This window comes from Mytilus trossulus, chromosome 4 (genome assembly GCF_036588685.1).
Source record: "Mytilus trossulus isolate FHL-02 chromosome 4, PNRI_Mtr1.1.1.hap1, whole genome shotgun sequence".
NCBI classification, from domain to species: Eukaryota; Metazoa; Mollusca; class Bivalvia; order Mytilida; family Mytilidae; genus Mytilus; species Mytilus trossulus.
The window spans coordinates 75,255,547-75,327,635 of NC_086376.1; the positions used below are offsets into that span (position 1 = coordinate 75,255,547).

Below are 72,089 nucleotides of genomic sequence, written 5' to 3' on the forward strand. Positions count from 1 at the left end.
TTTTTTGTCATTTTTTGTACATAAATAAGGCCGTTATTTTTTTGTTTGAATTGTTTTACATTATCATTTCAGGGCCCTTTATAGCTTACTCTGTGTTATTGGCTTTGATCATTGTTTAAGGCCGTACGGTGAATTATAGTTGTTAATTTCTGTGTCATTTTGGTTCCTGCAAGTCTTTTTCAGACCACAAGATGATTTTTTTGGGAAATGCATAAGTGTTTGCCTACTTCAAATAATGTTAACAGTTTAACAATTAAAAATTATATCGAACTTCAAAGTAAGTTAAAAAGGGGACGTTTTAATTCGACAATATTAGTCAAAACAATTTATTTTCTAAGGGCATGGCAGTGATGAGTTGTGACGTTTTAGGAGCTATCAGACGGCACGCTACCTTCCCGTATGTCGATACTTTGAATTATATTGAATCAAGTTTAAACTTTTCATTACATATTTTTAGGGTATTTTATTGAAAAGAAAATTTTGAAGACGACCAGCAGCCTATAATAACAACGGATGTGCGCCTTTTGGATATATTGATCTCATACTTTCTGTATTACTTTGAATTATAAGTGTGAGAAGGCAAGACAACACTTACTACTGTCATACGTAAGAATTGAATTCCAAAAATAATAGCAAAAATAGAAACAAGAATACACAGGTGGCAACTAACGTTTCTGTGTTATCCGTTGGCTTTAAAACCTAAATTCAATGATACATCGAACATATGACACAAAAACCTTCATACAATACAACGGGCGTGTGGAAAGTATGTGCAATATTTATTTATGTCAAATCCTATTCCAACCATTACAAATAAAGGCATGTTCAATTCACTTCACATGTAAAGTACTGTGGACATTCACAATTTAGCACACGTTGTTTGTACAGGTCAGCGAAAATGTACAAAAGTCCGTAACACGTGTCTCATGGAAAAGAGGAGTTTGAAGACTTAGAGATATATAGGCATGTTAGTGGGAAACCAATTTACAGTAAGTCAAACATGTTTGCGTGATGATCGACAATTTCGAAGATATCATGGACAAAGATGAATGCCTTTCTTCAGTTCTTCAAACACATTTAACCTTTGATATATACCTCAGCAAATTTCAATAATATGCGGACAATAAATAACGGTAATTAGTACCTGTCTGATTTATATATACTAAATAACACAAGTGTTAATTGCTCAGTGTCTCCTGTAATTATAAGCTAATGTTGCGCTTAATTGTATAATAAAATGTCGGCTTAGTCACATCAAACACCTCATAGTTAGTAACGTGCCAATAGTTTTTCCGTTTCTTCTTACATCTACAGAAATCCTACGTCTTCGAGACTAAGATACAATTCAATTCAATATTGTATTGACGTCTCAACTTACATAAGCATATACTTACAACGAATAGACTAAAACATGTATAAGACAGTCACAAATTTCTAACACTTATTTAAGTTAACATATTCCAGACAAAGTGTTATAAGTATTTGATCTTAAGATATAAAGTTTTTTTTTTTTTTTTTAAATTTATTTGAATTTCTTTACCATAAAGGTGGCTACTTAATTAAGAAAGTAATACAAATCATTCACATTTTGAAACGAATACGCGAAGATATATCTTTGGTTTATAAAATAGGTGTTAATGGAATGCATTGGTTTGAATCTGTCGTAAAAAAAGGTTAAATTAACAACATCTCACGAAAAGCGCTGATAGGAACTATTTTATTGAAATTGAATCATCTGAATTGCAGGGTTTGACTGTCATTCATATTAACACGATATCTTGTAGTCCTTGTACACATGTGTAGTAAATGCATTCAATTTATCTATGGTTATTATTGCATATGTTCCATATTTGATGGATGTTTGAACCATATGGGCGTTTTTCAATAATAACGTATTTTCTTGTCCCAGCCACTTTAAAAACAAAGTGTTTGATCTTTGCAAGTAATTTTTTGTGCAGTCAGTACATTGAATTAGATTCAACATTTTTCAGCAAAGAAACAGTTTATTTTTAGAGGGATTGATAAGATATTGACTCCTGAATGGTCCAAAACAACCAAAATGGTATGTCCCTAGACCGCCTGTTCAACATTCATACTCTAAAATATCGTAAAAAAAAATGAAGAAATAAATGTTATTTTTACTTTAAATAAGTTCTTAAATAATTCAAAAGTATGTTCAGAGCCAACATATTCTAATAAACAGCTTTCAATATAGGATTTTTAATTTCAGAAGATATGTCCCTCACAAAATGTCCACTACGAAACGAAGTCACTAAAATTTGCCAATAAACAGTTTTATAAAATCAATGTAATTTTTGTTTGCAAGAGATATAAACATTAGGGTCTCACAAAAGAAGTGTGGCTTTTATAACGGCAATTAAATTGTTGGTAAGTAAAATTGAGCACATCAAATGGACCAGAGTGATACCGTATTTTTTTAATGTCCACTACGAAACGGGTCAAATCTCCTTCAGTATCTGGTTTTAAAATTATGAAAAAAATATCAGTGTACAGCTTAATAAATGCTTTGATGAATACAATCAGTCTTGTTAATATTGAAATATTGGGATTGTGGGAAAAAAAATAAAACATGCGTATACGTCCCCTACGAAACGGTCCCTTACGAAACAAGTATGGGAGCTAAACGTTTCGTAGTGGACACTGCTACTACCCTGAAGTCTTTTTTTTAATCTTTTTTTAATTATATTCGTGCAAAACAAATAACAAGGGTTAGTTTCATGTAATTTTTATTATGTTTTTATTAACATATAATAGGGTTGATGTCAACTACGAAACTTTTTGTCCACTACGAAACGGTTTTGTCCACTACGAAACGCATCAAAATGTCCACATATATACGTAACATGAGTTGTGCCTTCATATGTGAAGTACTGTCTAATCTTTATCGATAAAAATGGTTTTCCAATTCAGAAAAAAATGAGATTTTTCTAGTATTTAAAGTAAACAAACTGGAATGTCTATAGGAAACATTTAAAATTGCAATTTTTGTTTACAAACAGGTCTATAATAGAGGTATTCAAAAATAACTCTTGAAATTAAATTTTAGACAAGTTGATTTTTTCCATTTTTTTAGGTCTGAAAGTTACGCTTTTATTGAAAAACGCCCATATATAAACGACTGTTGAATGAAAGATAAGTGACAGTTATCAATGGTACTAGGATTATAATGTAATAGGTACCAAGCTTATAATTTTATACGCCAAACGCGCGTCTCGTCTTCATAATACTCATCAGTGGCGCTCATATCAAAATAGTTATAAAGCCAAACAAGTACAAAGTTGAAGAGCACTGAGGACCCGAAATTCCAAAAAGATGTGCCAAATACGGATAAGGTAATCTAGTCCTAGGATAAGAAAATCCTTAGTTCTTTTTCAAAAAATTAAAAAGTTTGTAACAGTAAATTTATAAAAAGACCATATAATTGATATTCATGTCAACACAGAAGTGTTGACTACTGGGCTGGTAATACACTCGGAGACGAAACGGCCACCAGCAGTGGCATCGAACCAGTGGTGTAAACAGTTATCAAAGGTACCAGGATTATAGTTTAATACGCCAAACGCGCGTTTCGTCTACAAAAGACTCAACAGTGACGCTCAGGTCAAAATAGTTATAAAGCCAAACAAGTACAAGGTTGAAGAGTATTGAGGATGCAACTAACATATATACCGGTATGGAGCCACGAAAACAAATTGGTTTCACATACGCACAGATTTCATACAGTATCACAAAATTCAACAACCATATGTAAAATTATATAAAAACATAATATAAAAGCTCTAACATGACACACCTTTACTCGACTGATTTACACACCAAGAACACTCGTGTTCACCCCAAACACATTTATTAGTCCAACAGACAATAGTTTCCAGTACCTTCGTGTATATATGCATATGAAAATAAGGAAACGTGGTATGATTGTCACTCGATTGCCATGTCATATTGTTCTGGCTGTACACGCCGCTGTACATTTTCCCTAGGTCTAAAACATATTCATTATACTGAAAAATCATAATTTGTAATGAAAATTATCAACAATTTCGCAAATTTATGAATTAGGATATTATGCTATCCCCTTCGATATTTTTTAAAATTCAATTAAAATTGCGTTAAAAAATAATTTTAATTAAAATATATAAATCATACATAAACAGATACACATATTGCAAGTAGACGTAGAGTCTTAATTAAAAACGACATGAAATTTGTAATACTTTGCCAATAAAGTATATAGTTTTTATCAGGTTATTTAAAAAAAATGCATCACGGATCTTTCTTTAAGGTACAAGTTGTGAAAAAGTTGTCAGATTTTGTAAGGATTAAACATGGTAGAAGCACTTTTTTTGGTGAATATGGAGAAAACTAGACTATAAAAATTATAATTTGAAAAGATAGCTCGTATGGTGTGTATTCAGAAAATAACAGGAATGACTTGGGTTACCGTATACTCGTTTTTTTTTTCAATATGACAAAATAGGTACATTTATTATAATTAAAAAAATACAAAACTAATTGATAAAGCACAGTTTAAAAATTTTGAATCGATAAAATAATTTTCTGTTTTCTGTATTTCTTTTTCATCTAAATGAATTACATTTCTGCAATAATAGCTTATGAAAAAAACACGAGTAAGACCAATCATTTGGAACTAATTGCAATCTAACTTAATTTGGACCCCTGACATTCTACTACCTCAAATGTATAATAAAAATTACTCGTATCAGGTATAGCCTTCTCATCTGAGAGGGGGGGGTAGGACTTTTATCGGGACTCCGGGATCAAGTGTTTTTAAGCTCGGGATTTCGGGATTGATCCTTTCTGGATCCGGGAATCCTTTATTTCGGATTTCGGGACCTCGGGATTTCGGGATCAGGACCCCTCCTATCCCCCCCCCCCTCATCTGATGCCAAAAAGCCCTGCAAAATTGCAAAATCATAATGTCCAATTATTTGACATATATAGACCCTGGGATCCTGTCCAATCATAAGAGGCATAGAGGAAGTTGGGTCATGAACACCGACTATGTTCTTTATAGACAATTCTTTAAAATTCGGCACAACAGATGGCAGCCGTCAGTCAAAGGATCTTTGGTATCTTTGATCGACACTGACGAGAGTTTTTTTTAGTGTTCGTTTCCAGATGAGAATTAATGTTCCACTCGACATAGCCGTTTTGAAATTACACATAATGTCTGGTTATAATACAAATGTTAAATCTAATTTTGATAGCTTAAGAGTATCTATTATAGATGCTGCATGGATGGGATGTCTGCGATCACTACATTATCAACTGATTCTACAATTTCTGTGAGAATACATTGCGGAATGAAGCTTTGTTTAATTTTGTGTACGAACTCGACTTTCGTTGGAATATTATTACGTGTTTGCGGAATTGTAATTTTTTGATCTTACCATGCATTTTTAGAATTCTGATATTTTATCTATTTTTCTAAAAAAATCATGTTTCCTTCCTCTTACCTTCCTCTTACTGATGAACTTTCAAAATGACGTACTAGTATATTTAAGTGACACACACTTTTCAAAAACCCAACAACATCGCATTTATAAAATGTGACCTTTCTGGTGATTAGACATTCATTCTATGTACAATGTCATGTTAAAAAATCTCTGATATTAAGGTGTATTCAAAAACTGCAGCCGAAGTTGTTAGAAAAACCTTTTTCAAAAAGAGGCAAAGCAGTCAACACTTTGAAAATCTAAAATAAATGAAGTAAATGGTGATTTTGACAACCTATTCTACAATGATAAAGCGTAATAAAAATACTGGAATGTCTACGTATATCAACATAAGAATATTTGAACAATTTCAATGTCAAAGCAAAGTACATGCCATTTCTGAATATGCAGACAGAAGATTTGTTATCACTTAATGAAGACTGAAATCTATTGGAATAAAACAGGTGGGAAAAGGTACAAGTTTACCATAGTAATGTGGTACCTGCGTCAAGTGAACACGAATAACGCGGGTTTCTTAATCTTGATATTCTGTCATCATCATATAGACGTATGTTTTTATTAACTATATGTAACCAATGTTATTTTTGCAATTTTTGCAATTTTTATAAATAACCTTTGACTATCTACGTGTCACTTTCAAATGTTATACATGTATTTGAACATTTCAAAAAGAAATATAACATCAAATAAACCTTTGATCGTAATAAGTCGTAATATCTGATTCAATGCATGTGATTGTGTGAAAAAAATCCTAATAAAACACAGTTGAATGTTCATGCTTTGAAAATTAAAGGTACAATTAAAACTCTTACAGTCACGATACAATTCTAAATGTCAAGTAAAAGTTAGCATAGTAGAAACAATGAAATATGTTTTAAAGTATCCACTTTGGTGATAACCATGTATCCTACTTACCAGAAATAGATCTAAATAAGAAACATATTGCACAAATATTAAAAATAGGTGTTGATATTTCTTTGATTTCACTTTTAACTTTTAACTTTTTTTTACACTATAATATATCATTTCAGAATGGACAATCAGCAAATTATATTTTTGTTTTCGACATTGGTACAAATATTTTTATGATTTCAGATATACCTTCGTTGGCGACAAAATAAGAATTATTTTGACAAATATATATGATATTTATTCATGACAACATTTTTTTTTTTATAATAGTTAGTTAAATTCTTGCGTAAAAGCCTTCAGTCTTTCAGATGGACGGCAGTGGGATCGTTCCTCATTTGCACACGTTTGTTTACTTGTCCATCTCGAGGAAAAAGCTTAGATAAAATTTCAGATTATAGGAATTCTTCTATAAAATGGAAAGAACATTTAACGGTGGTCAGTGTAAATACAACGAAATCAATCTTTCTCTAATTTTTGTGCTATTTTCACATTTCCTGACTGGTGTGAGAAAAATATTTCTCCTCACTAGTCAAAAATCTGTTGTCGGCAAATGATTAGTCAAAATTTGATTATGACGTCAAAATGTTTTGTTTTCTTCTCAATTTTCCTATTGTGACGTCATGAAAAAAGGCGACCTTGCCTGATGACGTCGCATATAAAGAGCACAATTTTTCTGAAAATCTTTGAAAAAGAACGATAAAAAACATTAGAGAAACAGATTCCGACACTATAACTCGTGTTTTACGATTTTTCTCCACTCTCGACAGTTAAATTTTATTATTTAAAGGGCTCGGCAAGCCTCGCGCTTTAAGTGATAAAATTTAACTGTCTCGAGTAGAGAAATATCGTAATACACTTGTTGCAGTGTAAGAATCTATATTTCCACAATGGAAAAATAAAAAAAAAGATCTTAAAGTTTTAATTACTATGATGTTTATGTCGTTGAGGTCCAATGCACACGTTTGATATAGACGCATATTTATCTTTTGAGTTTGATCAATAAAGTTAACACAGATATACTTTAAAGACTTGACCAATAATAAAGAATAAAAGCCGTTTGAGACTTTCAAAATATAAAAACTATTATCTGTGTTATCATAAGAACAACCAGTTGGTGTTTCCAATTGAAACGCAATTCTGTTTTTAAGAGCAAGCCGTAACAGTTGATAATTTCAGCTCCAATTAAAAAATCTGTTTAAGATAATTATCAATGTCAAATGTCTGTACATCCACTGTTCTTTGAAACAGGTGTTGCACTGATGAATTCACATTCAAAACCATGGCTTGAACAAACTGCTGATAGATATGTTTTTTTAATCAAGTCGGCGAAACGACCTCTTTTTTGTATAACGATGTACGCAAGGTGATGCGCTGTAATATATACTTTAATTAAGTCTAACCTATAATTTCATATTACACGGTTAGAGAATTAAAAGATTATAAAAAGAAATACACCTAAAGGATGACATACCGTTGCCGAGAGTAGATAAATTCCGCGTTGACGTGTGTTGTTTTATTATTATCAAATTGCCATAGATCATTTAAACAGAAAGTTGACTTTCCTTAAAAAGATCCATATACATTAGCCAGTTAAATGGGAAGATTTGTGGCAGTTCATTGAGGCGTATATCTATTTATTTTCATTTATCCTGGTGTGTTTATTTGTCAATGACTTCTTATCAATTTTTTCTATGCTAATTTAGGATTATGTAACGCCATGTCAACTTATTTTGGAAGTGGATTCAGCATGCAATATATGCTAGCTACTCTTTTGATTATTTTGCCAAACCATCTGTTCAGAAGTTACATTTGTAGGTAAATATTTCTTTTTTGTGTTAATTCGATAAGTAATGGAGATCCGTGTTTTATATAGTCATCTTGAAAAATATTTAGTTATATTAATGATTGTTTTGGACAACTTTTGTGTGAGTTACGGAAACCAGTGTTCATTTCAAAATGGCAAATGTACTTATGAAATTAACCTGTCAAATTCAAATACTGAGTGCGAATCTAAAAGAACGAAGATTCCAATGGCGAACGAAAACGATATCTACGGACAAAATGATGAAAAAATGTCTCGAATGCAGCAAGATTTTCATACCGTAACAGAACAACATAAAAACAGGATCGCGGAGTTGGAAGCTTCCGTTCAAAAACTTTTAAGATCTGCCGTGGCTGGACCTGTTAGCCAACAAGTTAAAACAAGACGTTTGGAAGATGACCAGGTCATTATTGGAACTCTCCCTCAAGGTACTATACACCATTCTGAAAGTGGATTACTTAAAAAACTTTACGATGAATTTTCAATTTTACGGACTCGTTTGCATAAAAGAACAACCCAGCTTTTAGATACAGAAGCAAAGTTGAATGAAACCACACATTTATTTACTAAAACCCAAGACGAACTTCTCGATCAGGGAGACAAACTGATGATTTCAGAACACAAGGTAGCGACTCTTGAGCAAGAAAGGTATATATTAAAAAATCAAGTTAAGCACACAACTGAAAAATTTAAAGAATTACAGATTAGATTCAATGTGACTGATTCTAAGGTATTCGATCTGGAAAACCAACTATATACATTGGTCAGATCGGAGTCAAATTTAAAAGAAGAAATTGGAACTTATAAATGGAAATTGTCGCAGGTGGAAAAAGCATATGGAATACTGCAAGGAAATTATTCAGGATTACAACAGAAGTTACACAAGACAGAACAAACCCTACAAAAAGCTGAATTTGATCTAATGGAATGTTTCACAGGTAAGTCGTTAATGCTTTGTATGCCCCATTTATGGGCATTATGTTTTCTGGTCCGTTAGTTCGTAGGTCCGTTCGTTCGTCAGTCTGTTCGCTCGTCCGTCTGTCCGCTTCAGGTTAAATTAATTTTTTGGTCGGGGTAGTTTTTGATGAAGTTTAAGTCCAATCAACTTGACACTTAGTACACATGTTCCCTTTAATATGATCTTTCTAATTCTAATGCCAAATTAAAGTTTCATTGAACATAGAATATGATAGTCCGTGTACTACGGACACATTCTTGTTGTTATCTGTAATAAAGGAAAATTAACTCTAAAATATAATTCAGCACAATTATACTGCATCATTGAATCAAAGTTTCACTTTTGTCGTGTTGAACTAAAGTCAAAATAATGATACATAAAACACGTACCCATAAGGCCAATTATTCATCTTTTGATTAATGTATAAAGAAGTTGTTTTACCATCTCAATGTATGATGTTTGACCCGTTTTTAGGTTTCTTCTTTGTGTCTAAATTGCATGTACAACTACTTTTAGAGGGCAAATGATAAGATTAGCTAACAAAAAAAACCAACTACAAACATATGGATTTTCTGAACTGAAAAATTCAAACGAGTCAATACCGATGAAAATCTCATGTCTTTAGGATGAGTGTTTTCTAAGGTAAACTAAACAGACATTTGTTAAATCAGTTATGTTTCGCAAAAAGTAAAGGTTAATACAGTTTGCCTTTGACATGTTTTTTAGTTGTTTCAGAATCAAAAACTTTTCATCTTCCTACCTATAGACCCCACACTTGGATAATAACTTGATTGCTGAAACCTACTTTATCTTTTCCTTTTAACTAAAAGTTTCAAGAGCAACAATACCCAACTTCAAGGACAATCCAAACAGAAAGCCCTTTGTGACAAAATCAAAAGCTGAAATGCATCAAACGAATGGAAAACAACTGTCATAGTCATGAGTTTCTGTTAGTTACAGAGATTTCCTCATGTACTATGTATAAAAAGGCAACAGTAGTATAAAGCTGTTCGAAATTCATAAATTGAGTGAGAAAAAAATATATCCGGGTTACAAACTTAAACTGCGGGAAATGCATTAAATATAGGAGGAGAACTACGACACAACAGAAACACAACATTAAAATGTAGCACACACAGAAACGAACTATAATATAACAATGGTCATTTCCCTGACTTGTTACAGGACATTTTAAGAAAAAAATGGTGGATTGAACCTTGTTTTGTGACAGGGCAAACCTCCAGCTTTGATGGCAATGTTAAATATAACATTTAAATGACAACATTACATGACAGGACTACAATACAAATAACATATATGACAGAGAAACACACGAATAATAGCTAACAAAAGGTATCAGATTTAAAATATAATACACCTGACATGCGTTTCGTCCACACAAGACTAACCAGTGACGCTCAGATGAAAAAAGTTATAAAAAGTACAAAGTTGAAGAGCACAAAGGACTAAAAGTTCCAAAATGTTGCGACCAATACGGCTAGGGTTTTCTGCCTGGGTTGAGAACATCCTTATTACTTAGAATAAACCTACTATTATTAATTAATAAATAAGCATTTGTCCTTGTAACTTAATTTCCAGGTGTAACCGTAAGGTGGGAAAACTGGAAATAGTCTACATAAGTCATGTCAGATAATTACAAGATGTGTTATTTATTAAAATGTGATACAAACTTGAAAAAAACACTTTAAAAACTAAAATAAAACCGATTTGAAAAAAGTTAAAATAATTCGATTAACAATGTATTATAATCATGATTTCTAGTGATCTCAGGTTTAATTTATTTCGTTTGTTGGGTGTCTAAGTTTAAATTGAAAAGGTTGTGAATGGTAATTCTATCTGTCTTCAAAGATAATCTGAGTGGAAACTATTGAATACCTTGAAATCATATTTATAATAGTGACACAATGAGATAAAATATTTTTCTCCGTGAAGGATACAATTCCAAAGTATGTATAAGTAACTGAACACAAAGCAATTAAAAAAACCCAAAAAAACTCGAATCCAATTAAGTGAAAAAAATGATGAAAATTTTAACAGAATAAAATTGTTAAGATGTTTTAAGCTCAGTTCCGAAATAGGACTGAAATACATTACGATAGTAGTAATATAAAAAGGAAGAAAAGGACAGTCTCAGTTTTTGAATACAACGCTTTTATGCATGCATTTAATTCAAAGCTTGAAAAGTGTACATTTATTGTCCAACAGAAGTATTATATATACTTCATTATTAAAATTACCCAAATGTAGCTTTAATATAAGTACTGACAATATTAAGTGTAGACTGAGAATATCCACTTATAATTAGGCATTTGTTGCAAATTAATTCCATAATGACGCAGTCAGACTTGTTTGTTAATAATTGATGACACACATTGTATTATTTTATATGTCAGAGTTATCAACTGGGGTTTCCAGGATTTGCACTTTTAAAACCATATGCAAATTTCCTGACCTGAAATAATTCCAATAAATTTGAGTTTACAATCTATTATCTTAGATGCTCATTAAAAAAATAACAAATTAAGAGTTGGCAGGAAATGGCCACAGCATTTATTAACAAATATGTTATATATATGTACTATTATATGAACTGAAATTCAGTGATATAAATGCATATGTTTCTTTGCAAATGTTGTATGACGATCGCCGAATATGTTCGAGGTTGCAGACCATATATGAAAAGGGACAAGTTCAAGATAAGCTATTAACCCTGAAATCAGAGGCTAATGCTATCATACAATTTAAATAAGTCTGTAAACTGCAAATATGTTCTTTAAGCGCAGCGAAATCTGCCATAAATCAAACGACTAACTCTGGAAATCAGAAGTTATCGCTATCATTGATAATTTCAATCTGCAACTATTTCTACATGTTTGAATATAATAAAAATCCATAATTAAACACTTCTAAGTTATCCTTTCAATTTCTGTGTATGTCCACTCTTTTGCAGCCAGTATTCATCTATGATCATCTATGTTTAGTTGAATGGCAGTCTCGATATTTGAACTTTTGGATAGCTTTCAACATGGTATAACTATATAATCTATGTGGAACATACAAATCTGAAATAAACAAACAAAAACCAAACAGCAATATCTTCCCCAGCAATTGCATTCTAACAAATTAAGGGGAGGGTGGGCGGGTTTGCAGTTATTTTCTGGTCTAAAAAGCGTCTGCTTTTGCCAAATGTCGACGTCAAAAGGAGGATTATGGGTAAATCAATCACTTGTGAAGATCGATAATCCAACTAAAAACCAAATATTATTAATAACTGACGAAGTAGTATAACGGACATGGTGCCTGAGCAAAACTGATTTAAAATTTAGATTTTAAATCTTAATAACAAAAGAATTAAAAAAAACCCGGGAAGTCCATTGAAACTGACAAAATTAAATGCTACCAATGACAGGTACTAAATGATAATAAAAAATACCACTCATTTTGTGCATGTCTCATTTATAGATGTTCTTTATTGTTTGTCTTGGTATGTACTGTAAGTTTAGTTTCTGATAAGTCTTTTGTTTTTTGGTCTGTATTCCTGTACTCAATTTGTCAACTTTTGATGTATTAATAAATATAACCGTTTGCATACTATCTATGCGTGGTAAATTGCATATTCTCATAACGTCCAGTAGCAATCAGCATCAGGTAATCCATGACCCCAGTTCATTATCATCGAAATTGTATAAGTGTATGAATACTCTTTATAAATTTAACTTCGGGTTATTACCGGCTTATATTCGAGATATTGTCAGTTTTATAAAGCCATCAATCGATTGACAACATGCTGGATAACTATAATAACTGCGACTCTTATGAAAAAAAAATCCATAATGTGTGTCGTGTGTAAAAAAGGGACGAAAGATACCAAAGGGACAGTCAATAGTTATCAAAGGTATCAGTAGATTGAAAATAAACTGACAACCCCATGGTTAAAAATAAATAGACAAACAGACAAATATTATTTCAGGAGACACAACATAGAAATTAGAGAGACCAAGGACAACAACCTGTTAGGTTTAATAGTGTTGAATACACCAGCCTCTGTAACTATCTTTATAGTTCAATAAAGAAGACAATTGCCTGAGGTCACCAATTTGCTGTTGGTGGAGATTTAATTCCATGAGGGTATCACCAGCACAGTAGTCGGCACTGCTGTGCTGTTACAATTTATCCTTGATATGGTCATAATTATAAGTTAACTGTTTACAAACTGTGAATTTTTAAAATACTATGGTTTTTCTACCCCATGAATAGTTAACCTTAGCTGTATTTGGCAAAACGTTTTGGAATTTTTGGTCCTAAAGCTCTTCAACTTCGTATTGTATTTGGCCGTTTTGACACTTTTCGATTCGAGTGTCACTGATGAGTCTATTGTAGACGAAATACGCGTCTGGCGCAATTATAAAATTTCGATCCTGGCATCTATGATGAGTCAATTGTCCAGGATAAGTAAAAAAATCAATGACCTGAGGTTTTTGGGTTGAATTTTTCAAAATGACCCAATATCATATCCCTCAGTAAAGATATTTCATTAAACAATTGAAAAAATAAATAAATGGGGTTGACATCGAGTTATTCTGTTCTTGATTAATATAACTATCAAGTTTATCTTTGTACATACATACCATAGAGAAAGGAAGGTCAACTAGGGATTTGTGTAATAATCATCTTCGACAAGGGGGTGATGACCACGTGTCTGATGTATCAGTATTCAAAGAGATATCTGATTTATAAGACTGTAGGTCATTCGTTAGATGTGTCTGACCTTTTGATTTAGCTATTTTATAAAGACCTTTCCGATTTGAATTTCTCTAGGAGTAAGATATGTTTTGTTAGTTTACTTTTTTAATTGATAAACATCATACTACACAAAAAAGAAAATAGTTTAGATATATGTAAATGGTTAACAATTGATTTGTTTTTAATTCTCTTTAAATTAAATTAAAAATAAAACACAATTTTTCACCCCTAAAATAACCCGATTAAAAAAAAATGAAGTTATGCTTATATGTGCCACCTATTTTCATATTCTTTATTTAAAGCTAACAATTATACTGATTTGTTTTCCAATCTTTGATTGACAATTTGAATAACTGGGGCCTAAAAGAGAAATTGTCACAAGGCCTATGTTTGATAAACACTTGACTATGACGTTGACATTTTATTCGATAATGATTGCCATTACTTTGATTCTAAAATCAAGATAGAAACTTTCTTCTGCAAAATTTATCTTAACAATGCTTAGGCACCACTATTGAGTTTATACAGCGTATATGAAGGTATGCTTTGTTTCACACACCTTAGAAATTAAACAACAAGAAGAATATTGCTGAAATTCAACGTATTCTTAAATTTGAAATAAACAAAATGATTTAATAAAATATAAATTTGCTTCTACTCATTACGATCTGTTTTTGCACGGTTCAACTGCAAGTCGAGTTTGATTTATGTGTAATATTTGTGAAGAAAATACTCTTTAACCTCACAGTAGGTAGTTAAGTTAAGATTTATTTTGACGTAAATAAAAAAAAATGTTCTTTGAGATCGCTTTTATTCTGGTAAGCGATATTTAATGATTTTTGCATGTTTGCGGTAAGTGTTAACAAGCATATCGATAGAAAAGATATCTATGTATTGCGGTTTGTTTATCTGATGTTGGGAATTTTCGGTAAACTATTAACCATACCTCTGCAAAGTTATTTTTAGATTATCCAATTATTAAATATTGTAAACTAATTGAATATAATCTTAAACATTTCGTTTGTTATTCGTGCAGATCTTATGTAAATTAAAGATAGATTTGAAAAAAAGTTTTCCTTTAATACACTCATTGTGAAATTCTGTTATTAAAGTATATCATTTAACCCCTTGATCAAATAAATGGATCACACAATTTTATGTTTTAAAGCATAAATAATTCATATATTTCAACAAAACTGATTGAGAAAATAAACCCCGACATCTTCGTTAAAGGGAACGACGAGTCTACTTTCAAAGGAAGTTTTTTTTGTAGCATTATTGCATCAAACTATTTATACATAAATTTCTTAAAATTTTGTATTCACCCATGTCTGCTGTTGTTGTTTGTGATTTATATCGTTTTTTTTTCTATGTTGGATAAAGTCTTCTTCCTATTTATCTGTGTGACCTTTATCATGGTGGCAAAGAACTGCGGTAATGCAAAAGTAGACTCTATTATATGAATGGCTCTAACTACCAAAGTGGAATATACGCTCTGATGTAGCAAAAGGAGAGTCCATTTATCTGGTTGGATCTAACCAGGTTCGCATAGAAGCTCTTATGTTGAAATGAAAGGGTCTTGTGTATTGTTGGCTTTAACTAAGGTGGCATAGAGACTATAATATTGTAAGAGGAAAGGCATTTTAAGTGGTTGACTCTAACAAGGGTCGCACGGAAACTCGAACTTTGTCAGTGGATGGCGGATATATATCTGTCCCGATAATTCTGTATATTTTTCAGTTACATGCGATGTAATCAAGAGCTTGTAATATCAATAAGATTTAAATTGAATACAGGTGTGGTCATAATAAGCTGTAATTTAAATATACAAATACAAAAAACAACTGTTTTTAGATATGCATAGCTCGTTTTTAAATGAAATGCATTTGACAAAAATAGTTAAAATGTACATCGATCATCCTCTTTTAACATCTCCCAAATGATACAAATTAACAACTTGTGTAAGTTGGATTGTTGAAATACATTTTTAAATACAGGAAATATAGGCAAACTGTACCAATATGGTCTATACTTTCCGAAAGAGTTTTTAATTGTTATCAAAGTAATGACCGAGTATAAATGTAACCCGATATATGTGTTTCATTTCAAAATGTTTACATATTTCCAAAGCAACAAATTAACTTTTTCATTATTCGTTGACAGCGTAACACAGCATATATATTGTTCAAGTCTCTTCTTTACAAAATGTAATAGTAGAGGGACATACAACTGTTATATATTATTAGTAACATATCATTTTGTACTAATTCATAATACAAATACCGGTACTTAATTAGCATACTAAACGGTGAGGGGTGTTTGCCATATCTGATTACAATATACATACATGTCACAAACGATATCAAAAGAATGTTTACGAGTTACACGTGAAGCGATAAAAATACTGATAAAAGTAATATTTAACCTTTCAGGTGTAAGATTCTTCAAAATTGGATTCTTTTCCATGAATGTTTTAAGGGAAATGTGTTTTCTAAATGTTGCAATACTTGTAAGTCAGAAATATAATAGAAAAAAAGATTTCTTGCAAAAAATGCAGACCTCGAGTACATCAAATAACCTTTAAAAAAATTGTTATTGTGATTGTGTGATTCTTCGTTACATTTGTTGTTTTTATAGTGATATTAAGATGATAACACAATATTGACTGCTGTACCCCTATTTTTGACATTTTTACTCTTTGAGTATGTTTGTTTTGTTCATACATCGTTGACAATTTAATGGAATTTGATGCGACTGTCATACAAGTGAGAGGTTTAGCTAGCTATAAAACCAGGTTCAATCCACCATTTTCCACATTGGAAAATGCCTGTACCAAGTCAGGAATATGACAGTTGTTATCCATTCGTTTGATGTGTTTGGACTTTTGATTTTGGACTTTCCTTTTTGAAATTTCCTCGGAGTTCAGTATTTTTGTGTTTTTACTTTTTTTTATAATTTAGTTTTACTGATTACAATAGGAATATGACAGTTGTTATCCATTCGTTTGATGTGTTTGGACTTTTGATTTTGCCTTTTGATTTTTGATTTTCCTTTTTGAATTTCCTCGGAGTTCGGTATTTTTGTGTTTTTACTTTTTTCTATAAGAACACATCCGTAGAATCACACGGATATCACATTAGGTCTATCTCAGTGGCCGATCCAGAACTTTTCATAAGGAAGGGCAGCTGACTGACACAAGGGGAGGGGGCGCTCTAGTCATGCTTTAGTGATTCCCAACCAAATGTTTCCAACGAAAGGGGGGCCCGGGCCCAATGCCCCCTGGATCCGCCTATGTATCAACATCTTGGTAATGTCCTTAAAGCTTAAAGATAAAAACAAAGTATGTCAATATGTAAGCCGCAATCTAAAAGCGTCCTTGTGAGTAGAAACTTATTAAAGAAGTGAATCATAGGAAATGCAAGCCTTGACCAGAATTATATTAATAGATCAAGGGCATCGTTGAAATGCACTGTCCTATACAGGTGCCCCGATTTGATTCATAAAATATAACAATTTTCATACTGTTGAAGGAAGTTTATGTTTATATGCAAGCTTGCATGCTGCTTTATTTGTCATGAGAAGTGTTTTTTATATCGAGGGCGTCGTGAGAAAGTATCATTATTTAACAATGTTTCAAGATTGACCAAAATATTTGAATTTCTTAAAAGTGTATTCAAGACGCCAGAAATACTCTGTACTCCATCTGTATACAATATTCAAGAAAGTAGACTACTTATGTGCATACTAATTCATACCAAGGACTTTTAACATATTTTGTCATATTAATATATTTGCAACTAAACTCAAATACATTATATCAATGTAGGTGTTTTACGTACATCCTATATTTTATTGTCATTTGATATACATTAACACACAGCTCACAAAAGTATCAGATAGACTTGACAAATTTAGAATGATCAAAAGTAAGGATGAAATTTAACACAACTTTTCTATCTTGTGGGCATACATTGTGTGTTATGCTAGAAATAGTTCAAAGTGAAACTAAATCTTTTGATATAATAGCATTAATTAGAATACTAATTTTTAATAATCTATACCTATATTTTACGCGGTCGAATTATTCATGCATTTTGTAGCTCTTTTCTACAGTTTTCAATTAAACTTTTATAACAATTTACTTTTGATGGTATGTGTGATTTCTAACGGTCATGTCTATCCATTTTCATGATCAACTTACTGCTTTGTCACATTGTTCACACAATTAGGGTTGGACACCAAGTTCAATAGTAATTCTTGTAGTTATAATGAGATATTTTCCAATGAGTGATACCTTATCGCCAATCATAGCTGTTTTGATCTTTATCAATAGTAAGATTACGGTTGTCACTGCTGTATAAATCCGGAATTGCGGTGACACCACTGCGCTTAACTTCTGGTGAACGACCCGTAGCTGAGACGAGTAATGAGTAGTTTGTTCGTGATAATGTTATGCATAGATGCTGTATGAAGAAATACAGACTGTCTACGCCCTACTTATGATGCGCAGTCTTACTAATGTTCTGCAATTACAAAATCGTTTTATAGTAGTGATATTTGCAGTTATGTTTTGACATTTTGCTATTTCCTTGAAAAACTGATACACAAATAAAAAAGGCGTTTACCTTTTCCCTTGCATCAGTACCTGTTTGTTTTTTCCATAACTCGAAGGAAATGTCAGCAGAGATTTTCTTCAAACCGACAGAGCGGACCTATTTGATATTTTCATAGCTGTCGGAAATTAGTTTATATAAGCCTCAAAATTACCTGAATTATATTGTTCTGTTTTACTTTGAGAATAATTCAAATACGAAAGAAAAGATTTTTCTATACGTTTTAAAAAACAGCAACTGAACAAATCCTTGGAGGCCGGTATTATAGTTATTTGACTTTATAGGGATTATACTGTTAACCTTGAGCTTGACTTCAGGTAAAACCGTCTAATTCTTTAAAGGGGATTTGTAAAATATATTGGATTTTAAAAGTTATAGCAATACGTTGGCAAGACTGAAAAAGAATGAAAACATTTTATAGGAATTTTTACTTGTAGTCTTATAGGTTCAAAGTTCTTAGCACGTTTCTGGTTCACATTTCATTGAATGTCGTACACAACTGCAAATAACTTAAAAATAACTTGTTTAATAATGAAAGTGTACCGAATGATCTGTGTTACAACCGTGTTAATTACCTATCTAATGTATGTGCACTTACGATTATTTTCGCTTAAAATTGATCAAATTATTAACTTTAATTAAATTGATACCAATACTGAAGGCATACTGAGTTATACTTGAAATTATGGTATATAACTACAGCTAATCGATAAATTAAACGATTAAACGAAAGAACTCTAGGACAGCGCTATACAGAGTTACTATGAACGTTAATCATAATTATTATTTGTTTAAGCAAATAAAGAATTAATGCGACATTTTTAAATAGTAAAATCACAAAAAATACTGAACTCTGATAAAAATTCAGAACGGAAAGTCAATAATTAAGTGGCAAAATCAAAAGCTAAAACACATGAAATGAAATTCAATGGATAACAACTGTCATATTCCTGACAAGTACAGAACATTTTTAAAGTAGAAAATGATGGGTTAACCCTGATTTTATAGCTATCCAAACCTCTAACTTGTACTACATAAACAATGCTTGTACCAAGTGACTAAGTCAGGAATATTACAGTTGTTATCCATTCGTTTGATGTGTTTGAGCTTTTGATTTTGCCATTTGATAAGGGACTTTCAGTTTTGAATTTTCCTTCATTTTTTTGTGATTTTACTTTTTGTATGACGTTCGCATACAATTCCTTGATATAGGCAACAATGTGTGAACAAAACAACAGAAATAATAGGTATAATAAAAATATCAAAAATAGGGCAGTCAACATTGAGTTATAATCTTAATCACTATAAAACAAATAACAAAATATGTATCATTTTTATGTTTACCCTCAAGTTTTAGATTTTGATTAACCCTTTATGTATCTTCTCCATCTTTTTAAAAGAAAAATCTTAAGCGATTATTTCCTTCCTTGTAAATCAGTCTAACAAAAATTTTTCAATTAAAGAATATAATTTATCAAATTCAAATTTAATCACAATAACACTTAAATAAAAATGCAATTATCTACATTGTCAAAATTACCATTTTTCAATATTTCTAAGAACAGATACAATGAACTGTAATGTTACGATAACTTGAACTAGACCTGATCTTTATTACATTATAATATATAGGTAGGTTTATAAGCTTGTATACCAAGTAAAAGATGTAATAATCTAGAAATCATTAAAGTTTGTTTTCCCTCCATCTTCAATGAGCGTAACTAGCGTAACTCGTGAATGGTATCAGCCATGTCAGTGCAAATTAAACTGCACCTGTGTTTTATTATCAATAGTATCATGTGGAAAACCAACTGTTTCAGATGGTAGTACGAACAAAGAAGCGTGTTTTACACTTTATTGTTTATGTACCATTATCAATGATCATTCGGCACGACCTGGGCAGTTACGCTTCCGTCGGTGGCTTAATGTCACATATCTAAACAAGAACTGAATTCTTATTCGGTAGTCGCGTTTCTTTTGCAGATGCATGCAACTATTCAGACCTATGGCAGTTGTCATTCACCTGTTCTATTGATTAAATTTTCTCTGGAGTTTGGTACATTTTTTTTATAATTTTAAAAAATACACTAAGACTGAAGTCAATTGATTTAATGTTTTATCAAATAATATTAAGCAACTGTTATATTATTTCATTGTATTGTTCACCTTCTTGTGGCTTTCATTGTACTATGATATTTTTTGAAATGTTTTTTTAATGCACTGGCCCTTGGTCGATACCTTTGCTCGTGGATTGTAAGTTCCCGAGGGTATCATTAGTTATTGTTTCGGTACCGACATATTTATAAGATAAATTTCTAAAATTCCCCGTTGATGAACTTAGAAAATATAAATTTAAATTCTATATCCCTAAAACATTAATTCCCGCAGATGTTTTTTATGTACTTTTGTCGTCATATAACTCCTTCCTGGTTAATCGGTTTTTACATTTCTCTCTAAATATTTAAATTTGATCATTTCCGAATCACATTGCGCTAAGTAAAACGACATTCATTTAATTTTGTTTCTTTGTTTGTTTTTTGGTGTTGTGTGGGTACTCTTTATCAACACCAAATCACATGATCGCGACGTAGAAATTTAAAGTTTGGTCATAGTAAGTTAATATGGTATCTTAAACCTTCAAAAAGCCAAATTTAGTAGTGGTCGAAGAAGTCGAGTATCATTGACAATTTGTAATAATTAATAGATCTAAGAAAATTCTCTCAAATAATTTATATTTTTTTATAACGATTACCGACAAAATCACAGGTTCATTATGTATCTTTTTTATTTTTTATCTAAATTATTAATTGATATAAAGTGTTAGTCAGAAATGAAGTTTGTATATATACGTTAAAGGGTAATTTTATACCACGTACTTTCTTCTTTAGAAAATAATAAAAAAAGAAAGTTCAGTGACTTAAAGGTCGTTTTAATAATTTTATTGATGTATCTTCAAGATGGTAAGAAAATTACAGGTTTCGATGTAATTTATTTATGAGCCGTAATATTGGACAACAATGACCTTGCTTCCCGATGATTGATGAGTTGGCAAATGATTCCAGGTTGTGTTTTCTACTTTTAGACTTCTGATGATTTCTTTACTTTATGAAATTATTCCCAAGTTATGAAAATGTAGACATTTACAGTTGAATGGTTGTTGTCTATTTTATGTGCAGTTAATACAATGTCTTGTATATTTCAATTGTGAATAAAAGAAGTTTTATCTAGGTTTGGAGACCGGAGTTAAGAGCGAAAAAATACTGTTCTTATACATAATGGTTATATTGAGAACGTGACATATATCCGAACATGCCACGGATCCTTAAGAGAAATGGTGTATAGGTTAATTTTCGTATAGAGAGGTGGCTGATTGAAAGTCCCTCTTCCAATCGAATGAGGCTTATAAATTAGAAATACTTGGCTTAGCAAAACGGACGTCATACTTAAGCAGTATCAAGTTTTGGTTTGCCTTAATATCCAAATATAAAATTAAAGTTTAAAATTCAGTTTAAAATATATAAAATGATTAATGATCCTGTTATTCTACACTTGCAACTCGAATACCCAAATGAAAATATATCTTTACTTTTACATACAATAATCAGTTTAGCGAAGTAATAATTGATTCAACAGTTTAGGAGTTTGGCTGAGGCAGAGGATTTAATTCATAAAGTACAATTATCAATCAAGAACTGTTACAGTGAGGCTTATATTTGGTATTAAATAAATGTAAACGTCACATCTGACTAAATTAAAATTTGGGGTTTGAACAGTTGCACTACTTAATTTGTTATTAAAAAAGAAATTCAAAGACTTGAGGACTTACTATATAAGCCACCTTTTCGTTTAAGTGTAGAAACATTTCTTCTGTTCATTGATGCATTTCAAATTTAGAAATAACTTTTTATCTCCCCAAAAAATAAACAGTTTAAATCTAAATTAATAAAACCATTTTAATAATGATAAAAGTAGAATTAAATAAAAACAAAAAATACTGTAGTAAATTTTTTAGTTAGTTTTGATGTTGGCTAAAGTCGATGACAACAAGGGGTGTGTTTCTGTATAATATAAGAAGTGTAACTTCAGACAAGTAAAGACATGCTGATAAAAGTTTAACAGGTAATGCAGTAAATATTAATAGAAAACAATGATAGCATTGGGTTAATTAGAGACCTATTGAAACCTACGATGATAGATAGATATAAGAAGATGCTTCCTTTATCCCGCATCCCCAATTTTCCCATTAGAAGTAAGTTTACATTTAAAAAAAATGATGAAAAGTAAATGGATAAAATTATCAACATATAAACATCAGTCTGAGATTCCTCTTTAAATGAACTTTATACCGCTATCTTTAATTGAAAAATAGCATTACACATTTGGTCTAGTTCTTTGCTTAAATCGTTAAATATTTAGATTGATTGGTAGTTAATGGGTAAATTTGTTCGTTTAGATATAGAAGAAAAAAGTAATGCATTACTTATACTATTTTAACAAATACAAAACGTTTTTTTCTTTTTTTTCCCGATAACTCATCTTAGCTTTATAAGGGGAAAAGCTTGAAAAGCAAACACTTAAATCTAGAATTATCCTTTTTTACTTGTAGCAAGAAAATAGCGTCATTTATTTCTTTTCATTATCTTAAAGCATACTAAAAATCATATTTCCTAATAATCTATTTCAAAATTCTATCCCATAGATTTCTTTTGATTCACAAAAAAGTTTTTTCTCATGATTTATCTTTCCAAAATGGGAAATTTTGGACGATTAGTAGCTTGAAAAATAGCCAGGCGATCCATACTTTTGATTACTTTTTTTTTGGAAAATCACAATATTCATTTTTGCAAATAATAATAAAATGATATCTTGGGAAATATATAATGATGATCTACTTGAAGTGACACATGGTTAAGCGTTGAACTTGACAAGAATATTTGCAGGATCTGTACCTTAACGTATTTTATGTCGATACGAATAATAAAAAGAAATGGGATACATGTAACTCAGAACAACAAAAATAACCCTATAACACAAATATGGAAAAATTATTCTTAAACAACAAAGAAGTATCCATATGAAATGTATAACTCTGATTGGTCACAGTCTATAAAATATGAGAAAAGATTTAACAGAAACAGCGAAAGATGTGCCATTAATGCCTAATTCATTCGCCAAATAACGAAACAGATTAAGATTTGACATTCATTGCATGGGATGGATTCCATTTACACCTTTTTTTTACAATATCATGTGTGGTCTGGTGAAGAAAAAGGTATTGCGTTTATTTTTTTATTGCGAGATGATGACGGGATAATTAAGGGTGATGTATTTGATGACGGATTATGCATATAACTGTAGCTTACACATTGATTAAGCTGTAAAATGAGTAATCTGATAAGATATTTTGATATGCCTATGCAACTGCATAGAACAACTAAGAAAATAACTAATTTATAATGACATGTTGTACCCAAAGACAGAAAAATAAACAGGACAGGCTCTTTGCACACTCAAAGACCTAACCGTAAGGCAACAACAAACAGAACTCGTTTTATCAAACTTATACCGTGGAAAGAAATAACTAATTCATGTACTTTATTACATAGGAAAACATATAACGACCAAAATAACAATTACTGCAAATTATTGGCATCGTCATACACAATGACCCCATAAAAAATTTTGCAAAACCAGTAACTGATGATTAGCTATAAAAAGGCCTGACAAAATGCGAAACAATTCAAAAGAGAACACCAATGACCAGGTTTAAACAAACACAATTCGTTAAATCCAATTGCTAACGACTATATTTACCTTTATCGCACCGCGGGTAAACTATCACGTTGTGATTGGTTTAAAGACGTCACGTGGTGACCCCTATGAGACCGAATGGGGTTTGTAGATTTTATTTCATAGGGGGTTCATGACGCGTTAATGGTGACGTCATCTATTGATGTTGTTGTGTTTCATTGGGTATTTTTCAACAAAACGTAGCAGAAAAAGTCCAGCGTGCGATAAACTACGGCCTCACCCCCTATGATTTTTTTTTAACCCTCTATGGATCCGTAGGGGGTCAGTAGCAAACCATATAACTTATATTGGTGTTATCGTGTTGTTTGGAGACTACATCATTTTATGTATGGTAATAAGTTTTTGCTGAAAAAAAAGTCGCTTGAATCATTAACCTTTAAAATCGGATTTGTGTGCGTAGTGTATTAATAAGGGGAAATGAAGCCTGTGATGTATCATATTTAATAGTCTAAAAGGCACCCCTATATATTTCATTACGATACTAAATGTATAAAAATATATGTCATTTGTCATTAATAGTCAATTGTATCACCTTTCATATTGGATTACTTTGGTTACATCGTCAATTCTGTTCAGACTTTTTGTCCTTAAAAGTCCAACTAACATAGATTTTTTCCAGTATATTTTGTAAACCATAGGTTACAAATGTTTGTTATCAATCACAATGTATGTGGTGTTTTTGTTCCAGAAGTAAAATTTAATACTATTGATTCAATGGTAAAGCAAATTACCATGACTACCTTATGAAATTACATTGGAAGTCCATAGAAACTAAATGTTTCTTGCTAAATTTCAAAGAAGTTTATTTGTGAGCAAAAAGAAAACTCATGGTACTATAATTCACTGTAAGAAGTATAGTACAACAGTTGAGATTCTCCAAAGTGTCATAGTTTCTTTAAGTTAAAACCATAATTGATTAAAACCAATCTTGCACACATTGTTTGTTATGTCTATCTACTTTAAGACCTATTTTACAAATAAGAACATGTGCAATAACTTTTTTTTTTACCAGCAAACAACATTTTACTGTATGTACAGCTCGTATCAAATACTGTTTTGATTTCTTTGCAAAGCTACATGGCTGTCTAACAATCTGTGTTATGTTCATTCTTCACTTTTGGTATCGCTTAATAAATTGTGTGATCATAATTATAAATCCGATGATTATAAATAAAGGCAACAGTAGTATACCGCTGTTCAAAACACATAAATCCATGGACAAAAAACAAAAACGGGGTAACAAAACTAAAACCGGGGGAAACGAAAATACGTAGTTAGTAGCTGACGGTCCGAATTATAACATAATGTATGCTAGTACCCAGTCAGGATTATGAAAAATTTAATCCATTCATTTGATGTGTTTGAGATTTTGATTTTGCCATCTAATTAGGAACTTTCCGTTTTGATTTTCGTCGATGTTCGGTATTTTTGTTATTTTAACTTTTTTGTAATGACAGACTATGGCTACAAAGTGGCATGCCCGGAACGGATCATACTGTCTGTTTGACAACAATCAACACAGATTCTTATAAACTTTTAAAAGATTTCAAAAGAATTAAAAAAAGGAAATTTAGCATCAAAATCCCTCTAAAAATAATGGAAGATTGGCAAAATCTGCTGTGAAACAATTTAATTTTTTTATTCAATGTAAATAATTTATGAAAAAAATATTCCAACTGATTTTAAGATTACTATGAACAATACGAATAGTTATCAAAGGTACCAGGGTTATAAAAATCTATTATTTTGAGCCCCTATTGTTCGTTTAACATAATAGCTAAAAAAAAAAATCGATAACAATTTGCAATCAGTGATTTTGAGAGCTTCTCAATATGCAGTTAAAACACAACAATTCATGACAAACCAAGACTGACAAACGTTTACTGTAGCACAACACAGAAAACTAAAAATCTGATACAAATCGAGTGATGACCTTCGGTGCTGGTCTGTCAGCTGTTGTAATTGTGTCAAGAAAGTAGGACTTCCCACATCAAAGCCTAGATATATCCAATTAAGTGTTAAATGTGGCGAAAAATGAGACTGCACGCAGTGCTTTAAGTTTAAGATGTCAGTGTTCAAGCTAGCAAGATCATATTAATGATTATTCACATATCATAGATAGAATACCCACTGGACTGTCAATCAGTAGAAAAAAATAAAATAAATGGAAGTATGGATGTCGAAAATAAATTTTGATTCCTTGAAAAAAAAATCACGTGTAGTAATGCACTTATTCATTTGGTAGATCAGTCACTCTATTCGCAAAGTTTATTACGAGTAGATTGATTTTTGAAGTTATACTGAAATGTTTTTTAGTATTTATGCTCTTTAGATTTTTTGGGAAGAAAGCCGCAGTTAAAATTATTTACCGGAACCTGCAAGTTGTTGAAAATCGTGAAATATATGTTAATAGTAGTTCATATTTATAATTTTACTAAAGAAATGACATTTATGTAATGCGCTTTTGAATAGAAATAATGATTTTACTCTTTTACTATTTAGAGTGCAAACAAAATTAATGTGTACTTCTTGTTTGTTTGTCTGCACATCTCCCCAGATGTCTCTCAATTATCACGTATGTGCAATGTCAAAAATATTTACTTTTTTCCTTATTAAAATAGTTGGCTGGGTTCTTTGATCTGGGACAGATACGGTTTGATAAACTTCAGTGTATATAAAGTGCGAATCCAGCTAGTTCATTTTTACTGTTATATGCGGGTATGTCTATTGTAGAATAAAGGATCATGGGAAAACTGTATTTGTTTACGTTTTGAAAATATCAAGTTAAAGGATTTTAAGTTAAGTTTTAACATATTTTCATTGTTATATGTCTTTATAATATACAAACAAAGCATTAAAGTTCAAATAAGTGTTATAAAAGCATCATAAAATAGCATATCGATTATTGAAAGCGATCCATTTTAACTATAGATGCGATGAATTATCACTGTTAGTGCAGTCATTATTAATGTAGAATTTTCAGAGATGCAAGGAATTTTTATTGTAGAATTATGTGATAAATGCACTTGCAACAAATGAAAAAAAAACTTAGTTGATGACTTTAGGATTTATGATACATGTATTTTCAAATTGAAATACAAACTCCTCATTCATTCCTCATTAAATATATAGCTTTTCAAACTTGTAACAAAAGCGATTCTCAAAATGTCATATAATATTCTACAGATTACGTTTCTCCTTGATTTTAACTTATATAGGGAATCACTGGAGCGTGACAGCAGCGGGCCCTCTTAGGCAGTCAGTAGGCCCCTACTTATGAAAAATTCTAGATCCGCGAATGGATACTACCGCAGAGGTAAAACCATGCACATTTGGGTTATTGTACACGAAATGTATGCTACAATTCATTTTTGTTGATTTTAGACCCTTTGGAACTCTATGTGGGCTATTTCAGCAAATAGGCAAAAATTCCCAAAACTAGATACACGGTTAGATTCAGCATGTCAACGAATTCCAAATATCTATATTAAAGGACTAGCTATAAATTTGGACCCCACAAAATTGAGAAAGGGACCAAAAATATTTAAAAATATGCATGCATCGGATACATTAATTGTTATTGAAGGCATGACTGTAACAACAGGATGAATATACAAAAATATCTTATTCTGGGGTCTCATTGGGGGTTTCTGATCCCGGGTCCGGCTTACTGTTTTTGGCAGATTCCCGTATTCCGCTTATTGTTTTGTCAGATTCCCGTATCCCACTTATACAATGCAGTTCTAATTTTTTGTAATTATCCATGTCCCGCTAGACTTCATTTCCCGTTTTTCACTACACAATCATTTGACTTTCACCTGTCACGCTTGCAAAAAATCGGCAATCCGGCGTGACGCTTATACCCAAATGCGACCCACTATTTTACTCTATTTTGACTCATAGTAAGCCCATTATTAATATATTAAAAAAGTAGCGTAGATCTTTTTTTATCCCTTTTTATCCCGTCTCGTTTCGTTTTTGAGCCATATATAGATGTCGTATGTGACAACTCTCCATCCGAGTCACAATTTATAAAAGTAGACCATTATACGTCAAAATACGGTCTTCAACATGGAGTCTTGGCTCACACCGAACAGCAAGTTATAAAAGGCTCCAGTGTAAAACCTTTTAAACGGGAAAACAAAGGTGCAATCTATATCAAGATGTACGTAAATGGAATGGAAATGGATAAAAAAATAAGGATAAAGATCCCTATACGCTTTATAAGAAACTAAATGGAATACATTTGAAATAAATGTTATTTCTATTGAATTTATTAGAGTGTTTTTAAACCAAACTTTCCTCCGTTAGTTAAATTTTATCAAATCTTTCTCTAACTTTATCTATTGTTTGAGCAAGTCGGCTAAATTAAGGCTTTACAGCTAATTTCCTAATGCATGTAAAGCAAAACTTTGGTTGGCTTGCTTGCTTTGTTTGTATAATTGTTTATACAAACTTTGTAAATTAGATTAACATGTTTAAACAATATGAATAGGCATAGTTTAACCTGTATTTTTAATATTTGAATTAAATTGGGTGTTATCATAATGATTATCCAATAAAAAAAGGCAAGCAAATCAACTAAAGTCTTGCTCTACATGCTTAAAGAAATGAGCTGTAATAGATAAAAAAAAATAATTATACAGTGAAAATGCACCGCATATACAATAATAATGATTCGCTCCACAGTGAAAATGAAAGAATAGTATCATTATTCGACAGTAAACATGACTAGCATTACGAAATCATGATAGTGGAATTTAGTTAAATATGGAGAAACTGAATGACAAAACATATTCTACGTTATACAACTTTAATAATTGTATTAAAATGAATATTTTTTACTGCAACAACAGCTCACCTGTTAGTTATAAAGCACCTGCACGATCTGTTTGTGAAATGTCCTAAATATTCACCTATTTTGGTATATATTTCACAGCTGGATGGCTTTAGGCGCGATAAAACCCCGCTCGCATCTCTAACTTTGTTTTATAAGTATTATGTATTTCTGAACATAAACATTTTAACTAATTTTCTTCATTTTCTTCAAAAATTAAAAAAAGTTCGTCTGTTTATTTATCATTCTACATTAGACATTTATTGCATATACAGTAAAAATGATATTTTAGGATCCGCACTTTACATACACTGAACTTGATAAAACCTTGTAAACAATAATTGAATTGTATTAAGCTATAATAGTAAAAGTATAATTTAAATGTAAATTACCTAATATTTACTTGATATAGTAACGTATCTGTGCAATATCTTAAACGAGAAATATGCAGTGAAGTAAAAATAATGTATTTGAATTAACCAACACCTATGAAGTGTATCAGTTTTGTCATTTCAATACATAAATACATTATTTACTCTATCTTGATAACACAGTCTATCAAGAAAATAATGCATTTTTGCATGTTTCTGCAACTTTCACACATTTTGATCAAATCAGCATTTTTAAAGTAAATATTGATAAAATGATGTTTTAGATACTCTGGACGACTTACTGTGTGTTATCTAAAAATCAACCCATTTAACTAGGTTCTTGAAAATAGAAAATAAGGAATTCTTTATCAAACATTTCTTTCAACGATCAAGGAAAACAGATCATGTCCCAGTTTTTCTTACTGATGTGTAGAATAAGTATGGCAACAATTTTTACAATAAAACTATTGCAGATTAATCCGTTTCAAATTCAGCATGTTCCACTAAGCAACTGCAACTAGATTTGCGCATTTCAAATTTTGTTTGCGTAGTCTATATGTCAATATAGCATAACGAAACAATTCCGACCATTCCCTCTTCTAAAGAAGGTTCGATGTCGATAATAACTTGCTATTCTTTTGTGTATCGTTGAAAAGAAATTCTGAAAATGGCAAAGGTTGCAGTCTTGTAATTGACTGCTACACAGGCTTACAGACCAAACATCTAATCTCAGTAACCCCGGAGTTAAAATGATTTTTTCTGCATTTGTTTGCTGTTCTTACTAGGACGCACCAGTTCGAATAAACATGATATCCCGCCACTTTCCTGGTTCGATATCCCCAAAAAGATACAAGATTTATATATATATATTTTTCAATTCAGCCTCAACTTTTAATCAAACAAAATAAATTGCATCTAAAAAAAAGGGGAGTTGTAATACAAGACTGATACTTAAAGTAAGTTGGAGTTGTGTTTTCACCTGGATGCAAGACAAACTCAAATAATTTGTTTTACCTTTTTTCTGTAATAAAAAATGTAATAAATGATTAAAGATCAGTCTAACTTCATTGGGTTTTCTACAGTACAAAACTATAAGTCTGATATCTTTAATGAAATTCTCTTAATCAGAACGTTCCCGTGGGGCGAACTAAAGTCTAGATTCAATGGGCCATCTAAAACAACAGCGAACTTAACAACAAGTTGTATGGTTTGAGCTTATATACAAACAGAATTATACTCTTTTGATCTACTTTTAAAATCCATTCATTGACTTTAGATGGATTATCAAGTTATCTCTTTATTCTGAAACGAGACGTGGGTACATTTGATATAAACACGTGTGACACTAAAGTATTTAAATGGGTTACAATTCAGTGGACAATCATTAATCAATCATGATCAGTTTCATCAATACAAATGAGACAATTTTTACTGTTTTGAATCGACATAGGTCTATAAGCATAGGACAGGATCTTACCCACATAAAACTGGTTCAACGACACAACAGTTTGTACCTGAGCCAAAATCAGGTTGTAATTTCTCTTGTCGTTGCTTGTCCGTCGATTTTTCTAGGAGGAGTCGTATGATGTTGGTTTGTGTTGTACATGTCAAATATCAGTTATCCTTTTTCATATAAAAAAGAAGATGTGGTATGATTGCCAATGAGACAACTATCCACAAAAGACCAAAATGACACAGACATTAACAACTATAGGTCACCGTACGGCCTTCAACAATGAGCAAAGCCCATACCGCATAGTCAGCTATACAAAGGCCCCGATAAGACAATGTAAAACAATTCAAACAAGAAAACTAACGGCCTTATTTATGTAAAAAAATGAACGAAAAACAAAAATATGTAACACATAAACAAACGACAACCACTGAATTTACAGGCTCCTGACTTGGGACAGGCACGTGCATAAATAATGTGGCGGGGTTAAACATGTTAGCGGGATCCCAACCCTCCCCTAACCTGGGACAGGGGTATAACACTACATGTACAACATAAGAACAAACTATAAAAATCAGTTGACAAAGGCTTAACTGATCAGATGTATTGTTTTGATTAGGATCAATATCAATGTATCAAAAACAAATTTCTTCAAATATAAAGATTGATAGACTTATTATTAATCAATGTCAGAAAGGCTAGTTTTGCTTGAATCATACTTACTTCGCATTGTGGTATATATTTGATAACGTTTTAGAAACATGTAAGCAGACGAAGGACTCAACCTTCTATGAACAATATTTTCTGTACTTTTTTCAACGATAAAATATCAAGCTGAATTTACAGCAGTTTTCTTACATTGTGTTCTTATTTTGAGGTGTTACCTAACTACCCAAGGGAAGTGTACTATTAAATGCTCACAATTTATTCAAACCAGCCGATATTGGTCGATGTCGTCCATGATCTTTTTCATTTATAATTTAAAAGGAATGTGATATGCGTTGTTTCTAAGGTTACTATACAGTAAAAGTTTTGATTATTGTTAAAGGCCGTACTATGAACTTAAAATTGAGACTTGAAATGGGGAATGTGTCAAATAGACAACAACCCGACAAAAGAAAAAAGAACAGCAGAAGGTCACAACAGGTCTTCAATCAGTGTAGCGAGAAATTCCTGCATCTGGAGGCGTCCTTCAGTTGGCCCCTAAACAAATATATACTAGTTCAGTGATAATGAACGCCATACTAATTTCCAAATTGTATACACAAGAAACTAAAATTAAAGTAATACAAGACTAACAAAGACCAGAGGCTCCTGACTTTACGATATATACGAGAATATTTTTTCAAATTTTACAATTACATCAGCATCTTAGTATTCTTTAAAAATATTTTCGAAGAGTTTAAATTAGCAGACCGTGTGTTTACATTACATTCAGTTTTTAGTTTGTTCGGTTTTAATATTCATATTAATTATATAATAAATGAAAATATATTAATTTAATTCGAGCAAAACTTTTTTTACCAAGTTCTTTTGATATACGTTTCCCTCGTTTGCAGTTTTAGAAAAGCAATGTGGTTGATCACAATTTATGAATTAAATTTGCAATCTTGTTAAATAAATCATATATTTTACTCAACTAATTAGAATTGAATTAAGTAAACGCAACCGGTTTTTCAATTTCTTTTGATTGGGAAGGTGTTGGCTGATGTGTTTAGATTTGGGAGTTGTCTTGGGTTTTTGTTATAGTTTGATCAATGTAAGACGGTGGACTATTCCCGACGCAGTTATCTAGCGTTTTTGTCTGTTGCAACAAAATTTCTACTAGCAAAAAGTAATACAAATATAGTAATTATCATCAGTGAGGGAGCCATTATTTAGTGCTCTCTTTCAATACAATATGGATTCAAATCAATAACAATGCTTCCGCCCTCAGTGAATGTATGCATACATTGCATTTTAATTAACATAATTGATTACTTATTTATACTTAAGTGATATCTGTAACATATATATCAGAATAGAAATTTTCAAACCCGATGATCTGGAAAACGAAAAGTGAACAAAGTATTATTCAAACTCTCTAAATCATCTTTATTCGAATGAATTCATCCATTTTACTATTGTAGAAATTTAAATGTTACAAAATATAAACGATATCACCACATTGTATTTTAAATATTAATATAGCAAGGTTTCACTACTTAGAATCGCTTGAAATGACATATAACATGTTCATGTTCAGTTTATAGTTAATGGAAGATGTACTGATTTGCAATAATAAACTTATATCGTTAATAGACTAACTACAAACGTATAATGTTTGGAAACAGTTACCTCTTCCTGGTCAGGATGATGATGATAATGATGTTTAACGTTATTATTATTACGTTAATGTCAAAACAATAACGTTATATTGGTGTGTACCTCTTCTTGTACAAGACCACAAAAACGAGCCGGACTATAACTGACCCCAAGTTAAAGTCAACATGACGACATGTAACCCTAATTGCATTGACACGGTCTTCACTCTAGCACACTATTACCGTAAGCTTTGGTTGACCCGGGAGACAAACTGACAAAAATAAAAATAACAAAAACATTTGTCAAAAAAAGAGGCAAAGTTATGATCGAAATTCAAATAGATGAAATGAAAAACAGAAACTTAAAATCGTTTATGAAGTCAATTGTCCTGTACTGACCAGCTGAAACTAAAAGTTTTTAAGATAGGACAATTATGACACACGACGAAATGAGATTCAGACTACATGATATTCAATGTACATGTATTCAAAATTTCGAACTTACAACTTTCTGTATAAAAACGCAAAACCCATAAACGAACTAAACGGAATACTTGTACTTTATCTGTCGAAGGACATTTGAGACGACATTCAAAGAAATAAAGAAGAAAACGACATAAAAAGGATGCAATATTATTACGTTATTTTAGTTTGATTTAACTTGATGTTAAGGCGAAGTTTATAAAATAGTTTGACGCCCATTATGCTGGATATTATCAGTGTAATCTATAATATTCGCTATAAAATTATGATTTCACTGAGGAGTAATCCGGTTATAACGATTATAGATATTTTAACAATATCACAAAGTAAAATATGCAGTGATTTAAATTTTATATGAAAATCGTATGGTACAAATGCATCAATCAGACGTGACTTGCAACTCAAATGTCAATTTATCCATTTAAAACCTGGAATAATTTAGAACTGACTAAAGTGACTTCGAATCGTATTATTAAATAACTTCAGAACTGATGCGCAGTTCTTGTAGTTATTTCTGAATTGTTCCTCTCTGAAAGTAACGATTATAGTTATTTTGAAATTAACATTTTAAAAATTGTGATTTTGAAATATACTCGGTGTAATTAATAATATAGCTATTAGAATAGTTACAAAGGATTGAACCAGAAATCTAAGGAACAATGCATTTTAGAGACAAAACAAAGAACCTTATCAATGATTTATCAAACCTATTAGAACAAAACATGCAAAATGACTTGTGTATCAAGTCATTTTGGTGGGAGTTGCTGAAAGATTGTTCATTAATTTGTGATAGCGACCGTAATTATTTTGGAAGATAATATCAACTAAACTTAACAACTGTCTCTTAAGAAGACCTGACATTCACTTAGTTTAACAAAACATGTTAAAACTGCATATTTACTTTACCTAATGAAAGATAAGTTCGAAGCTAAACAGTAAAGGAAAGTTAGGCACTGTTGGAAAGTTAATAAAACTCGAAAAATACTTTCACTAGCACATTGATGAAAACCTTTATGCATATTCAAAAAACAAAACAGTAAACAAAATATAATTATGGCAAACAAATAGGAAATTATTCTTGATTCTGCAAAGTTAGAAAAACGGGAAGGGTTATTAAAAAAAACCCTGATGTTATAAGTAACTCATTTACGTAATGTATATCTATATAAAGAAATCTCAGCACTTGACAACATATGAGCTGAATAGAGGCATCAGTTTAAGAAAAATCTTAGCAGAAGCATTGTTTAATACAAGTGACTCGTAGAGTCAATGTCAATCTGTTTTTTAAATGCTGATCAACGAATAGCCAATCGGATAAGATAAAATACTACATTTATCTTACTGTACAACACCTGAATGAGAGACAACAATGATAGTAAATATGTTCAAAGAAAAGGTGAAAAACACCAAAAGGACAATCAAACTCACACGTCAAATGCAAAAGTATACCCCAGGCTTACATATAATATAAATCTACTGTTGATAGACAGTATATGTAATTGAAAAATGTTACACTTATATATTTCATAAGTATTAAAACCATGTTTTACCATTCTCAATCGGACACAGTTTTATAAATATTCACACATATAGTTCCTCGCAGTAATAATCATGAACTTAATTAATGTCAAGGAAGATCCGTATTTGTTTACGCCATATGAAGGTGGTGTGTCAATATCAAACTAAAATTTGTTGAAAATGATATAAAAGTCATCTCTTTATAAGTGTATATAAGACACTAATGAGACAGAAACCAAATTATAAACATGCCAGAAGAAATTTGGATTATTTTACGGTTTAGATGTTCGTCATTTAGAATTAAAACTTTTAACTACCTTATTTGAACTGAAGTCCTTACTACACATTTTATAATCATTTCTTTATATTTATCTTGTTTTTAATGTTATGGTAAATATTTGAGTGCTTATTTTTTGTTTTAAGAAGGTTAAATAATATCATTGTCAGACTATGTTGTACAGTTTCAAATCCTGACAAATATTCAATTTGATTGTTTAAGTCTTATTTTTTTTATTGGAACTGAATGAGTATCCATATACTTTGATTTTCATCTGATATTATTGTTTATTTGGAATTATGCTGCATGTGCAGTTTCTTGAAAGTAAATACGCCAGTGATCGTCGTTTTAAAGTACGAATATGCGTCAACCTGAAGTAGATATTCCTTTAATTACCACAATGCACTTCTAGTTAGAAAACTTTTCCAGAAAATCACTTTGATGATAAATTCTAAAATGAGATTTACTCCAAATATCTTACAGAGATAAAAGTACATGTTGATATACAAATTTATTCATGTCTTAAAGGATACAGTATGTTTATCATAGATTTTGTCTGTGTTATTTTATCTTCACTTTTATTATAAATTGACAAGCACAAATATCAACATGTATTTTATCTGTCTAGTAATCCGAATTCTTTACACTTATACGTTGTGTGATTAACTGATAAAGCACAGTATGCATAGTTAATATCGTCGTGGTTTTAATATATAATTGCTTATAAAACATTTATATGCAGAATTTCAAAGCCAATGTGAGTGAGCATCTTTATTTTATGAAAAAAAGTTCAAACTTGCATCTCAATATTATATCTTATGCAGTTCCTTCCAATAAGCTACTCGTGGAAAATTTATTGGTATTTTGTCAGGGTGTCATGATGGTCGTTTTTAGAAATCTTTTTTGGGGTCTGCACTAGACGATAGATTTTAAACACACGGTAATATAAGTGTCGTTCATAATGCGAAAGATTTCGTCTATTTTGTTTTTACCATGAGGTTGGGTTTGTTTGTATTTCTTTGAATGATTTTTGATGCCCCACCTACGATAGTAGAGGGGCATTATGTTTTCTGGTCTGTGCCTCCGTTTGTTCGTCAGTTCGTTCGTCCGTTCGTTCGTCCGGCTTCAGGTTAACATTTTTGGTCGAGGTATTTTTTTATGAAGTTGAAGTCCAATCAATTTGAAACTTAGTACACATGTTTCCTATGATATGGTCTTTCTAATTTTTATGTCAAATTAAAGTATTGACCCCAATTTCATGGTCCACTGAACAAAGAAGAAGATAGTGTGAGGCTCAGGTTAAAGTTTTTGGTCAATGTAGTTTTTGATGAAGTTGAAGTCCAATCAACTTGAAACTTAGTACACATGTTAACTATGATATGATCTTTCTAATTTTAATGCCAAATTAAAGTATTGACCCCAATTTCACGGTCCAGTGAACATGTAAAATGATAACGCGAGTTTGAAATTCTTCTACTGAATCTTTTATGTCGCTTTCTGAAAAAAAAAGCTTGGTCACGTCAAATCAAATCTTTGACAATTAGTTAGGTGTAAGGCTTGAGGGTTGAATTCTCAATAACATGTTCAACTACGCCGCATGTCCAAAGTTTTGAACCTGCTTTGGGATTTGTTAATCTTATGTTGTTCTATATTCACGTCTGGTTTGTTTTTCGTATCTGATTATCATATACAAAATCGGCAATGTACAATTAATTATTCTAACTGTAGTCTAAAAATTAGTATTTTTATTTTCCCTTTTTTTTTAATTTGCTGCTTATTTCATTTTCGCTTTTAAAGCGGCACTAGCTACGATATGAACAATCTAAAGTATTTATTTTTTTAATCATTGACGAAAGTGGAATAGTAAGATAATAATTCGCTTTTAGCAGCCGGTATTGAGTATGCTTCAATTTCGTCAAATTAAGCTAAAACACATTGATAATGAAATATTCACTTGCAAGCAAAATAATTCGACTTCAATTTGATCCCTTAGCTAGAGACGTATAACGCATGTATAGTACGTGTTAAATTATGTAAAGGAAAAGAATGTAAAAATTGAAAGCGAAACAAATGTTAATCATTTCATTGACTGAATCAATATTCAAAAAATCATTCTTATACAGGTAAAAACGAGTTGAACATATATTTTTGATCTATAATACGAAATTAAAACAGACATAGAAAAATCAAATTGCACGATTTCGCATTCTGTTTATATTGATATCTATAATCCTGGTATCTTTGATATTTATTTGTATCGCTTATATGACCATCGGAGATATTCGGAGGTCAACTCAAAAGTTAATAGATGGCGTCAAGACTAAAATACACACAAAACGACGCCACATATTATCGACCTTATACCAAGTAAATTATTTGTTTTAGATTTTTGATAATTTGGATAAATGTTTTACATGATTATGAATCAAATATGAGAATTTTAGTCAAATTGATGAATATGAATAAGGCAGATAGTGCCCCTTTAAGATTTGCATGTTTTACACATAGAAATAGACGCCCACTCCTCCTCTTTACCTATGTATAACGTGACTGCGTACGGACACAAACCTTTGTGGAATTTAAACTAATTGTACATGCGCACCTCGTCCTCTACTCCTGTGTATTTATAAACCACAAAACGGTTAAAGTTAATATAATCGTCACAAACTGAATGATGACTTTTATGCACCGAACTAAAATATTACTGATAAATGTTTTGCGTATCAGATTGACAGCTGTTAAATTTCTTATTTGCACCCTTGGGACATTTAAAAGATAACTATGCAAGTTTAATAATTTATATAAAATAAACTTATGGATTTAAAAATTAGGTCAAACAAGTACAATTGTGTCTGCATAAGTTAAAATCATAGATCTCAAATGTGTTTTTAATTTACATATGAGCCATTCTAGAATAAACTTGCGTGGAAATGTTCAACTTGAAATCTCACCATAGATACCAGGATAACAATTTTGAACGCTAAAAAAACGAAAACATGATTGCGAGAAGGCCTTATCACTATCTCATGAGACCAAGATCTTTGAACTTCTCTTTCATTAACAGCGGGAGTTCTATCATACATTTTGTTATGAATCGTTTAACTTGAACTTTTATCAAAATCTTTACATTATACTGGGAAGGAATTATATCATATCCATTGATCTGAAAACTCTTCGATCTAACCACAAATATTTAAATTGTTTAATCGATGAATATTTTTCCAATTTCAAGAATTCAAAGTTTTCAAAAACTGATAAAACATCAGTTTCTAATAACGATACTTGTATCTGATTGATATTGAATTAATATGTGAGTGTACTTCTCAATTCGATATTAACATATGAAGATTAAGATTGGCCATTAGACTGATCATGATGACTAGTAAGACTTTGGCATTATGGTCAATAACATCAAACAGAGCTTGGCATATGCTGAACTAGATTGTGTTTTCTGTCCTGTACCAATTCAGGCATGTGGCACTTATTTTCAAATAGTCCATTTCTGCGTATGTTGGCGTTTGTTTTGTTGTCCTGTTATTTCGTTGTTGACGTGTCTCCTGGTTTTTTTTTTTTCATTAAACCGAATTTGTTTTTGCTTAACCAATTTCTGACTATTGAACAGCGGTATACTACTGTTGCTTTTACTAACCAATTAGATTGCTTCATAAATATTTTATACTTTGTAAGACAAGTTATCATTTTTGCAGGAACCGTGTTTGGTTAGGTTCTCTTATGCTGTCATTAGTTTCTTGATGTAGATATGATTGTTTTTTTCATTTCATTCATAGTGTTGTTTGTTATTTTTCGAAGTTTTATGTCAATTTTGCCCGGTTGGTATATTATCCAATCTATCCAACTAGAATTCGTATGAACGCATTAAACGATTTCATAAAATAATATGTCTCTGTTTTCCGTTTTCAGCTAAAACACAGAGTTTCTGTGGTTTCGAAGATGATAAAGTATGTGGGTTCACACAGGAAGAGGAAACGGATGATTTCGACTGGCTTAGAAACATTGGAAGGACGCCATCTAGTGGTACAGGACCTGAAATGGATCATACATGTGCTGAAAAGAAAAGCGGTAAGAATGATTTTCGGTTCTGATGTATAATATTGATGATATGAATAAATGATGATGTTTGCATAAATTGTCATCAACATATTACATTAGATATCATACTAATATGTTATAGTATCTATAATACTAAAATTACAAGGTCCAATTTGTCAGCCGTCATCGGGTGAAAACGACAAATCAAACAATTCAACTTTAAATATAACTGATATAGGGCAATGGTGTAGATTAAAAATTACACCACTCCAGACCCTTTTGTTTTCTACATAATTAATATTGCCAATAATTAACAAGTTCCGGGTTGAGTCCGATACCGATACCAATATTATATTCACCTGGCTGTTACCTATTACCTTATCTGTACGTTCCGCATTTGACTGGCGCACCACCAAAAGATGTATTAGGCAAACGGGTCATAATCACAGGGTTGACACTCCTAAATTCAATCATTGTCAAATTGTTCCCATTGTTCGATATCACGGGTGTGTTCTAGAATTATTTAAAATGATATGCGTGTCCAGAATGAAATTCGCCAAGAACTTTCGAGGGGTTACATTGTTTTGGATTAAAACAATTCCACAATGCGATGAACCGAACCGCTTATTTATTTTACAATTTCCAGATATACTTTCAACTTTAGTAATCAGTCCTCTGGTTAGTTTATACAAACTAACATTCCCGATTTCATTATTGATGAAAAAACCCAATATAAAACATTATATAAAAAGTTGGTCATAATGTAGCGATGGTACATATTTAATTTTTAAATGTGGTTGCTTCTTTCAGGTCATTATATGTTCGTTGAAGCCTCAGGAAAAAATGACGGGAAGAAAGCCATAATGATATCTCCAAAATATAGAGGACTGAAGTCTCAGTGTTTATCGTTTCACTATCACATGTACGGGGAACATTGTGGGACACTTAATGTCTACACAACAGTAAGTAGAATTTTTGTTTTGTATAGATTGTTGTTTGTTAGTCGTAGATATGGTCTCTTGGTTTGTGATCTGCGAATGGTATTCATGTTATTCATTTAATATCTAAGTCGTAAGTTTTATATTGCCTTATCTGTCACTTACCAAGCTAGATGTGGGACAGATGCACATTTTAAAAGAAAATTAAAAGTTTTCTGCCTCGAAACTAGAAGAAAGTACATTCGGTGTTTGTTACACCAAAACTTAAACCCTAACTCTAATCTTAACCCAAACCATAGCCATCAGCTACATATAAATAAACTCATCATAGATACCAGGACTATTTTTTATTATATACGCCAGACGCGCGTTTCGTCTACAAAAGACCCACCAGTGACGCTCGAATCCAAACAAGATAAAAAGGCCAAATAAATTACGAAGCTGAAGAGCACTGAGGACCAATTTCCTAATAGTTTTGCCATATATATGTAATGTACACACAAAGTAATATTACAGACACAAAGGAGCTTTGTAGAGTATTTGTTATCCTGTATTTAAGCTTTATAACACATGAACCAAAATGAGTGAAGGAGGATGATTCTGCGCTAGTAGAATCAAATATTTGAGCCCCATCATTGTTTTCTGAATATCTGAATCATGTGTTGTTCATGTTTATAAGGTGTGTTTTCTCGGAGCAATCGGATGCTAGTGACTAATGATGTATATAGTAGTGTTTAAGCTTTGTAATTCTGTTCTTCGCTTTTACGTATAATTTTATTTTCTCAATATTACAGACTGACTTTGAGACTGAATTGAATTCTGTGTGGCGAGCATATGGCAATCAAGGAAATGTTTGGATTAAGTCTACATTGGAAATACCTAAAGCTTTAGCAAGAACAGGATATCGGGTGAGAAATTCTAAAACTAGGCCTTTATTAAAATGAAGAATCACACCTTGTGAAATGAATATGATTGGATCAAATTACATTATTCTATCCCATCGAATTGGAGATTAAGTTTACAATAAAATCAACGGTACCAATTTTGTTGCACCAGATGCGTATTCGACAATACATGTCTCTTCAGTGATGCTCGTGCACACAGTTACAGTTAAGTGGGGCTTATATCATGACTTACATCTAGACATTGACAATAAGGGTCGGTTGAAAACATTTTCATGTAGCAATATTGCAATAGAGCTATATTATGGGGTATGTATTCACTGTTCTAATGCGTGGTCGATAAAATTATCAATCGATCTTTGTAGAACAAATAAAATACTAGAAAACCACCTAATAAGTTCAAGCTAAGCATATATTGATGTATAAGATTATGTGGTTATGTCTTAGAATTCAAGAATCATTGCTTGTTGAACTCGTATATTTATGTATCTCTTTAAAAAAAAAAGATACAACTGATAGCTTAGTGTGTTTCATATCGTGCCCTTAAAATTTTATGATTATATATTATTCTCTCATTCAGGGCGGCGGTAGTTAGAAAAAGAGCAATTAATGTTTATCATGGCGTGACCACTCTCACAAAAAACAATCGGAAAATATAAAGCGATAAAATACGATAAATACAATGTTGATACTAATATTAATTGCTACATGTATATAGATATAGGAAGAGATGTGGTATGAGTGCCAATTACACAACTCTTCATCTACATAGTTTATTTACTATATGGTCATGCACCAGCCTTTTCGTAAATATATAGGAATCATATATAAGCAATTTATGCGTTCAATAACTATAAACTTCTTTACTATCTACAGGTATATCGGTCTCCGTCTGATAATGGACGTTCCGTGTGGTCAAGTTTCAACCATATAACTTTACCACTAACTTTGAAGTTTTAATACATACATACCCTGAGGATTTATAACACACAAACACATAACGTTGTTTGAAACCTATTCGTTGAAATACACCTACAAACGTTGTTTATGGGTGTCGCTAAAAAAGAAAGATGCAATCTATTTATTTCAATTGACCCGTCTCGAAATATAAAAAGATTTTGCACGTTTTTTCAATTAAGAATTGAATGCTTCTTTTTGTAAATTTATTGGGTGGTAAAAGCGTTGACCGAAGTACATTTTGTATGAAGCGCGGAAGCGCTTCATACTAAAAATGTACGCACGGTCAACGCTTTTACCACCCTATAAAGTTTCAAAAAGAAGTATTCAATACTTATAATTACATTTTTTTAGCTAAAATCATGAAAACACGATTTTTATCCAGTTTTATTTAATTCACCTGTGCACTTTTTTGTGGGACCTCGTGTCAGCATGCATGATAAATGTTATTGTCTGATGCAATTGTTTACGGAATAACATGTTAGCCAATCAGAATAACGTATTATAATGAAACTTACATCTAATGTAATTATATATAAATAAGACATGCAAATGATTACTTATTCAGATTTTTAGCATAATATTATTCGTGTGAAACTCAAACATATTAATAAAACAGCATTTAATGAAGAATTCTGGCAAGTTGATTGATTGAAGTGAGATTTTAAGTTTCTAAAGCTCCCACTGTACAATAGACATAATGCAACATAGGTATAAAACATGGATGCATTAAAAGCATAAATCTCCTTGCTTGGAAACTGTCATTACTGAAAGCAAGCTTAAGCTACGTACTTAAAGAGGTAACCAACACTTAGACTAACTAGATATAGCTCGTATATTTTCATTATTTCATTAAATTTTGACAAAGTATTTCCCTTTAACCTGTTGAGAAATGTATGAAATTTTAGGAATAATTTCATTTGAAAAAAAAACCAGAGTGACAAACGCAAATTTCCTTGAACAGCTTTATTAATTGAATGTGGTTAAAATTTCGGTCTTTTTTAAAAAGTTAACCCTCTAAGGTGTTCTGCATCCTCTTAGTTAACTCAGTTTTTGGTAGATTGCAATGATTGCATGTCAGGAAAATGACAATTGTTTTCCATTCCTTGATATGTTTGGGCTTTTATTTTGCAATTTGAATTTTCCTAGGGGTTCGATACTTATCCTTATTTCCTTCTAAATCGCTATCAAAACACACACAAAAAAAACTATTTAAATAACGAACAAAACATGGCATTAAGACACTTTAGAAACTTAAGTTCAAAAGCAGAAATGGAAATAAATAAGAATACAAAAAAGACCATAGCACAATAACAATATAGCAGGATGTATAAATAGTTATACATATAGCATACTGTATAGTAAAAGAAAAGAGGTAAAAATAGTTAGCAAAGGTATCATAATTATATTTTATTTCGACAGACGCGCGTTTCTTCTAAAGACTCATCAATGACGCTCATATCAAAATATTTATAAAGGAAAAAAAGGACAAAGTTGAAGAGCACTGAAGATCCAAAATTCCCCAAACATATGCCAAATACGGCTAAGGTAATCTATTCCGAGCCACACCAAAATTATATTACAAAAAAAAATGGATTACAAAAGACGAATCAGTGGCCCTGGAATTAAAAAAAAAGCAAAATAACGTGTGAAATTGAAGAGCACCGAGGACTTGAATTAAAGAAAGTTTTTCCAAAATATCCTTGCAGTGGAAATTCTGTAATATCCAAACAAAAACAATCAAAGCTAGGTTGTAATTATGACTACATCAATAATAATGAAGTGCTGATTACTGGGATAATCTGAACGTATATTATAACCATCTACTTTCTTAATACATTCTAAGAAAAGTCTGACTACACTTGAGTGGAGCTATTTTAGTTTGGGACGTTAAGCGTTGTTGGCTAGACTATTTTGGGACTTCAGTCAAGTGTTCTTCCATTCCAATCGAGTTTGGTAGTTTAGTAAAGTGACAGAGAGACGATTTCTTTAAAATAGCTTCTCTTTGATTACAATTTCATGGATGTTATAATTAAACATGCATGCATGTCAAAACCACATATCGTAATTAACTGTAGGAGATTAATTTGTACAAAACCATCACGTATGACAGTCTTTTGATATAGATTACTATACATGCTTTATCTACAAACAAATTAAATTAAAATAACACAAATACTGATCTCCGAGGAAAATTCAAAACGGAAAGTCCCTAATCAAATGGCAAAATTAAAAGCTCAAAAACATCAACGAATCAAAGACTGAACAGCAATGCCTTTCGGTTAGAAAAATCATAATGTTACGTATTATAAATACATTTGATAGAAAAAGTGAATTTATAGAAATCAACTGCACCATATGTTTGACTGCTGTGTTAATGATACACCACGATACTAACGTTAGTAGCGTGTTTCGTCAAAATAATACTCATTAGTGGCACCCAAAAACTACTCAACAATGAGACCAAAACAAATCTTTAAAACCCAAACTGTCATAACAGTTGTACACAATCTGAACCACTCTTCATAGATTATGAGATACTCGTTTTAAGAAAATATGTGTTCATTTTCTTTTATATTCATAGTTTCTGCAACAGTTTTCCTGTAAAAAAAAACCATTGTTATCTTTATAAATATCATATCAGGTTTTGACAAATTTAAACCCAATCTTACTATTTTTAAATAAGAAAATACAAAAGAGGTGTTATAAGAGCCATTTTCAGGACCCTGAACTGCAAAAAAGTAGATTGTTTCATTTATCAAAAAATAAAATGATACAATTTACACAATTGTTTGATTAAAACTTGAATTTGTTATGAAACAATAATTATTACACAATACACATGTTTAAATTTAAACACATTTGTAACCTTAAATGACATTTTATACATTTTTGGGATATTACGTACGAGTGATTCCAAAACAGATATATGCCATTAGATAAAAAAGACCAATAACATAGAAAATCAAAATTTGAGCAATACTACCCCCTCCCCCCAATACTCGGGTGATCTCAAGTGCTCTGGAAGGGTAGATTGATCCTGCTCCACATGTAACAGTACAAATGTTTTCTTTCTATCGCAATGTCAATATCTTCAGATCCTTAAAAAAAGATATTGACATTTTTTAATTTTTTATTAATACCATCAACTTTTTTATTTAAAAAAAAATAAAAAACAAAAACAAGTGTATTTCTGTTATGTTAATAATTGACTGTCTATTTACTCAGGTTAAATTTGAGGCAGTTACTCGACTTGGTTATAGAGGTGATATATCAATTGATGACATCAGCGTTGAAGATGGAGAATGTGGCGCCGGCGCTATCAAAGTGCAATACGAGAGGAACAGCACGCTAACTATTGACAACCATAATCTTAGACGATACAAAAAATTCAAAGACAGAATGAGCAGGCGAAGAGGTTAATGTTGAGGATGAAGCATCTGGGAATATTAACAGGTGTCAAACATACAAAATTATTTTTGCGGTGCGTCTTTGAACCGTTTCTTCAAAGCATGAGGATGTTGTATCAGATCAACAGATTGTTGTAGAAAAATGTATGTTCGTCTGACAAGTGGAACAGAATACATGATGGTTGTGCATAAAGACGAATGACTGTTATGAATATATGATGTCACTTACATGTAGCCTTTAAGTGATTCTTTGTTTATTCGATAAATCATATTCACAACTAAATTGTAATAAGTATAAAAACAAGGCACTAGATCTTCCATTGCAATTCACTTCTTAACAGTTGTAACAGACAAATATGCTATGTAATTTGCTCCATCCAAAGGGTGAAAATCAAAAGTTGTAGAAATCTTTCCTGTAATATAAATATAATTTTACAACAAAGTGTAAAACTATAAGTCAATATTTTTTTAAAACTGTATTATTATCATTATTTCAAAAAGGTGATTTCTGTTATAGACAATTTTGATAGAAAGAGAACTCATTATGGAAAATTGAAAAGATAAACAATTCAATTCATTTCAAACAGTTTTTTCAATTTTGTACAGAAGGTCCTTCTCATATCGTTTATTTAAAATAGTCAAAATAAGAGAAAACAGGTTGAACTATATTAAAACAACATATATAATTTGTTCATATACCTAGAAAGTGCACCAGAACAATTTTAAGTACCACGATGTTCATAAGAAAAAAAAAACATAATAAGGGAAATTATCTGTTATTGTATACACTGCAAATCTGTTATTTTGTTTTAAACTTTCAGAATTATAATAAAAAAATAATGTTGGCAATTAACTGTACAAAAAATATATATTTTCAAATGTGTAAATATATACAAAAAATCCTATTTCTTATCTGTAAGTCCCGGTGAAGTGTCACACACACCCTCTCTGTCTTTCTACAAGAAGTTCCTCTCAAATATATCTAAAAATTTATCAAAGTGATTGTTTTAAAAATGGTCAGGCATAACAAGTTAAATAAACTTGTGAATACAATTTGAAACACCAGGGGAAAATAAAAAATATGTAAATCTTCTGTCATGGAATGTAGATCATGTTAAACTAACATATCTTTTTGAAGAAAAAAAAACAAAACAAAAACAGGCACACAATTATTGTAATTTTTACCTAACTTTTATAGGTAACATGTACTTCAGATGGCTTAGATTGTTTTTTTTATTTAATTGTTAATTGGAACAATAAAATGACATTGATGATGAAGATGGGTAAAACTATTACTAAATTACAAGATTCATGTATAAATTTTAGCAAACTTCCATCTTTGAATCACAATAAGAGTTCATGTGAAAAGTACACAATCATACGAAATGGATTCCTGCACTCAAGAGTCTCTGTTTACTGACTATCGTAAAGTCCGTGTAGGTCTCATCATTTGAATTGAGTCCCCACCAATTGTTACTGTACCTCAATACACAGGAAAGTAATGCTATATTATTGTGTTATTGATTATGTTATTTTAGACTTTTGTACTTTTTCGAGGCATTGAGACCTTATCAAAATAAATATTAATATTTTTCCTAAAATAATCTTGAAACTTTTTTCACAACACAACAACTAGAGGGCAAACAGCAATATCAATTTATTTGTATTTATAAGTGAAAAAAAAATCATAATAAAGGTCAGTTCACATATTGACAGTCATTACTGATATTTATATGCTTATGTCAAATTTTCGGTTATATTTTACTGACGATTTAACATCATGATTTTTAATACTAGTATTCAAATTAATCAATGTATATCATTGCTACTTTTGAATATTTGGAGGAAACAGACATTACATCATTGGAATTCTGCTTTTATGAAAATGTCACTTTCCCGAAACGTCTGAACGCACTTATCGTATATAAATATCAATTTGTAAATATTCCTTGCAGATTCAATATCATATTTTGTGTAAAAAAATGCTGAGACTTTATTTCGTTCTTGTACAGTTGCAATAGACATAGAATCTTATCAAGGCTGAGAAACCAGATAAATCACGAGTTGTTTGAGCGTTACGGAATAACCGTTTCACAAATGATATCGGATATGTTTCGTACGTCATGACTACAATCCCCTTCCCTTTCATGAATGTGACCTACCGAATTGGAATATTTACCGAATTTTTTATCACATAAGCAACACGACGGGTGCCACATGTGGAGCAGGATCTGCTTACCCTTCCGGAGCACCTGAGATCACCCTAGTTTTTGGTGGGGTTCGTGTTGTTTGTTCTTTAGTTTTCTATGTTGTGTCATGTGTTCTATTGTCTGTTTGTCTTTTTTATTTTATTTTAAGCCATGGCGTTGTCAGTTTATTTTAGATTTATGAGTTTGACTGTCCCTTTGGTATCGTTCGTCCCTCTTTTATACTTCTATTGGAACAAATTAGATGACTCTTGTTGAAAATGGTTGATAGTAGACTGTAGCTCTTTTGCTGTAAGTACAAATATATGGATTTAGCTTTACAAGACAACATGTGCCACATGTCGACCATGGACACCTATCCTTTCTGTTCACCATTTATGTAATGTTCACACGTTATATACCGTTAAGTGCTGATCTGTGTCTTCACTACACTGTCTTTATATTTTGTAATTATATGTGCTAGTAATTTTCATTTACCAAGTGACGCAGTCGAAAACAAACTGACAATGTAAGATAAACGGAAAACGAAGAAAAGACAAACAACAGTAGTGTAAACAATATTTTATTTTGAAACAAATAAATAAATGCGTACATAAACATAGATAAAGGCAACAGTAGTATACCGCTAATCAAAACAACAGTAGAACATCATAACACAACAATAGACAAAACACCGTAGAAAACTAGAGACTGAGCAACACGAATCCCAACAAAAACAAGCTAAGTGATCTCTCCTTGTTTGATAATCATTTATGCTTATTTAATGCTACAAGTTTACATATTTTTGCCAATTTCTCAATGTTTGTTTCACACTGTATAGGTTTATTTTTGGTAACCTTTGTAATGATGTGGATTTTTTTGGCTAGCTTTAATAGTTTTTTCCCCAAAAAAAACTCTTTCCATTTATAATTAATGTTTAACATGGTTGTATAAAGCTACTTTTAAAAGCGCTTTTAACAGTTTCCGTCACTGACTTTATGCACGCCTTTAAAGCAAGTATCAGTTCGCTGAAGAGAAAAATAAGAGCGCCAATTCCTTGTTTAGAATTACGTATATTTGATTGGTTTTAGTGAATATCTGCCTCGTCATCATTGGTTGAAATGCTAGAATGTACAAGGACCAATGATGTTTGAGTTTAAAAATGTTACAGATTATTTTAAGCGCCCTCGTGCACAGATGAACGCACGGTGCAACACTATCAAAAATTGTAGACAGACACTACATTTTTCTCTATACAATAATTCTAAATGTATATAACAAAATATCTTGCCTACATTTGAATAAAAGACATTCAATTAGGTTCGTGTTGTTTGTTCTTTAGTTTTCCATGTTGTGTCATGTGTTCTATTGTCTGTTTGTCTTTTTTTTTTTTATTTTAAGCCATGGCGTTGTCAGTTTATTTTAGATTTATGAGTTTGACTGTCCCTTTGGTATCTTTCGTCCCTCTTTTATACTTCTATTGGAACAAATTAAATGACTCTTGTTGAAAATGGTTGATAGTAGACTGTAGCTCTTTTGCTGTAAGTACAAATATATGGATTTAGCTTTACAAGACAACATGTGCCACATGTCGACCATGGACACCTATCCTTTCTGTTCACCATTTATGTAATGTTCACACGTTATATACCGTTAAGTGCTGATCTGTGTCTTCACTACACTGTCTTTATATTTTGTAATTATATGTGCTAGTAATTTTCATTTACCAAGTGACGCAGTCGAAAACAAACTGACAATGTAAGATAAACGGAAAGCGAAGAAAAGACAAACAACAGTAGTGTAAACAATATTTTATTTTGAAACAAATAAATAAATGCGTACATAAACATAGATAAAGGCAACAGTAGTATACCGCTAATCAAAACAACAGTAGAACATCATAACACAACAATAGACAAAACACCGTAGAAAACTAGAGACTGAGCAACACGAATCCCAACAAAAACAAGCTAAGTGATCTCTTCTTGTTTGATAATCATTTATGCTTATTTAATGCTACAAGTTTACATATTTTTGCCAATTTCTCAATGTTTGTTTCACACTGTATAGGTTTATTTTTGGTAACCTTTGTAATGATGTGGATTTTTTTGGCTAGCTTTAATAGTTTTTTCCCAAAAAAAACTCTTTCCATTTATAATTAATGTTTAACATGGTTGTATAAAGCTACTTTTAAAAGCGCTTTTAACAGTTTCCGTCACTGACTTTATGCACGCCTTTAAAGCAAGTATCAGTTCGCTGAAGAGAAAAATAAGAGCGCCAATTCCTTGTTTAGAATTACGTATATTTGATTGGTTTTAGTGAATATCTGCCTCGTCATCATTGGTTGAAATGCTAGAATGTACAAGGACCAATGATGTTTGAGTTTAAAAATGTTACAGATTATTTTAAGCGCCCTCGTGCACAGATGAACGCACGGTGCAACACTATCAAAAATTGTAGACAGACACTACATTTTTCTCTATACAATAATTCTAAATGTATATAACAAAATATCTTGCCTACATTTGAATAAAAGACATTCAATTAGGCTATCATTAAACCAGTAATAAACACTCTACAATAAAGATAATCAAACGTCAATTACAAGACATCTGACAAATTACAGTGCATGTTTGTTCTTCTTTTGTCATTACGTAAGATGTGAAAAGACACAGACTATCCAATTAATAGCAGACATGCGTATTTGTGATCTAGTTTACATAATACAAAACCAAACAACAAATGACAGAAAAATAAATATATACACTTCAATAGTTCATAACAACGATCAGCGCCTCGGTGGTCTTATGCTCGCCCCAAAGATGGGAGGTCGTTGCTTCGATCTCCGGCAGGTCTTACAAAAGACTTGAAAATTGGCATTAGCTGTTTTTTCCCTAAGTAAGCGTCTTTAATGGACGAGGACAAAGACTTGGTTGACCCGGACTCAGAAAAATGTGTGTTTGTGTGTTGGCTAACTGTCTGCAGACTGTAAATTGGTGAAACTTTACAAAAATGTTAAAAGACAACTGCGGTCTTTGACTTAGGAATTTCCAAATTGGCTGCCGTTCACCTGGCAATTGGGGAAGGGTGTCATCCGTTATTGCTTACAATTACAAATCTAGTTTGTCCTTTATTTGCATTTTAAACTTTCACGGGACAGTTAATAATCAATCGTTATTAGGAATGGACCATTGAACAAGTATATTACAAGAAAGATCTTCAGATTTAAAAAAGAAGGTATTTTGAGCTTACATTTAGAGCCACAACAATTATTCCCGATAAAATAAATGAACACCATCTAAATATATCTTAAAGGCAACTTACACATATAAAACATAATATACAATATGTGAAGCAACGCTAACTTGTAAGATACGGTATTTTTAAAACTGTCGTGTTTTGGGTGTTTTGTATTCTATATTTTTAAGTTGATTTATACATTATCCGAACGATCATTGATTATTTTTTTTATTACAAATGTGTGGTGTCTTGATCTTTTTACTCCAAGGGTCAAAATTTATAAATGACGTTTCAAAAATTTGCTATTTTAATTCCCGAAAAAAACATCATAAAGTTAATATTTTGAATAACGCATGATTTCGGTTTAATTTCACTCTTATTCCAGATTGGCAGACACAATTACACATATATTAAGAGTCCCTGACGATTTTTTAATCAAAGTAAATTGGAAATTAATACGGAAGCGTATTAGCGCCACACATTTTTTTTTTTTATTTTTCTTCCTATGTTTGCGTTATAACGCAAACCTTTGCGTTATAACGCAAACCTTTGCGTTATAACGCAAACCTTTGCGATATAACGCAAACCTTTGCGTTATAACGCAAACCTTTTGCGTTATAACGCAAACCTTTGCGATATAACGCAAACCTTTGCGTTATAACGCAAACCTTTGCGATATAACGCAAACCTTTGCGTTATAACGCAAACCTTTGCGTTATAACGCAAACCTTTTGCGTTATAACGCAAACCTTTGCGATATAACGCAAACCTTTGCGTTATAACGCAAACCTTTGCGATATAACGCAAACCTTTGCGTTATAACGCAAACCTTTTGCGTTATAACGCAAACCTTTGCGATATAACGCAAACCTTTGCGATATAACGCAAACCTTTGCGTTATAACGCAAACCTTTGCGTTATAACGCAAACATCTTTATTTCAATTATTCATTAAGTTTTGTATATATGTCCGTCTGTCATTCATTTCGGATGTGATTTACTAGTAGATAAAAAAAGAAACATACATACAAGGCCAAATCATTATAATAAATATGCATAGGAATAATGGAATAATTGAAGTGCAATTATACATAAATTAAGACTGATTTGTGCATCAGAAAAGTATATAATTTAACAAGAAAATAGATATAGTATATAGTCATATTAAAATTGAAAGATCAAAAATAATGTCATACAATTGTGAAACCTCCAAGTCAAATAGACAAAATGATCTTTCTGCTTTAAAATGAATTATTAATAAGGAAACATTTTTTATAAATCTCAGAATATGATCAAGATTCTTTGATAGAAAGTCATTGAATTTTCATTTCAATATAATGAAGTATTTTTAAGATGCTTGAGTAGCAATTTGAATAGAGAGAACATAATTTTATTAATGAAACATCTTCTTTCTATACATTTATTGCCAAAGGGTAGCTTGTTTGAATGTAACCTACTTTACACAGTTCTCAAACGAGAGCTTACTTTGGAAGTATATTTATATTCGGTTATAGCTATATTAGCAGGGTTGATTTTTTTCTTAGGTATAACCTCAATTTACTCAATTTTCTTTGTAATATATATACTAGTAGTGACTTGGAAATCGTTTTTGGGGACCTTATAGTTTGTTGTTTAGTGTGAGCCAATGCTCCGTGTTGAAGACCGTAATTCAGCCTATGATGGTTTACTTTTACGAATAGTGACTTAGATGGAGAGTTTTCTTATTGGCACTCATACCACATCTTCTTATATTATTATGCTCATTATTAGTCATTGATATGATCTAATTATTCAAGTAGTTTACTTTGCAATTACTACAAAGGTGATAAATTTTATTATATCCAGCCTCCTCCATTAATAACTACTGTTTCCTTTGAATCTTAAATAAGAAATAAGATAAAACAAATGTTTGCGTTATATCGCAAAGGTTTGCGTTATATCGCAAAGGTTTGCGTTATAACGCAAAGGTTTGCGTTATATCGCAAAGGTTTGCGTTGTAACGCAAATGTTTGCGTTATAACGCAAAGGTTTGCGTTATAACGCAAACATAGGAAGAAAAATAAAAAAAAAAATGTGTGGCGCTAATACGCTTCCGTAAATTAATCTACATTCGTCACTCTTTTAAAATCTTACAAACAACGTATCATGGGACCATTAAGTCGAATTCCGATGTTCATTGTTGAAAGTTCGTGGTAGTATGAGTACTAGTATTCATCATTCAGGTTCTGCTTAAGATCATTGCAACCAGATATTCAGTCACCTTAAATACATGAAAAACGATATATTTTCATTGATTTATGTGTGTTTATATCTTTCATGTTCATATGATTTGGTTTATTTTGGATCTATTAGCACTTCAGCATTTATAAATCAAAACCCGATTGCTCCAGAGTGTCATACTCTGCAAGTTAAATTAAAAGATTATCTGCTGCATTGTTATATCTTAGGGGTAGATTGGTATCATATGGCAAGACGAAATGTTTGCCCATCTCGTCTAGAATTGCCCGGTCGAATCATTTTTGCCGATATTCCATTTGTTGTTGATTAACGTTCGTGTCAAATATCCACAATTGAACATTTGCCACTGGACAATAAACAAATAAAGTCAGTCCATTTATAAATAAGCAACCTAGTACGACCGATATCGCAGCCTATTTTACAATACGAAGGGAGATAATCTAACTTCAAACTATTTTTCTAGTTATAGTTTTAGTTACCCTTCTTTTCATATTACCTGACCAGTGTCCTGAAAAGCATCTTTGACTTGAACATAGGAATCATACTTTTCTTTTTACATGCATTTGCGGTCGATTCGCCCTCTCTCGAACAAAAAGATTTTTTCTCTCAAATATATAATGTTGGCAACTGTAAAATGTTATCAACAAGTTAAGTCTTTACTTGAAAACTAACAGTCTTTGTACTAAGCATTATTATATTCTGCCTTTAATTGCTTACATGCACTTTTGAGCTTTGGTGGGTCAATTATTATCATATCACAAGAACTGGATCTGCAATACGAAGGGAGATAATTCTAACTGTATTATTTTCTTTTTATAGGTACAGAGTGTAGTTACCTTTCTTTCCATATTACCTAACCACAATTCTGTTGATGTTTTGGAGTCTTAAACTCATACAATAAATAAGAGTCTATGAATTTCGAAATCTTAAGAATCATACTTTGTTATCATGCTTCTGCATCCAATACGTCCTCTCTGGGACAAACGGTTATTGTCTATGTACTGCTATTATTAGTAGTGTACGTACGTTGTATACATGTACAGTCATGTAAACTTTGAAGCACAATTATGTACGAACAATCATTAGAATACACAATCATGATTTCAACAATCAAAATTTAAAGATCAGGATTGGAATAACGTATCTACGTAGGACGATATACTTTACTGTACAGTAGTGTAGCCTGATACAAGTATCATTGTAAGACCATGTATAATCTCAATAGTTATAACGATAAAGTTTTAGATGTTTATACTGGATCTTATCCTATTTCTATTCTATGATCGAGGAACGGATATACGAATTAGTTCTTCTTTTGGGAGTTTTGGGCTAAAAGTGAAACAACGCTCATTTCTATAAATTCTCACGTTTTTACATGTGATTTGTTTCATTTGTGTGGTTAACTAATAAAAACTGGTATCTAATGTACAAAACCAGACAAGATTTAAACAGAAAACACAGACTGAAATGATCAGAACTGTTATATGACTTGCTTCAGGTGTCTTTTTAAAAAAAAAAAACTGATGTTCCTGGTACTAAAACAGCTTCATGCTTTTAGACTCAATTTTAAGAAAAACGCTCCTGTTCACAACATTGTCCTTTGAACTCGGTAGGATAGTTGTCTCATACTAAACCATATACATATGTACCACATCTCCTTATTTTTTATAGGAGTGGTTTGATTTCTAACGAGACATCTTTCTTTAAAACAATAAAAAATCAAATATGTGAAAATCTTACGATTATTATATTAACGTTGCTAAGCTCTGACTTTCAGACTTAGAAATAAAACTGTTCATTCCAAACAGGTTTACGGGTATACAATTTAGGAAATTCAAAGTGCAAAAATATAATGATCTTAGTTAAGCCTTTTCTCAAAATATCTTTCACATGAATTTCATTAATTAAAATTGGGATTCTACGTTTTTTATCTCACAAAAAAGAGTAATTTGTTATATAAGACAGCTATAAATCAACACAACACACAATTAGCGAAGGGTATTTCAACGCTTACTGTAGGTACAGGAATTCTTAATTCCAAAAGCTAATGATTTATCTGATTGTTCCGGAAGTCGACTTCGCTTATTAAGCAGAGCTGCATTTACAGATTGGATTCTTAAAATATCAATTTGGTCAGACATTCAACAAGTGAAAAGGTCAATAATTATAGAATCAAATGAGAAATTTTCGTAATGACTAAACGGTTGCAAAAAGCTTAGATGCATCATAAATGAAATGAAATAGGTTTTAAAAGAACAATAAAAAAAAATACACCTTTAGTGATAGTATTATACCCGTCTCTGTTTCTCATTCACAACCAAACAATTCAATTAAAATATTATGAAGAAGTTACTGCCACTCGTAAGCATTCTGTTGCATAAAGTCCTATTCCAAATTTCCTTTGTTTTGGTACTTTCGGTGCTTGTTTTCAAATCATTTTTTCCCCTTGTAAATGATAAATGCTGAATATACACTTTTACATATATTGCTCGAAATAACATCATGTGTTTTTTTTTTCTTTTATCAGAAACTAGTTTTGTCCTTTGATCTGAATGAATAGGTTCATACACCAAAAGACTTATTCATAAAATTAATAAGAAGATGTGGTATGAGTGCCAATGAGACAACTCCATCCAAGTCACAATGTGTATAAGTAAACCATTATAGGTCAAAGTACGGTCTTTAATAAACTTTAATCATACCACATCTTTCTTTTAATATTTATTAATTACTATACAATATAAATATTATTTGATACTTTTCGATATTGATTCAGGTGTTTTTGGATTCCAGTTTGGTCATGTAATAACATGTCAGAGATAACCAGTTACTGGAGATAGGTACCGACAAATTACAATATTTGACGTCTATTATATTGTATGATAATTTATCAAGACGGACATTGAACTTTTGTGTACTTCATTTAAGAATGTGTATATCAAAAATATTACCTCTTATTTGTTGAGGTAACTTTAGGAAAACATAATGTTTTATTCTGCAACTACACATTTATCAAACACCGAAGCCTTGTAAAGCTCAACTTATAACTTTGAGCAATATGTCGATTGAGTGTTAAATACGAATGGTTAGGTTGGTAAGTTTTTAAATTCTCTATCCCGTGCACAGTCTAAAGGAAGACACGCCACTCTACCCATGTCACATTATTCTGTCTCCTAATTGACCTGTCTTATTTCGAAGTTCTAAATTCCCCCTTGCAAATAACAATTTTCGTGTCTTTTGTTGGACCTGCACGGGTATCTAAACCATGACCCCCGGAAACCCACACTTCAGATGAAGCATCCTATCAAGATGCCACAGGGGCGACATATTTCAACAAACATGTTTAACCCAAATAGAAAAAAAGTTGACAGCATCAAATTCAAACACTTTTTAATACAAATTGAATTCTTACTATGGTTGAAACAAACACCAACAAATATGTTCTGTCAACGCGATAAAGCTGCTGTTTTGATTTTCTTGTCCCTGTCGGGTATCACCCCTTCACATATAGTCAGTTCTTCGGCAATAGCATGATTTTTGTAGATATTTCTTGAATTCTCTGTTTAAGGTTTAGAAATTAGTCAATCATATTATCTATAAATCTATAGGAGATAAATAAATATATACTATTACATAGCTTTGTTTTCATACACTCCTGGAATATTTTTTATTTTTTATTTCATGGTTTGTTGGTAATGGTTTTAAAATCAAGAAAAGATCTTTGGATGCATCACGATTAAAAATAAAATTAAACTGATAAAATTTATCACGGCAAAACAATGGGTTAACACCACATTATTATCAAGGAAGTTGATAGGAGCTCATAACGTATCTTATATTAAGTTTGAGTAATCATGAAGAAAAAACATCAAGAAAAGTGTATCTTCACGCACGGAATTCATAAAGTTTTATTTTCATTTACTTGCTCTGTATAAAAAAAAACACTACTGGTGAACTGTTAGTCTGTGAGGGCATCCGCGGCAGCTCACTACATTTTACGTAGCGCAGGAATAGTCAATAACTTACATTATCTATCTAAATTTGCCGCTAATGAAATTTGAAATGATTAAGAAACTAAGGTGACAACTCAGACAAAGACTAAGTTGACCTTAGATTCGTTTGGGTATACAAATAAGAAGATATAGTACGATTGTCAATGAGACAGCTACTCATAAGAGACCAAATGATGCAGAAATTAACAAATATAGGTCTCCGTACGGCCTTCGACAATGAGTAAACAATGAGTAAGTCCAATAGACTAGTGCATCTGTTAAATTGTGCAGGCTTCGTTTATTCATAATATTTGGGGTTCGTGTTGCTTATTCTTTAGTTTTCTATGTTGTGTCGTGTACTTTTGTTTGTCTGTTTGTCTTTTTTTCATATTTAGCCATGACGTTGTCAGTTTATTTTCGATTTATGAGTTTGACTGTCCCTCTGGTATCTTTCGTCCCTCTTTTGTAACGTTTCTATGGAATCATACATCACTGGCTTTCTAATATCAAGGTTAGAGACTTCCTAATGGTGTGTGCTTAGGTCGCACGAAATTTGTAAAGTTTTATATATGTCTGACATAGTTTTGAATTTATTCAGTATAAAATATATCTTTTACAAGTTTACATGAAAACCAGTATCATTAAGCATAGACATAAAGGTATTTGCTAGTATTGTCATTGTATCTGATGGCTCATTAGTATAATGTTTATAAAGTGGAATGAATGGACTAATCGTTCGGAAGAAATCACTTGACTGTTAAATTTTATAAAGATACCGAAATCTTCTTGCTTTCACAGGAACACCTTTATTATCTGTCCTAACGAAATTCATATTTGTTCAACGGTAATAAATGTTCACTGAAGGTGAAAATTCTATTTATGGTTGAAAATCTATCGTGCTATCACTTTGGTATGCTACTACAAAAATATCATATTCATGAGGAATAATTAACACCTTTATAAAGTCGTTTAAAGAGTTGTTTCGCATTGTGCTTTTTTGATCAAAGGCACCTGTTCTCCATTGCTTATATTAATATGGTTAATTAACGATAATCTTGAAAGCGTGAAATATGTACATGATAATTTTATGTATTAATTGTGATAATACCTACTTATCTCCACTTTTTGATTTACTGGAGAAAAGAATTTAAATATTTTAGGATAAATACGATATGATATACATCCGCACAACACGTGTATTTCACCAGGTTCACTATTTACCAAAAATTTGAAATATGAGAGTATTCATACTCAATAGAATGGCCAACCCTGTCTTACGAATGTTAATTTTGAGGTAGTTGCAATTAGTTTTAGCACAACGGCGCATGTAACACAACAGAGATTGTGATTTATTCTTTCATTCAGAGTCCATAAAATGTGACGACATCATTTTGTTTTGTCCGTGAGAGCTAGAACAATACATCTTCATGAATGGATTCACTGTCAATTGTACAAGAGCTTGGAAAAAAACACAATGTCCGCTGTAGTTTCCCATTTTCTCACACGTCGTATAAAAATAGACATCACACAATAAATAAGGTAGAATTACATGTATATGACACGATACTTGGACCACAATCTTTCTTAATAATTATCGCTATTACGCCATGTCAATCTGAATCACATATTTGGTTCATCTTGTGGTGTTTTTTGGATTTGAATGTTAAAGGTAAAAATAAAAATTACCCTAACTACCTGTACAAGTAGTGTTTTGAAATGTTTACATGAAAAACATCAAAGAAATTGTGCAAACTTTTTTGTTACAAGGTAAACTGATAATTAAATGTGAAGTACAGAAAAGCGTCTTTGAAAGTTGACATTAATTAGAACGCTCGGTGTTTAAGTGGTTGTATTTGCGTTTATACCAACATTTACATTTTAAACCCTTGACTTGTTCTTACAATAAAAACATCTAGCAGTAAGATTTGAACTTGTTTGCGTTAAAAAAAAATTTAGTGCATAGAGGTATTTTTCGAATCCAGTATAGTTTGAAGTATTACATTTGTACCAATAAACTTTACTTTTTCAAAATTCTACCAATTAAAAGGACAAGGTTCATTTTAAGCCAAATATGACCATGAATTTCAACGTTATCATAAAAGTTCAAATGGCGGTGATCAGGTGATTTGGTCCTTGCATAAAACTTTTTCAAAAGCCTTACAACTAGGTTAAATAAATCTCCTAGGGTACATTAGGGTTTCAAAACCGGCACATTTGTTATTGTCAAAAACAATGATTTTGTGCATTTTTCAGACCTAAAACTTACGAAAACACTTAATAAACACGAATAAGTAGGATCTCAGTTATCCAGATTTAAAGCAATATAGTAATGCTATAATTTATTTATTTGAAACAAAATCAGTGAGAGTTTGATGAAAAAAATATACAAAGATTTTACTTTTGTGTTGCATTTATTACGAATTAGAATATGTTTATACAAACGATCAATAAGTTTATATGTATCGTGTCTTACTTTTGGGGCTCTATAAACAACATCAGTGTAAGAATTGACACCGATACATAACAATCGAATCCAATGGATAGGCGTGTGTATGAAAAATCAATGTTTGTTTTTATATGCTCTTCACTCATATGTTACTTTTAAAAAGATCCATACAGTTTGTCTTCCTAATTAGTGGCTCCATTTGATGATCACATTTTGCCTATCTTGTGGCCATCATCTTTACTGAAGGCGGAACACATGTGGAACGATTTGAAAGAACTTAGGTAATATACATCCTGAATGCATATACAAATCGAATTATGATCCGTGTAAATTAATGCGTTTATGGTTTTAAAGTGGTAAAACTGTCAGCATGTGACACTTTAGTTTATGTATTGAAAAAACTTAAGTTTTACATGAAAAACAAATGAAGATATGTCGTTACTCTATTAAATCTCTGCCAAATATGTCATGAAAATAAAACTTCCAATTGTTGCAGACGTTGTTGTTCTTAAATTTCCGAAGTCTCTGCACATAAATTCAATATGAGACAAAGTAAGGCGATATCTTTTTGTTAAAGATTGCAATAATTGTATATCATTTTTTTGATAAATTATTTATTTTTTGTAAATACATAACTTTATATGATATTTAACATGATTGTCGGGAACACACAGGACAAACATATTAAGTAACAGAATTTGACATATCTTAAATTGAAAAAAAAGATGGAATGATGTATAAGGCAAAAATTAATTGCATAGCATACTGTATAGAAAAGGAAAAGAAGTAAAACACGTGGAAGTAAAGAAAAGTTTAGAAAAATATCAAACTAACAAAATATGATCCTTGGACACCACTGAAACATGTTCGTGTTTAGCAAAATTCGAAATCTTGACCAAACCATCATTTGGCATTTGTCAAAAATAACTTCAGATCATAATAATGAGAAATGAGTGCAAAAATCCAAAAGAGAATCCGTACTGAATATGCCGATAGAAAAAAAAAATGTCAAAAAGACAAAAAAAGTATACAAAACATAACAAAGAAAAACTAAAGACTGAGCTACAAGAGCCCAGCAGACACCAAGTACGCCAAAAAAACTGTTCTGAATTAAACGATATTTTGTGAAAATGTCATAATATCTTTCCTACCCAAGTAACATCTAACTCATCTACAATTCCTAATACCCATGTTTTAGTTAGTATAGATCACAGTACTAGCATTCTATTCAAAAGAGATGCCAGATACTAAACTGACTCAATACATATCGTAAAGCAGAGTTTTGTTTGTTCAGCTTTGCAGGTCAACGTGTTTTTTCATGTTTTACTTTTGCTGGGGTCTGTTGTTCAACTTGTCGTTAACTATTGTTGAGCAACAGAAAATAAACGACTCGTTATGTAACGATTCGTGTAAAGATTTAATGACTTGTTAAATTTAATCAATCGTTATAACAACAAGATGAACAACAGACCCCAGTTCAACTGAAGGTTTTTCCAGATAGTTTATGTACTATCCCAACACCAATGTAAACGCAACAGTAAAAAAGAGCAAAACGAAAATAAGGCAAATGTTTTTATGCCCCACCTACGATAGTACAGGGGCATTATTTTTTCTGGTCTGTGGCTCCGTCCGTCTGTTCGTCTGTTTGTCCGTTCGTCCCGCTTCAGGTTAAAGTTTTTGGTCAAGGTAGTTTTTGATGAAGTTGAAGTTCAATCAACTTGAAACTTAGTACACATGTACCCCATAATATGATCTTTCTAATTTTGATAACAAATAATAGTTTTGACCCCAATTTCACGGTCCAATTAACATAGAAAATGATAGTGCGAAGTTCAGATTAAAGTTTTGGTTAAATTTTTTGGTCAAGGTAAATTTTGATGAAGTTGAAGTCACATCAACTTAAAACTTAATACACATGTTACCTATGATATGATCTTTCTAATTTTAATTCCAAATTAAAGTTTTGACCCCAATTTCACAGTCCAATGAACATGGAAAATGATAGTGCGAGTGGAGCATCCGTGTACTATGGACACATGACTGTTAGAATTTCAAATTTTGAAGAAATGTTACTGCAGTTCTCTCATATTCTTTGCATTTTACGTTTTTGTTATAACAATGATTAATTTCTCTTTTTCCCTTGGTCACAAATCACATAAATACCTACTCCCAATATTTTCAGGTTTTGTTGGTGATTACCAAATAAATATTTGTCAAAAATAGTAAAATGGTGATGTAAAGCAATAATGCTTCTGAAACAACATGCATTTGTTAATTTAATCTTTTATGCCAAGAGCTCGAGAAAACAAGAAGAAAAAAAAAACCCAAAACGACACTTGAACTAGTTTTAAACTACAGATCTTAAAAACGACAATAATTCTTCTTTAAATAAGTTGTCATCATACTATCTTCAGATAATCTGAGTTTAAACGACTATTAATTCAGACACAAACACTTAAATAACAAAACAATTGTCATGATAATCCTCATACATCTGTTGTTGTAACATATACTTATGTTTATGTCCACACAAATTTCTTATTGGTAGGTAAATTTCACTTTCACCTCCTTAAGTTCTGATATTTATCATTATATTGTGTCCCTTGATTGATAGGTAATGTCCATGTCTTGTAAAAAATATAGTTAGCTGCATAAAGATGTCTTTACTTAATGCTGTAAATTTAGATATGTACATGTGCGTAATACACTCTGAGGAAAAAGATACAAGTATTATCGCAAGATGAGTTCAAACAACCACATTGAGACAATGATCAAAAGCGTTCTCCATAAAATCTATGAGATATACACTTTCATTAAAATGATGCACGAATAATCAAAAGCGACATAAACGACAATCATTGCAATCCCAATGAGACAATGATACATTACATACTAATTTCAATAATATGTTGATCTATAACAAATCCATTTGTTTTAACTTTCATCAGGTAAAATTCATCTCCAGAACTAGCAAAACAATCTTTCTTTTTTTTGATTTTTCTCTCAAATTGAATCATTGAATCAAAATACTCAGTTGATAACTTGTATGTGCATATGCAGTTTATCAAATTATGTAAACTAAATAGCTATTTACTGTTAAAAATAGTGTTTTGTTTTATCCTAGTGAAGACAATCGTTATTTTAGATGTTCTGAATAGTATCTCTACACCATAATAAAATCAAAAGCATTTAACCACAAACAGAAAATGAGGAAATGTTTGGGATCTATTAATATTTTTCAGAAATTGCGATGGAATAAATATAATATTAACCAAAACTCTCATCGCATTTATTGTACATTTGCATTCACGATTTTAGTGAATTACATTAATTACACAATTGTGTCCTTTTATTAGAAATCACATCAATATATGCTCCTAATAATTCTGTATTTCAGGTAGGTTATCAAATATCATTTATCAAATAAATGATTAATTTTGTTTAAAGCGATATTGAAAATTAAAGAACATAAACTTAGGAATTCAAACATTTAAGACAAGAACTCTAGAAAACTGGAAATAAATATTGAAAGACTGAAAGACTTTTGAAATCGTATTAATCTACAACTCTTCAGAATGACAATAATTCCTTTTTTCAAATGAGTTGTCATCGTACTATCTTTAGATATTTTGTGTTAAATATGTGAACTGATTTAGTCATTAAAGACGCTCAAATTCAGGCTTAAAAACGAAAAAAATACATCAAATATCATTATATGTCACAAATGAAATGGCCGCATCAGTGTTCATTCTCAACCTTTATATATGTTATGTTTTATCATCAAATACAACTTACATTTGAATATTAAGAATAAGCAAAATGTGACTACTTCCATTTAAGACAGAAACCGTCGAAAATTTAACTCAAATGCTAAACTAGTGAAAATTTCAGTAATTATGCATGACTTAATGGTGCTAGTACCCGATATATGTGCATTGTTTTGCAAAAACACAACCACCCACCCTAGCCTTTATCTATGTAACAGAAGTATTCCACTTTCAAATACATACCTAAAATAAACACTTTAACAATTTTGTAAAACTGCTTTATTTTGGGGCCAAAACGGGTCTTACTGGACTTTTTTGCGAAAATGCAATGGAATAAATATCACAATAACCAGAAATTTTATTGCATATTATGTTAATTTGAGTTCAGGATTTTAGTTAATAAAATTATTTTTAATCACGCAACTATGTCCCTTGATCAGAAATCACATTAAAACATGCTCCCAATAATTTCTATATTTCCAGTAGGTTATCAAATATCATTCAACGAATATATCAGTAGTTTGATTTAAAGCAATAATGGTCCTGCAAGAACATGCATTTGGGAATTTTATCATTATGCCAAGAGATCGAGAAAACTGACAATGAAAGCATAAAGAGAGTTGAACTCATTTAAAGCTACAAATCTTAAAAATGACAATAATTCTTCTTTAAATAAGTTGTCAGCATACTATCTTCAGATAATTTGTATGTAATTGACTATTAATTCAGACACAAACACTTATATAACACAACAATTGTCATGATAGTCCTCATACATCTGTTGGTGTAACATAAACTTTAGTTTATGTCCACACAAATTTCTTATTGGTAGGTAAGTTTCACTTTCACCTTGCTTGGATCTGATATTTATCATTATATTGTGTCCTTTGATTGATGGGTAATGTCCATGTTTTGTAAAAAATATAGTTAGCTGCATAAAGATGTCTATACTTCATACTGCTATACATTTTATATGTACATGCATGTTTTACACTCTTTTGACAGTGATATAAAGCTGTACGTTTTGGAGTTGTTCTTAAATCAATCATTTAGTATGGAAAAACATATCGGACAAGTTATATATATATATATATACTGATGTTGTTCATCAGTGCGTCTGATTTTTAAATACAATTGTGTTCTTCTGTTTGATTATAAAAAAAAATTATGGGAGAGGTTGTTTGAACAGCATCCGTTCTGTCATTTAATTTAGCGTTTGCCATCTACTGTGCTGGATGTATATATGCACAACTGTATCCGGTCTAGATTAGGACTTTTAAAATATATTCTCTGCGATTTCAGTGTAAATAACGGGTTAGCAATAGATATTCAAAGAATATAAAAGTTTAAAAAATCTTTGTTGACTTACGTTTTGTAGCTTTTAATTACTTTCAATCACACATTTAACAAATATAGTTTCAGTAATATCAACCTTTTAATTTTTTTTAAAAGTTTTTAAAATATTATTTCACGATAACGCATTTTTTTTTCCATCAATGGTCCAATCTCCCATGAGGCAAAAAAATTTTAACAGACTCGTTTTTGATGGACCTAACCGAAAGACAAGTGTAAATAACACTTTATATCCAAATAATTACATATTAAAATATTTATCTGTATTTAATAGATGTAAATTAGGTATGAACATCAATAGAAGTTCAGCCCACCACGGTAGACCTACATCGAACCTGATACATACCACATTAAATCAAATCGAGAACGAGGGTCTATCTTAAGGAATATAATGCATTTCTGATCTGCCCTTTTGCCGAAAGATTTTATTTCATTGAAATAAAAGGTACATATAATGTACCACATGTTTGGATAAATTAAGTCATTCAGCAAAATTATATAGTTATAGATATAAGGTACATATAATTTAATCAGCCAAGCCCGGCTGAAGACGAGGAAAACTTTTGTGCGGTGGGCAGCTACCAAGCCATGATAAACTATATACTACAGAATCAGAGAAAACGAAAGCTGTTCAGTGTAGACATGAACAAAGACACATAGGCGACTGGAAAAATGCAAGTTTTTTGTTAACGAATTGATTACGAAGGAATATTTTTTTTATGATGATATGCTTGTTAAATACGTGTTTTTGTTTTATAAAACTTTTCAAAATTGTTTCATACTGAAAAATGCGAAAAAAACTAATGGATTCATACAATTATATTACACAAAAATTATTAAGTTCTTTATAGGGAAATTTGAGAGTTCTTAAAAATGTATTGGTAAATTGAAAACAAAACTTTACGACAAACGAGATGATTTCAGCTTCCCAATTGGAAACTTTCCATTTCTATGTAGAAAAATTCCAACAGCGCCTGCACACGGAGTACAAATCTCCCAATTGATACGATATTCCCACGCTTGTATTTCCTATCATGATTTCCTTGATAGAGGGTTGCTGCTCACAAAGAAGATATACAAACCAAGAGTTTCAAATGGTGAAGTTGAAATCATCCCTTCGTAAATTTTATAGACGCCATCACGAGTTGGTTGACCGTTATGGAATTACCGTTTCACAAATGATATCAATATGTTCCTTACGTTGTAACTACTATCCCCTTCCCTTTCATAAATGTGACCTACCGAATTAAACTATTTATCGGATTTGTTATCACATAAGCAATGCGACGGGTGCCACGTGTAGAGCAGGATCTGCTTACCTTTCTGAAACACCTGGTGAGGTTTGTGTTGCTTATTCTTTAGTTTTCTATGTTGTGTCATGTGTACTATTGTTTGTCTGTTTGTTTTTTTCATTTTTAGCCATGACGTTGTCAGTTTATGTTCGATTCATGAGTCTGACTGTCCCGTTGGTATCTTTTGTACTTCTTTTACAAATATACCATCGAGGCGGATCGCCAACTTTGTTTTTCTTAGATTATTGATTAACTTGATATCTAGAAACTAATTGATGGATTTGTTTGAAAATAATAGTAAGAATTTCGAACTTTTTTTTCGGTATAAAACAAAAATGCATTATCATTAAGACAAAAATAAGAGAGAGGTCAATGGTTTAAGGGACTTCCACAATCTTGTTAAACCAATTTAAATGAACTATCTGACAATTCTAAAAGCATTTTAAAATATGCAATAAAAGTAATGCCGAACCGTTTAACTTATAAGTGAGTGACTATGATTTATATGTCTTTGTTAGATATGATTGTAGAAATTTAAGGTTAATAACTTAATAATACACACTGATAAGATTATTATGACTTTGTCCGTCTCTGTTGGTACGATATAATCTTAAATACGTATGTTTTGAAAAATCTGTCTTGTTACACCATCAAATATTTGACAATTTGAAACTTGAATATCTTAATTACCTTTGTTGTACCAAACACAATTTTGAATACTTCAGCATTTTTCATCTACTGTTAAATAGTATCCTCACAGGCAAAGATATTAAAACATTTTTAAATGTTTTCTTTTTTTTTTATTAATAGATCATTTATAGAGATGGGATGGGTATTGGTTGATAAAAGCATAGACGCCATACGTATAACGTTTAAGTATCAGACCTTGGTCAATGCATGAATAAAATAATTATTAATGGTTTTATTTCAAAACGATTCACTACTTCAGTTGTCGTAACTTATCTTCCAAAATGTCCTTAAAACATCCCAAACAAGAATATGTCCATAGTACATGGATGCCCCACTCGCACTATCATTTTTTTTATGTTTAGTGGACTTTGAAATTCGGGTAAAAACTCTGATTTGACATTAGAAAGATACTATCATAGGGAAATTGTTTACTAAGTTTCAAGTTGATTGGACTTCAACTTCATCAAAAACTACATTGACCAAAAACTTAAACCTGAAATTTGCACTATCATTTTCTATGTTCAGAAAACCGTGAAATTGGGGTCAACACTTTTAATTTGGCATTAAAATAAGAGAGATCATATCATAGGGCACATGTGTACTAAGTTTCAATTTGATTGGACTTCAACTTCATCAAAAACTACCTTGACCAAAATTTAAACCTGAAATTTGCATTGTCATTTTTTATGTTCATTGAACCTTGAAATTTGGGTCAAAACTCTCTAATTTGGCATTAAAATTAGAAAAATCATATCATAGCGCACATGTGTACTAAGTTTCAAGTTGATTTGACTTCAACTTCATCAAAAACTACCTTGACCAAAAACTTAAACCTGAAATTTGCACTATCATTTTCTATGTTCAGTGAACCGTGAAATTGGGGTCAAAACTCTCTAATTTGGCATTGAAATTAGAAAAAACATATCATAGGGCACTAGTGTACTAAGTTGCACGTTGATTGGACTTCTACTTCATCAAAAACTACCTCGATCAAAAACTTAAACCTGAAGCGGGACAGAATGAACAGACGGACGGTAGGACGGACGAACGGACCCATAGATCAGAAAACATAATGCCCCTCTACTATCGTAGGTGGGGCATAATAAATATATAAACGAAAGATAAAAGTACATATCTATATTATCTTTTACTATTTACAAAAACAATGTGTCAAAAAGAATTCAGATATTACTCATAAAAAAGAACTGACAAGTTTTGGTAGTTGGTGTTTGTTGATAAAAACACAGACTTCGTCTGATTCGGATAAAGTTAAAGTTGTTGGTGTTGGTTGATAATATTTTCATTAATATAAAAATAAGGGAATGTGGTTTTATTTCCAATGAGACAACTATCCACCAAAGTTCAAATGAAATAGATGTAAACAAGTATAGGTAATCGTACGTACGTCTTTCATCAATGAGAGAAAAATATTCATACAGTGTGGTCAGCTTTAAAAGGGCCCCGACATACAAAAATATGAAAAAATAGACAACTTTTGAGTTCGATGCATTTCCTTCAAAAACTCTGGTTTTAGTGAACATCATTCATGCGTTAAGGTGCACTCGTCACTTCCGTTCCAATTTTGAGCGAGTGGTTGGAAAATTATAATACTATATTGCACAATTTTTTCGGCAAACTTAATTCTCATAATTGACACTCACCACTGCTATCATTAGCTATAGGGAATTGTGATTAAGTACTTACAAAACAAAAACTATTTCTAGTTTATCCTACACAATGACGAACACTAAGACGCTTGATGAACGTTAATAGTGCAGAGATACAGGCGATCCCCTATATCTTGTAAATGACGTCACAAAGGCGCGCCTAATTGACGAGTTTTTTCCGGTGACAGATTAACTCGAAAGTGGTCTATTCAATTGAAAAAACTAGCGGCCTAATTTTTGACATAACATTGTGAGAAAAAAAAAATTAAGAAAAAACACGAACCAACGACAACAACTGGACTTCAGGCTTCTGAAATTGGACAGGCACATACGCAATGTGGCAGGGTTAAGCAACGTCGTGTGATATGAATAACATTTAATTAATTTTTGTTGTTGTTGATAAAATTCAATTTGCGTTTGATACGGATACAGTTTTGATTGTTTTATTGGTTGCTAAAATCCAAATACGTCGTGTTATACGGATAAAGGTGTAGTTGTTGGTGTTGGTTGCATGATTAAAGCACTTTACACCATTCTCTAAAGTTTTAAAAGTGAGTGTCGGTCGATAAAGACGAAGAAGTCATTGTGATTGTAATTCAGTAGTCTAGGTGCTTTTTAATAAAAATATGTACGTCAAAGTTGTATATTAGCATTGCACAAGGTCGGGGTTTCTTTGACTGTTAATGGCATCTTTACCCTAAATCCATTGCATGTTGGATTTGTACTGAGTGGTATTTTAGTCTAAGATGCATGAAATTTTCTTCTAAGTTTTTTTTATTTGAAATTGCTGTCAGTTGTTAGTAACTGCGAGTAGTCTCAGATCTTTAATTAATGTTTTTCTGATGTGTGGATGTATAAGTACCCGTCCACGTCTAGTCTTCTGTTGTACTCGTATACCATGTTTGAGGTTAGGAGAGGGATTGCACCTTCAAACCAGTTTAATATTTCATTATTTATATATATTGTTGTTATTTTCCGCCTATGATTCTATGGTTCAAACTGTTTTAAATTGTATAACTCATATGCAATTTCTGGGTATTCTATTGCTGACTACGCGGTATGGGTTTTTCTTATTGTTGAAGGTCATACGTTGACCTATAGTTGTCATTCCTATGTCATTTCATGTCTTGTGCATGGACAGTGGTACTACTTCTTTTAATTTTCATATAGATATTTTAAGATATGAATGACGATTGAAAAGAACAGCACCGACGTCATAAGGATGGTATTTAGATGGTTAGTATTTTTTGGTAAAAAAGCCCATACGTCAAAATATAAAGTTGTAAGTGAGGGTTGAACAAAGACAATTTAAGGATAGAGTATAAGGAGTAGGTGCTGGTTTAACAAAGCGTATGCGGCAGCACCATACGGACACACTTTCATGCGTTTGGCTTTTAATTAGGAATGGATATTGACTGCAAACAGAACAATTTGAAACCTAAAACGAATTGTTTAAAGGACTAAAAGTTGGTTGGTTGGCAAACGCATATACTTTGAACGGTTAGTTTTAGTAGTAGATATTGAATTGGTTGCCTAAAAGACATACATACACGTCCTATGGATGGAAAGTTTGTATATTTACAATGATGCAAAATTGATCTTGAATCAACTGATATTTTTTGTAATTTCATAGGTTTTGTAAGCTCCTAATAAATTTATGTAGTATAAAAAATCTCGAGTTATGTGATTGTTACATTAAATGCAATGTGGTTCTGATATCAATACATCATAGTTAGTTTTAAGGTGTAAATGAGATTAAAAAAAGTCATCTGAAATTAATTCATTCTTCAAAATATGTTAACAGCAGTAGTTTTGTTTCTTTCTGTTGAAATTGTACTCCATCTTCTTTTAATAAATTATCAATTTGAAACTTTCCAAAATGAATTTGCAAATCGTTGTTAGGTACATACTAGTATAATAAATTGAAAACTAACAATCATTTATTTATTATAAAGTTATTACTTAAAGCCTTTCAAATCAAAAAGTTTGACACTCTATTAACTTTATGTGAGAAATGATTAGATCTTGGCACTAATTCTAGATTAACAAACAGACAAATCACCAATAATTGATACATACTTTTAACCCCATCAACACTTTAAGCCACAATTGTCACTTGATACAAATAAATAAATCTAAAATAAATTGTTTTCTTTCTTATAACCAATAAAAGCTTTTCTATGGCTGATTAAAACTGTAAATTGGATGTCTTAGATAACCTCTATAAAATGCAGCTACTCGTCTGGCAGAACCGATTCATCACTCATATTTATATGTTTGTCTCTGGAAAGACGTAAACAGGTATAACAAAAATACTGAACTCCATGGTAAATTCAAAAAGGGGGAGTCCATACAACCTGACAAAATCGAAATTAAAACTTTATCAATGAACAGAACAGAAAGAAAACACTGTCATAATCCTGACATTACACACTCATTTCCCGTAGAAAATGTTAAGGTAATACTGGTTCCATAGCTAGCTAAACCTCTAACTTGTATGACAGCGTTATACTTACAAAATTGGGTGGAAAATCCAAACAGACACGAAAGGTTAAAATGATAAAACTGTCTTTCAAGGGCAATAACTCTTGTAATGAAGTTGACTGAAGATGCTTGATTATCTGGAAAATAATATAGGATTTTTTTTTAATATCCTTCTCATTATCTGATTCCTAATGTATGTCAATAGTTGTAATTTTCATGTAAGCACATGACCAACCAAGATATGACTTGCACAAGGCAACAATAACAAATGAGCAATTGACAAACATCTAAACTTAATTCTTCCAACATAAATATTTACAAAATGTACTTTAAAACTGTTGACAATATGACTTGAAAATCCAATTCACATGCCCGCGATTTAGCAGGTGTCTTCTGGTGAAATAGATAAACTAACAAACATGTATAACCTTTCGTATTAAAAACATTTAAAAGCTATATGTCATAGTGACAAATCACTTTTGGTCGTAATACAACAGCAGAAAAGCCTTCCATCATTTCTGTTGGTACTGACCCAAGTAATAGGATACCAGATGAATTCTCTTAAACAGATAACGATGCTGTATTTCATAAACACACAGTAAATTTATGTTAATTTCTTAATTTATATAAGCAATAATTGAATTTTTGTGTGGCCTAAATACTCCCTCTGCCAACTTGTGTACAATGCAATGGCAATAAATGTCAAAAGATTATTTCACACGTTGTCAAAGCATCAGATCATATCTACAATTACGAAGCATCGTACCATTTTACTGTTGTCAGAATACCAGTGTGTAAATTGGTTAATTGTCACTAAAACATCATGACGTGATATATGATAAACAAATTTCCATC

The 72,089-nt window shown here is 31.4% G+C and overlaps 1 protein-coding gene across 1 annotated transcript; it reads left to right on the forward strand.

Annotated features, from left to right (window-relative positions):
* Window positions 1-7,956: 7,956 nt before the first annotated feature.
* LOC134715978 (uncharacterized) lies at window positions 7,957-47,563 on the forward strand. Its single transcript, XM_063578596.1, has 5 exons — window positions 7,957-9,173; window positions 39,545-39,703; window positions 40,484-40,635; window positions 41,406-41,519; window positions 45,699-47,563. Exons 1-5 carry the CDS (start codon window positions 8,264-8,266, stop codon window positions 45,891-45,893), a joined length of 1,530 nt encoding a protein of 509 aa, XP_063434666.1. The 5' UTR covers window positions 7,957-8,263; the 3' UTR covers window positions 45,894-47,563.
* Window positions 47,564-72,089: the final 24,526 nt, after the last annotated feature.

Coding starts and splice junctions, on each gene's coding strand:
- LOC134715978 (XM_063578596.1), top strand. CDS start 8,264: ATGGAGATCCGTGTTTTATATAGTCATCTTGAAAAATATTTAGTTATA. Junction 39,704..40,483: donor ATGTGCTGAAAAGAAAAGCG/GTAAGAATGATT, acceptor TGCTTCTTTCAG/GTCATTATATGTTCGTTGAA. Junction 40,636..41,405: donor CACTTAATGTCTACACAACA/GTAAGTAGAATT, acceptor TCAATATTACAG/ACTGACTTTGAGACTGAATT.